This window comes from Siniperca chuatsi, linkage group LG9, assembly GCF_020085105.1.
Source record: "Siniperca chuatsi isolate FFG_IHB_CAS linkage group LG9, ASM2008510v1, whole genome shotgun sequence".
Classification (NCBI taxonomy): domain Eukaryota; kingdom Metazoa; phylum Chordata; class Actinopteri; order Centrarchiformes; family Sinipercidae; genus Siniperca; species Siniperca chuatsi.
This window is the reverse complement of record NC_058050.1, coordinates 29,914,726-29,986,814: the sequence shown is the minus strand read 5'-3', so window position 1 is coordinate 29,986,814 and position 72,089 is coordinate 29,914,726. Positions and strand designations below refer to the sequence as shown.

The 72,089-nt window shown below is 40.1% G+C and overlaps 1 protein-coding gene, 1 long non-coding RNA gene and 1 pseudogene across 2 annotated transcripts in view; 1 reads left to right on the top strand and 2 right to left on the bottom strand.

The window, feature by feature from the left end:
* Positions 1 to 1,550, bottom strand: part of LOC122881544 — a 6,707-nt pseudogene extending 5,157 nt beyond the window's left edge.
* Positions 1,551 to 18,185: 16,635 nt separating this feature from the next.
* hace1 (HECT domain and ankyrin repeat containing E3 ubiquitin protein ligase 1) lies at positions 18,186 to 62,094 on the top strand. Its single transcript, XM_044207878.1, has 24 exons — positions 18,186 to 18,507; positions 20,819 to 20,873; positions 21,102 to 21,191; positions 22,652 to 22,756; positions 24,181 to 24,256; positions 24,410 to 24,541; positions 25,675 to 25,757; positions 26,076 to 26,172; positions 36,573 to 36,674; positions 36,751 to 36,857; positions 37,974 to 38,124; positions 41,285 to 41,589; positions 42,148 to 42,216; positions 42,391 to 42,478; positions 46,483 to 46,594; positions 49,805 to 49,902; positions 50,057 to 50,144; positions 50,249 to 50,398; positions 54,273 to 54,469; positions 55,728 to 55,859; positions 56,693 to 56,791; positions 57,734 to 57,804; positions 57,889 to 58,002; positions 59,239 to 62,094. The coding sequence occupies exons 1-24, from the start codon at positions 18,420 to 18,422 to the stop codon at positions 59,339 to 59,341; spliced, it is 2,712 nt and encodes a 903-aa protein (XP_044063813.1). The 5' UTR covers positions 18,186 to 18,419; the 3' UTR covers positions 59,342 to 62,094.
* A 9,730-nt stretch (positions 62,095 to 71,824) lies between these two features.
* LOC122881553 overlaps positions 71,825 to 72,089 on the bottom strand; it is a 4,346-nt gene continuing 4,081 nt past the window's right edge. The window contains exon 3 of the long non-coding RNA XR_006379174.1: positions 71,825 to 72,089. This exon is cut by the window's right edge and continues 24 nt beyond it. This is a non-coding gene — a long non-coding RNA (uncharacterized LOC122881553).

Below are 72,089 nucleotides of genomic sequence, written 5' to 3'. Positions count from 1 at the left end.
TCAGCTGTGCTCCTTGTTGTGATGACAATTTCAGAATCAGAATCAGAGTCTGAGGTATCATCCACTGAAAAAAATAAATCAAACAAACATTATCTATCCTCCAGCAGAGTATCAAAATATGTAAAAAATATTGAATCATGAGATGCACTAACCTCTTTTATAGTGTTTTTCTAGGCAAATGAAAAAAGTGATCCTGGAATATGCCTTTCCTATTTCCTTTTTATATTCTGCCAATTTGAATGGCCTTTCTGACCCAGGCACATGGACCACCTCTGAGCAGTCTGGATACAAAAGGACGTAAGGTCCTTCGTGCATGTCCTTGTTAAATGTTCTCATTTTCTGTACAGCTTGTTTCAGTAGATCAGGTGCTGCTACCTCCGGGTCTGCAAATAACGGGAGTGTTTTCCCTCTTAGAGGTTTTAAATCGATTCCATCAGTTTCACGTGGCACCATCAATCCTACATTTATCTAGTAAAATAACAAAGATATATAATTAATGTATACATAGGTAAAATAAATACACACATACACACAAATACATATAGAGCATTGCAAAATTGTATAGGACGGTCAGTACAACTTACCTGGACGTGTTTTCTTTCCTTAGGCTTAAATCTTCCTTTTGGCCCAAAGTTAAAAGACTGCCGTTCTTTTGACTTCGAGCTTCTGTACTCCATGAACTGTTTGTATGATGGGCATGGCTGTTCTGCTGAGTTCCGTTTCAAAACAGAAAGTTATAAGCCGCTCAAAAAATCATTATTAGCATTACTGATTTTTATTCACATGGCCTCAGATAGCTAGCGTTTTGCTACACTAAAAAAATAACAAATAACAACTTACTTTGCATAGCACTGTCCGGCTGTCGAGACGTCCCCGGTGTTTCCGTCTGGTCCGCGTCCTTTAGAAACTCCAAACACCGACCACACGAAAAGCAAAACCGCGTTAAGCTGCTCATGTGTTTGCCACAAAACGGGCAAAACATCCCTCGGCCGCAGTCCATGTTCGGTTGCCATAAACTTTATTTACGCCATTAACTCCACAACCACAACACGAATTTACCGCGCTCACCAACAACAACACCTTTCACCGTGTCACTTCCGGTGTATGGTACATTCCCTTTCCGTGAAGAATCTGTCATTGTAAATTTGTTTCGGGACTGGTAAAAGTGTTTTTCGTCTCGTTAATTTGTTTTCTAAAATGTAAATTTGTTTCATCCTTGGTAAAAATGTTTTCCCCCATGTAATTGTGTTTTATGATAGGTAAAAATGTTTTCCAAAATGTAAATTTGTCTCGATCTTTGTAAAAGTGTTTCACACTTTGTAATGTTGTTTTGCACTTCCAGGCCACCGTAGTTAATTGTGCTAGCATTACTCATCGTTTTGGTTTTAATAATCAAATCACATACTTCACCTCACTATTGACAATAACTTCAGGTTTACTTCATCATTCAATATCTTTATTCATCTGTTGTATATTCTGTTTATCATATACACATGTTGGGATTTACAATGTTTAAAGGGGAGCACCCACTTGTGTAGGTGCGATCAATTAATTATGGCAGAATTATCAAAGATAATCATAAATAACTTTAATGAATAAAGTAATCAGGTGCACCACTCTTCTTAAAGAAGAGAAATGATAGTCAGTTAATTGATTGAGTCTCATAAAATACACTAAACTATCAATTTGGAACTCATATTAAAAATTTAATAACTGTAACCAAAATTAACATTGATAGCTAGTAGGCTGAAGGATATGGAGTTCAACATAGAAGAGGTTTGGCAAATTACTCACTCTTGTGCAACATTAAAGAAGACAGCATAATTATACCCAAGCATTTATTTAAAAGATAAATAAAGCAAGGACTGTAATGAATGAATTCATCTGTGCCATCCCAACATACATTAATGCTTCATTTATTCAGTTATTTGTCATTTAGCTATAAATAAATGTTCTCATTTAATCAGCAAGAAGTTGTCTGTGTGTTTCTTTGAAGCAGAAGACGAGGTCAATCTTTTGAAAATAATTAAATCCTTCATAAGAGATCAATTTAATGATAACATTTTAAATAATTCGGTTTTATTTTCCTGTTTTTTTTGTTTAAAAAAAAGGCCCATAAATGAACTATCTTGACAGGAAACTAGGGATGGACCTAGTTTTTCAAAATAAAAGCCCCAGACAGTAACTATCTTAACAAGAAGTTGGATTTTCAAAATAAAAGCCCCCCAGATTATCTGATGTGCTGATGTGCTGCAGTAAGCATATTGTCTCATTTCCAGTCACTGGTGTTTGTGTGTTACTAGTAGCATATTTTTGCTTCTCTAGCTCATCACAGTTAATTTTGTTCGAAAGTACACTAGTTCTGCTCAAGCAATAGCTTCTCTCTCTCCCTCTCACTCTCCTGCTCTCTCCTCCTCGGTATGTCAAATGTTTAGCTATTCCTCTGCCTCCTTTAGTGATAATGGTACATGTAATGAATGTAGTTTATTTGTAGCGTTGGCTTAGTGAATTGGAAACGAGGTTCCGCACCATGAGAACTCAATCATTAGCTGCAGTAGTTAGCCAGCCCCCAGTAGCTGGTGCGGACCGACCAGACGTAGCTCCTGTTAGTCGTCCCCCGTCTGCTCGGGAGCTGAGTGACTGTCCGTAGGAAGCATAAACAAAAATGCTGACATAGCACAAAATTATGAAAGAATTAAATGTGGACTCTTAAACTCTTATATCATATTGACTTATTTTGTCTTACAAAAACCTGGCTGGGTCACGAACAAAATGTTAGCCTAAATGAATCCACTCCGACCAGTTATATTAATACTCACATTCCTCGAACTCATTTGAAAGCCTTGTCTTAGTCTTTCACACCCAACCTGGAAAACACAACAGCCAATTCTATTTGTTATAGTGTACCACGGTCCTGGTCCTTATTCTGAATTTTTTTCTGAATTCTCAGTTTTTATCAAGTTTAGTCGTTAAAACAGATAAAGTAATTATTGAAGGTGATTTCAATATTCATGTGGACGTTGAAATGATGCCTTAGTACTGCATTTATCTCATTATTACTGTACATAAACCCACTCACTGTTTTAACCACACCCTCGCCCTTTTCTGGTATATGCCATTGAAATGGAACATTTAATAGTCTTTCCATAGAATCCTTATCGGATCATTATTTCATAACTTTTGAACTCTATTCTCTCTCCCTATTACAGGACTACACGCCATTAGGCAAAAACTCCTACTCTAGATGTCTGTCTAATTTAAATTTAAGAAAGCGATCCCATCTGCATTTAATTCAATGCTATGTCTCAATGTAACAGAGGATGCTAATTTCAGCCCCTCCCAAATTGACCATCTTATTGATAGTGCTGGAGGCTCACTGTGAACGACACTCAATTCTATCGCCCCTCTAAAATAGAAGATAATGAAAGAAGGTTAGCTCCGTGGTATAACCCCCAAACCCGCAAATGAATGCATACATCGCAAAAACTATAGAAAAAAAAAGGAAATGGTGTTCCAACAACCTGGAAGAATCTCGTTTAGCCTGGCAAGATAGTCTTAAAACATATAGGAAAGCCCTCTGTAATGCCAGATCACCCTACTACTCATCTTTAATAGAGGAAAATAAAAACAACCTCAGGTTTCTTTTCAGCACTGTAGCCAGCCTGACAGAGAATCACAGCTTTATTGAGCCATATATTCCTATAGCCCTGAGTAGTAACGACTTCATGAGCTTCTTTAATAATAAAATTTTAACTGATAGAGAAAACATTCATCACGTCCTGCCCTCAACCGGTGCCGATTTATCTTCAAACACAGGAACCTTAGAAACAACTGTAGAACCTGATATATATTTTGACTGCTTTGCTCCTATCAACCTTCTTCAACTAACTTTGACGATTAATTCATCTAAGCCATCAACCTGTCTCTTAGACCCTATTCCAGCTAGGCTTCTTAAAGACGTTTTACCCTTAGTTAGCACTTCGTTACTGGATATGATCCATCTGTCTTTATTAACAGGCTATGTACCACGGCCTTTTAAAGTAGCTGTAATTAAACCTATTCTTAAAAAGCCCGCTCTTGATCCTGAGGTTATAACTATAACTATAGACCTATATCTAACCTTCCCTTTCTCTCTAAGATCCTTGAGAAATCAGTGGCCAATCAGTTGTGTGACTTTCTAAATAACTATAGTTTACTTGAGGATTTTCAGTCAGGATTTAGAATGCATCATAGCACAGAGACAGCACTGGTGAAAATTACAAATTACATTTTAATTGCATTGGACAATGGACTTGTCTCTTTAGATCTTAGTGCTGCATTCGACACCATTGACAGTCAGCTTCTCTACACTGGCTCCCTGTAAAATCCAGAATAGAATTTAAAATCTTTCTACTCACCTACAAAGCTCTTAATGGTCAGGCATCATCGTATCTTAAAGAGCTCATAATAATAATACTTTGAAATGCTACTAGTTCTGCATACTTTCAGTTACAGACATAATTTAAACTTTAGACTGGTCATAAGACTTGTATTCAACTTTTTGAAATATTTTATAGTTTTTCAATTATGACAGTTTAAGTTTTTCTGCTTTTTTCAGTCCTTTTCTGAGTTTATAATGCGTGTGGGGCGGAATGTTCGGAGGAGTTATTTTTATCAGCAGAGGGCAGCCGTAAAATCTTAAACATTTCTCTTCAACGTGTTCTCATTCCCACAATTTTCACTCTTCATACATTATTTTTTACATTGAAACTTGTTCTGGTCTAGATTCAATTCAGTTTAATTCAGTTTTATTTATATAGCACCATTTCATAACAGACGTTATCTCATTGCACTTTTCCTATAGAGCAGGTCTAGACCATACTCTTAATAAAATTATTTACAGAGACCCAAAAAATCCCACCATGAGCAAGCACTTGGCGACAGTAGCAAGAAAAAACTTCCTTTCAACAGGCAGAAACCTTGGGCAGAACCAGACTCAGTGGCGGGTGGCCATCCGCCACTACCGGTTGGTTTTTGAGAGAGAGAGAGAGAGAGAGAGAGAGAGAGAGAGAGAGAGAGAGAGAGAGAGAGAGAAGGGGTGGGGGAGATTGAAGCACAATGCAAATTCCACCTAGAATTTTAAAATAGTACTAATGTAATGGTAGTGGTAATATTATTAAAGTAATAATAATAGTAATGATAGTCATTGGAATAATAATGACAATTATAGTAATACAGCCAATAACAACAACTTTAGTAGCAGTAGTCTCTCTCTCTCTCTCTGTCTCAATGACTGAACACTGGCTACCCAGATACAGTCAGACACAGCTGATGTTGATTAGCTGATTAAACATCAAAGCAGTTTGTTCCTTGTTCTGTTTGGTGGATTGATGTTGAGCTATTTTGGCAGTTGCTCTGTGTGTTCGTGAAAGACTGTTTAAGTGTGTCTTGATGTTGTTAGTGATTGTGTGTGTGTGCTGCACATGTGTGTGTGTGTTAAAGTATTTACAGAATTATAATTAACAAAATTATATATAGCAACATATATATAACCTGGTTATAATAGAAGAATGTGATCATTAATTATTTACAAATCAAATAATGTATGTTAGTCAGGTCTTAATAAGCCAGATAAATTATGGGCCTACCAACCAGGTTGACTGATGACGTACAAAATAATAATAATAATAATAATAATGATAAACAATTAAATAATAAGTCATTGCGTTTCTCAGGTTCCACTGGCTGTCCTCAGGTCGTGACATGACGTGATAAATTTCACTGCAATTATCTCACATTTGGGAATTTCTCCAAGTAAATATGGGAGTTTCTCTATGTCTGTTGTGTTTTCAAACTCAGGGGATATTTTTATTATATTGGGAAAATGTTCATTTCTCTGAGCCTAGTATTTGGGGCACGAGGTGAGGAAATGTAGTTCTGACTCTACCTCTTGTCTGTTACACCGGGAGCAGAGTCTCTCATTCTGTCTGTCTGTCTCTCACTCTCCCTGTCTGTCAGTAGTATATAAAGGGGACTATTTTCAGGAGTGTGCATGACCTTCACGCACATAACCCCCCGACAACCTTCATGTACATGCGTATGATCTATGGTTCACAAACATCCTTGAATGATGGGGATGAGGACATGTCCAGTCACACCTTCCTTTCACAACCCCACCAAGACCATTTGTTGTATGGGCACGGATGTTGTTCAATTGGTGTAAGTGTTTTGGGAGTGGCTTTGACTTACAACTATATAGTGTCATTGTGGGGGACAGATCATATACAGTGACTGGGGGACAACGGTTGCTACATTTGACAGAGATTTTGCATTGATTCTGGACAATGGCTGCTATATTTTGACAGAGATTTTTGCATTGATTCTGGACAACGGTTGTGTGTCCATTGAGCGTCTGATTTGCCGTGCTTATTTTCCATTTTGCACTGATTCTGTCAACATCATGGCTATAGAAAATACAAGTAATCATTTAGGGGTTTTGTACCTATCGTGTAGAAACAGACCTTGAGGTCCACGACCCTGAATCCTACATCTTTTTCAGAATATGCATGGACTACTCTGTTATTCAAAAGGCTTGGAGGGACACCCCTGACGCGGATAAACCCTATCCCATTACATCTAAAGAATGGGAGACCTGGTTTACCACTGGTTTTGTAGTCCAGTGGAGTGATTGGTGGAGAACTCTTGATGTTTTCTAGCCTATCAACACATTATTCAGATAAGACTTACAAGCGCTATGAAGGTCTCAAAAGAAAACTTTTTGACACTTTTTGATAAATGAGCAGACTCCAGAGGCTCATAAGGAGAACCAACCAGAGGGAGCAGACCCTGGCACATGCGTACCTTTGCCCAGACTAGCACGGACTGATGAACTCAAATATTTCAAACCTCTCCCATTTATAGGGCGGTTCTAAAGATTTGTGCAGAAGGATATGTAAAAAAGAAAAAATGTAAATGTTGAATATATCGATTGTTCTAAATTTAGCATATGTTTTGTACAGGTGAGAGGAATTATGTGTGGTGTGATGTGCCGGCAACTTACGCCATGCCTAATTATTTTCCAAAATTCTTGTATTACGGACAGAGAGCCGGGAGACACTGAGATGGAGATAGATGGTGATTTATTAGACACAGCAGCAGAGAATACACAGATGGCAGATTTTGGAAGGTAAGGAGGGTATATAATTGATACTGTCATTTTGCTCACTGGTCCCTATAGGATGATTGAGGGGTTAGTGATGACACACCACTGGAGTGAAGCACCCACTGGAGACAATATACGCTGGAGTGGAATGGAAGGAACCGCCAGTTGAAGAGGGAATACACAGGAGCCGGATGGAGAGGAAAACACGAAGGAGGAATGCAGATTCACTGGTAGTTATCTTAATTGTCGTGAGGAGTCCTTTCAGTCTTAAACGAGACTGGACAACTGACTGAGGTGTGTGGTGTGCTTTTAGCCTGGTGTGATGATTGCTGATGGGGAGATGGTGTGTGTAATTACTATTCTGGTGATGTGGCACGTTGAGGCTGGTTGACGGGGAAACCTGGTGAGTCTGTAACACCTTGGATGATGGCAACGATAATTCCTGGGTGGATGACATTGGTAAAGAGCTGGGGAAAAGAAATTTCTTTCTCCTGAAAAAGACAAGGAGATATTACCTGCAAAGAGACACAGCACAAAGTAATTTGTTTGTTTAAATAACATACTGGTCAAGATATTAAACATGTGTAGGTATCTGATTGTTTTATATATGTTTTTAAACAGAGGTATATGGGAATTTCAACAATCAGACAACACCAGGTCCATCATCCCAGACCATATGGATCACTCATACACCAGTGCCAGGACCTTCTAAACAACCTAAGCGAATTCCAGACACACCTAACGTGAGAGAGGCGGCATTAATACTAGCCCCAAGTCTTCTGCCTCCTGAGTCAGCATCCGAAGAGCCTTGAGAGTTAGTGGACTGGACAGATGCCCAGATCCAGTGTTGGGATGATAGTAGTTTTCCACTGGATGAGCCACAGACATCACCACATATTAAGAAAAAAAGCATCACACCATTGGTACAAAGTTCAAGACGCAAACAGCCGCTTCAAAACAAGACACACATATTTGCAAAAAGAACACCAAGGGTTGGTAAGGCATAGCAAGGCACAGCTACAGGTGTGTAGAATAACAAAAACGTTGGTAGTAAAAAACTCCAAGAGGCTAGCCCTTGTAGCTTTAAAACAGGCAAGAACATTCCACAAAATTAGAAAAAAGATTTCTCGTGTTAGCGGGGATATAGATCTCACGAACACAAGCATTGGTCTTATTCTTGAAAAGATGGATCTATAAACATAGCGTGTGATCAAACAACTTGTGTCTGATATCACTTATCTTATTTGTAGTGTTTAATCATGAGTTGTAAATGCCTGCGCAAATCCAAACGTGGAAAAAGTTGTGCTATTTTAATCAGTGATGATGAGAGTGGTAGTGATTATGATCAAGAATTATTGCAGTTTGAGAGGCTTTCAGATGAAGAGAATGAAATCAATCGCTATATTAGTGATACAGATTCAGACAGTGAAGAGAAATGGCTTGAAGCATATGAAACATCACCCATGTTCGAAAACTTCACTGTTATTGAAAACAAAATTTACACATTAGATGAGGATGTAGAAATGACACCTGCTCAGAGTCTCGAGCTACTGCAAAAAATGGGTATACTGAAACAAGATGCCTCAGAATTGATTGAATCAGACAATGACTCACAAACAGATCAAATTGGAGGGTAGCACAGAACCGCAAAGACATTACAAACTGCCAGACCCCAAACCCAAAACAGCTCAAATAGTGTAATAACATACCACAAAAACAATCCAAGCCATACAGCACAGAACTAACTGATCGCATAAGACGGAGGATGCATGAACATCACAGAGAGAAGAAAGTTTAATGGTGTTGATATTAGTCGTTCTTTAAACTTGTCTAGTATCAAGATGAATAATATGGAAACAGCTCTGGACGTACTAAAACATCACTTAACAGAAATTGTCAATTTTTCATCAAAACTGGCTGCGCCAGACAACGTTTTAAACATAGTTTTGAGACGTCCATCAATGTCCAGCGACGTGTGTGCGATGTTAAACATTTTTGAACAAAATAGACAATGTAATGCAATGTAATAAAAAATAGAAACAGACAATGGGCTTGAATTTGTTGTTTCAGCTGCCTTAAATAAACACAGAGGTGTGAGATGCAAATTAGAGAGCATGCCTTATGATCAGATCATTCAAAAGAAAAGAGCATGTCTCTATGTCCCTCCAAACACAGACAATAACTTGTGCTTCTCCATGTGTTTAGCACGCTTCAAAAACCCCGACATTTCTGATAATGAAATTCAAGAACAGGTGCGGAAAATCCAAGCAGATGCAGGATTTAGCTCGACCCACAAAGTCTTGTTAGCAGATGTGTCAAAATTTGAAAGGCATACGTGTGTGATTCTTGTTTTTCACCACAATCACGGTGCTAAAAAACTGGATCTGTTCCAGACCCGAGAGCAACCCCAGGAAGACACAGTATGTCTTTATCTTTACAAGGACCATTATTACATGATACAAAACTAAACAGGATTTTTTGGAAGTGACGGTGTGTAAATCCTGTTACAAGGGTTATAAAAGCCCGGCTTACCACAAACGCAAATATTTTTGCAATGTATGTTGTCTGAAGAGAGTCATAAGCAAAAGGATTTGAAAAACATAAGGTGTCCAGATTGTCGGCACATTTGTTTTGTTTTAACAGGCACAAAAATGTGACAGCAACCAAACATCGCAAAAGAGCTAGTCCGTGTGATAACCTCCCCCAGGGTATTTAGTCCAGGTCTCTTTCTTTGTTCAGTGTCAGATCATTGTGATTCCTGTCTGACGTTGCTCCCGTCTTGAGTTTTGTTCCTGTCTTGTGGGTGTTCCTGACATTTGTGTGTGTCGCCGTTGGGTGCACTTTTTGTTGTACCTGGTTCCTGTGTCCAGTTCCCCAGCTTTCTTACCGTGAGTTCTGTTCTGGATTCTTTGTCTTCCTTGGACCTTGGCTGGATTCTGGATTTTGTACCTTCCCTGCTCACGTTTGGACTGTTTAGCCACGTTGGACTCACTTCCCTGTTTCCACCACTGCCAGCTGGTAACCCATTTCCTGTTACCTGTTTGTTACCTGTCTGCCTACCGGTCTGTCTGCCTTTACCTGCCTGTAAACCACATCACCCCCAATAAACACTGTACCCATCTGGCTACTTCACCCTCATACCGCTTCCTAGTCATCTGCATTTGGGTCCACATACCACTACACAGAACACGACAGAATGATCCGACCGTAAAGATGGACCCAGCAGAGACCATGTCCGACGAGTCTATCAAACTGGTTTTGGACCTTTTGAGCTTACTAGAGTGTTGGGAGACAGCCAGCAGCAAACAGTCCAGGCTGACCAAGCCCTAGCTGTGGGACTCCCTTCCTGAGTGGGCCAAGGACTTTGTGTCTGCTCCTGGTTCTCAGCCAGACTCCTGGCCCGCCAGTCACCAGCCAGACTCCCGGCCCACCAGTCACCAGCCAGACTCCTGGCCCGCCAGTCACCAGCCAGATTCCCTGCCCGCTGGTCTCCAGTCAGCATCTTAGCCTGCAAACCAGGTGGTACCCCAGGCTGTTGCTGTGTTGGCGCCTTCTGGGAAACCCTCCAGGAAAAAGCATGGCTCCCACAGTTGCTCGCCTGCCCGGCTGCTCGCCTACACTGCGGCCCGGTTGTTTGCCTGCTCCTCTGCCCGACTGGTCGCCTGCCCCATTGCCCGGCTGCTCGCCTGCCCGGCTGCCCGGCTGCTTGACTGCGCCGCTGCCCAGCTGCTTGCCTGCGCCATGGAGGCCTCCAGTCCCTGCACTGCAGCGGCCTGGACTTGCAGCTGGATCGCAGCAGCCATCACTCTCTGCTGGATCGCAGCAGCTCCCAGTCCCAGGACTCCCTGCTGGATTGCAGCAGCTCCCTGTCCCAGGACTCCTTGCTGGATCGCAGCAGCTCCCAGCCCCAGGACTCTTTGCTGGATCGCAGCAGCCCCCAGCCCCTGGGCGCCCTGCTGGATCGCAGCGGCCCTTGCCGGCCTCCAGAGGGGTCCCGCCTTCATCGCTGGCCTCCAGAGGGGTTTCGCCTTTGCTGCCGGCCTCCAGAGGGGTTTCCCCTTCGCTGCCAGTCTCCAGAAAGTCTCTGTCTTCGCTGCCGGCCTCCAGTGACTCTCCGTCTTCGCCGCCGGCCTCCTGGGTCTCTCCGTCTTCGCTGCTGGCCTCCTGTGACCTTCCTCCTGTGCCACCGGCATTCCGCCAGGCCTCCACATGGTTTTGATCTTCATCGCAGACCTCATGAGATCAGCTCCGCACCTGTCCAGCCCTGGGCCGTCTGCACGAGGTCCACAGCTCCACGCCTGTTCAGCCCCCGGGTCGTCCGCCCGAGGTCCTCAGCTCCGCGCCTGTTCAGCCCCCGGGCCGTCCTCCCGAGGTCCTCAGCTCCGCACATGTCCAGTCCCTGGGCCATCCGCCCGAGGTCTACCCATTTGCCCTTGAATTCCAGGCTGAGCTCCAAGCATATGGGATCAATGATGTTGTGTTGCATAAAGCGTGCGTTATGTACCGTGAAGCATTTATTGAGTGCGCCAAATTGGATCCTTTTGATTACACCACACTTGCTTCAAGTTGCATGTTTAAAACACAATTCCTGACCCCTGACACACTGGCATTGACATATGATGGTGCTTACATCAATCCAACAAAACAAGCCTTTCTTTAATGCATCTATACAGTGGCTTGAATTTGAGGCTTTCAAAAACAAGGTAGAAATTTGGCATGCCCTCAATCATGGCGAAGAATAAATTGGACCATATCATGTTGACGGATTTTACAAACAAGACAATGTAAGCACAACAGTTTGCTGGTTGTTTTTGGCACGGTTGTCCCAAGTACTACAGTCCCGGACTTAAAAAATCCAATTGGTAGACGACCCGCTCTATCACTAAGCCACAGTCGGGGTATTCGTTTAAATCCAGAAAAATAGCTGTCAAAAAAGCTGTGCGAAGTATCAACAAACTGTTGCTCAACTCTTTGTGGGAGCGTTTTTCATTTTGTGAATACCAGGCTACATGCGAACTAATGACAGACCCTGAGCAATTTGCCCACTATATATTTAGCGACCAGTATGATGCATTTGTATGTGATGATGTTGCTCTTGTTCAGTGGAGATACAGAATGGGCTACTAAAATTTAAAACAAACATATTTGTTGGAGCCTTAACGACAGCTCATGCAAGACTTATGCTTGATGATTTGATGAATAAGCTAGGGGAGAGATGCATCTATTCTGACACGGTGTTGTTTTTATGGCAAAGGATGGAGATTGGGTCCCAGAGAAAGGCCCTTTTTAGGGGACCTAACTGATGAAATTAATGGAGACACTGGAGGTGATGATTACATTGTAGAATTTGTGTCCGGTGGTCCAAAATGTTATGCTTGTCAGACTCTGAACAACAAGAAACAGTTGAAATGCAAAGGCATCATTCTGAATGCACACAGCGTGGGCGCAGTCACACAATGCCCTAGTGAATCTTGTGTACGAGTTTGCGAATTGCGATGAGACATCACAAAACATAGTGACGATATTAGACACAGTAATGAATAGCTAAAAAACAAATCAGTTGTTAAAAGGGTATAATGTTACTTTACACATGTTTAAAATAATCCCCTGAATGGACACATTGGACACCTTTTTTAAAAATTATTTTTAATACATGCAATCGAGTGATGTATTATTTTCACAAATTTACAAACAATACAATAATTTACCTGTGTTACAGAATGTTGCATAGTCTCACAATTTCTATTAAGGAAGACAGAAAATTATTCTGGAAAATGTGAGTATATAGGAGGGTTCCCAAGACTGTCAAAGAATAATCCCATACCCTGCTTATTGATGTAAATAGTGACCCAATGTTTTTCCACTCAAGTAAGAAGGAAGCGTATTTATCACTAGCATGGCAGGTCTTTTTTTAATAATTAATTTGGGGAGTTGATCGCAGGCAAATACCCCTCAAAAGATACTTTGTTTCACCAATTTATCAAGAATTTCCGACAATTGTATTGTATTCATATTACAATTATTTAAAATTAGAAAAAGTCAATGAGAACTTGACGTCTTGACGATATCTCAATTACAGAATCAAATGTAGCATAGATAACAGCATTTATTGTTTACTGAAGAGGATTTCTAAAATGAGCCTCTGATCTGACATTACTGTTTTTTATGAGAGACATTTTTATGTGATCACCACAGCCTTCGTCAGGGGACAAGTTAAAGCAAAACTGTATCCTCTACAAAATTCATCACAGGTAACGGATACAGCGTTGTTTTTAAGATACTTTCTAGTTGTTGAATATAATTGATGATATTCCCTAATGGCATTACTCCTAGCAAAATTAGGTTGTACAGGCTTTGAGGGGTATTATATATACATAAAGGGGTATATAAACATAAAAACTATATCATAATGATTAAATGTAAATGGTTTATGTGCATGACTACCTGTAAATGGCTCATGATCTACAAATCCTACGACAGTAAATTTTGGTATCTGTCCCAAGAATATATTTTCTTCATTACAAACCAAGGTGTCCAACCCATTTTTTGAGACATACTCTGATGATAGGGTATTTCACATTACTGTGCATTAGAGCCTTGGCAAGACCAGCCCCATATTGAGAACCAAGGCCGCTTTATCCTGGTAAATCACCACCTGCTTGTGCTGTATAGTACGCAATGTATTTGTGATTGTTCGGTCCGATTCTTAAAAGAGGTACATAACTGTGTCCTACAGTTTGATATTCTATAATATCGGAATAGATGAAAATGTTGTACATCCCAACATTAATATTGGCAGAATGTGGTGCGATATACACATCGGGTTATACAGTGGTGTAAAAAAGTGTTTGCCCCCTTCCTGATTTCTTATTTTTTTGCATGTTTGTCACAGTTAAATGTTTAAGATCATCAAACAAATTTAAATATTAGTCAAAGATAACACAAGTAAACACAAAATGCAGTTTTTAAATGAAGATTGTTATTATTAAGGGAAAACAAAATCCAAACCTACATGGCCCTGTGTGAAAAAGAGCCCCCTAAACCTAATAACTGGTTGGGCCACCCTTAGCAGCAATAACTGCAATCAAGCGTTTGCAATAACTTGCAATGAGTCTTTTACAGCGCTGTGGAGGAATTTTGGCCCACTCATCTTTGCAGAATTGTTGTAATTCAGCCACATTGGTTTTCAAGCATGAACTGCCTTTTTAAGGTCATGCCACAGTATCTCAATAGGATTCAGGTCAGGACTTTGACTAGGCAACTCCAAAGTCTTCATTTTGTTTATCTTCAGACATTCAGAGGTGGACTTGCTGGTGTGTTTTGGATCATTGTCCTGTTGCAGAACCCAAGTTCGCTTTAGCTTGAGGTCACGAACAGATGGCCGGACATTCTCCTACAGGAGATTTTGGTAGACAGCTGAATTCATGGTTCTATTTATCAAAGAAAGTCTTCCAGGTCCTGAAGCAGCAAAACAGCCCCAGACCATCACACTACCACCACCATATTTTACTGTTGGTATGATGTTCTTTTTCTGAAATGTGGTGTTACTTTTAAGCCAGATGTAATGGGACACACACCTTCCAAAAAGTTCAACTTTTGAGGCAAGTGAGGCGTGCAGTTCTTTGGATGTTGTTGTGGTGGGGTCTTTTGTGACGTCTTGGATGAGTCGTTGCTGCGCTCTTGGGGTAATTTTGGTCGGCCAGCCACTCCTGGGAATGTTCACCACTGTTCCATGTTTTTGCCATTTGTGGATAATGGTTCTCACTTTGGTTTGCTGGAGTCCTAAAGCTTTAGAAATAGCTTTATAACCTTTTCCAGACTGATAGATCTCAATTACTTTCTTTCTCATTTGTTCATGAATTTCTTTGGATCTTCGCATGATGTTTAGCTTTTGAAGATCTTTTGGTCTACCTTTGTCAGGCAGGTCCTATTTAAGTGATTTCTTGATTGAGTGAGAACAGGTGTGGCAGTAATCAGGCCTGGGTGTGGCTAGAGAAATTGAACTCAGGTGTGATAAACCACAGTTATGTTTTAACAGTTGGGGCAATCACTTTTTCACACAGGGCCATGTAGGTTTGGATTTTGTTTTCCCTTAATAATAACAACCTTCATTTAAAAACTGCATTTTGTCTTTACTTGTGTTATCTTTGACTAATATTTAAATTTGTTTGATGATCTGAAACATTTAAGTTTGACAAACATGCAAAAAAATAAGAAATCAGGAAGGGGGCAAACACTTTACTGTACACCACTGTACATCTTGAACAATTTTTCCCTTTTCCTCCTCTGGGCTGAGTTTGCTGCTTGTACTAGCCAATGTACATCGCAGATGGTAATCTTCGATAGGTCTTGGAGGCACCTTGTGTAAAACATAGCTATATTCCTCTTCTTATTTGATTTTACTGGCAGCCTGCAAACCAACGTTAAAGGTGAATGCTGCCACCTACTGTAGTGGAATGTGTAGCATCATGACCTTAACCAAAATCTAACAAATGATGAGTAAAAAGAGTAATAAAAAAACTTTGTAAAGAATTTATATTCTAGATATTAAACCTGTTTCTTTTACATTTTTGTATAAAGCCCTTTGAACCTGTAACTGTTTATCCCCTGTCTCTAACATACCTTTGATGCTCCACTCTCTACCACTCTGCCCTTCAGTATTTCTCTTTCTGCACTGAACTTCCTACATCCCATCAGCACATGTTCAACATTTTTCTTGCAATTACAAATCTCACATTTATCTGACACTGACTTTTTCATGGTATACAAGGTAGCATTGAGTCCTGTATGTCCTAATCTTAACCTAGAAAAGATAACATCTACATTTACCTTGATTATTTGTAAGTCTTTCGTGTGATTTTTGGATTTTATAGTATTCTCTACCCTTAATGTCGTTATTCCAGAATTCTCCCATGTCATTCTCTGATGAATTAGAGATTTTGCTTCTGATCTCCGAAAACAAATTTCCAAAATGTAGTTATCATTTTTGTTCAATGCATTTTTAGCAAGCCTATCTGCAGTCTCATTTCCCTCTATTCCAACTGCTGGTTTCCAGCAGAAATAAACATCTATACCTAGTTGCTGTAGATTTAATAAGACCATATTAACCTCAACCAAAAGATCCTCTTGGAGTGTTTCTCCTGATTGTATACTTTGTATTGCAGCAGCAGAATCTGAACATATCACTACTTTAATCGGTTTAACCTCCTCTACCCACTGAAGACTGATGATTATTGCTGTCATTTCTGCTGTGTATACTGAGAACCTGTTTGAGATTCTCTTAACATTTCCTTTGTCTTCAAATATTCTTGAACCATGCAGCCAATGTTATCATTCCTCTCTGTCCACTCTCTCCTCTTTTCTAATATTTCAAGATTTACTCTAGGTTGTAGAAATATCCATGGGGATAAACAGCTATGTTGTATAGTATCTAATTTGTATTGTTTCACTTTCCAATTTGTACTGTTTCACTTTCCAAAACCTTTACAAGAAAATGTTGTGTATTCTCAACAGTTCTGCAGGACGGTTGATGCTAAGTTTCCTCCTCCCATTTTTATCCAGTATGTTTATGATAACTTAGTTCTCCTCAGATGCAGTGGCAGTTCACTGGATTCAATGAGCAATGCATTAATGGGTGTTGTTTTGACTGCTCCTAAACTAAGTCTTAGTGCTCTGTATTGAATCCTGTCCAGTTTTTCTAGGTGGGATTTGCTGCTGCTTCATTCACCATGCAACCATAATCCAAAGTAGCGCTCATCAATGCCCTGTATGTAATAATGCTTCTTTGTCAGCTCCCCATTCAATTCCGACCACACATCTCATTAAATTTAACATCTTTTTACATTTGGTCTCAATATTTTCATTATGATTCTCCCATGTGTATTTTTCATAGTCAAAGATATTTAAACACTCTAACTCTTTCCATGGGCTTGCTATATAGTGTTAACCAAGTTTTTTTTAGTGACCAGCATATAGCATGATTTTGCTACTGAAATTGTACATCCCCAATTATGAGACCATCTTTCTACACTATCTCTCTGACTATTACTTTTTGTATATTTTTCAACACATGAGCAATTTTTTCCCCCTTTTCCAGATTGCTCCATCGTCTGCGTACAATGATCACTGTAAACCTGTCCCTGTATTTTCAAAGATATCATTTGTCTTGATATTAAATAGAAATGGACTGTTGATAGAAGAACTAAATTGTCTCCAGGTATTCCTTTTGCTGTTTTAATTATTTTGCATGCTATGGCTCTTTTCCTTTTATATTCCATCAAACTGTCTACATGTATGTTGTTTCTGAGGTTTCTGAAAGCTCTATTTCTTTCTTTAATAGTCAAGCTACACTCATCATTCCCCCGTGGCACAATTCTCTTATTCCCTGTTTTCACAGTTTTAGGTATACTTTTTGAGGCAGCTTCACTTATCATACATGTGATTTCACTAGCATCTACATTTCCATTCAGTTTAATGTTATTAGCTAAGTCCCTACAGCATTCTTTAAATTTGTCCCACTGAGCCTCAAAGCACCATCTATATATAGGAATACTTTCTTGGGTACATCTATCTATATTCATATGACATATAATGGGAAAATGGTCACTATCTATGTTATTGTTGAATATTTTCCATTCACATAGACTAGCCATATTTGCAAAAACCAATGTTAAATCAATACACGACATCTTATTCCTATTTATAGCTAATCTTGTTCCTTTACCATTGTTTATACATACAAGATTTCTGGTATCTATCATTTCTTCAATCACTGTGCCATTATAATCAATATGATCATTCCCCATAAACTATTGTGTCTGTCTTCATCACCACACCAAACTTCTCTGTGACTTTCCTCTCCCAGTATTCCCTCAAACGCTGCTGCTGTTAAAGTATGACATGGATTGTAATAATTAATCATTTTGATTGAGCCTTGTGTTCTGTATACTGTGCATTCATGTCCTAACCATCTTCTCATCCTCTACCTTCTCTCTTTTATCTCGGGAACGGAAGTGTACAATCGCACACTCACGGAAGCGGAAAGAGAAACACGTCATCCCATGTAACTAGCCTATAACGTTGTTAGTGTATGAACAGGGCAGTGTGGCAGGAAAAAAACGAGTGTACTGTAAATCAGTGTGTCTGTCAGAGAAACGGTTCCCCTTCTGCCAGCGGCCATGGACGACACACAGGATCGACACATCCCCATTAGGAACAACTAAACCCGACGGGCGAGGCTTTGTTCCCTCGGTTCATCCCTGTGGACCGTTTTCCTACGATGGAACGGGCGATGGAGCAGCTCAACGTACAACTCATCCGGCTGACCCGTTCCCTCCGCCGGGCCAGGACCGTGGAACTCCCGGAAGGTAACGATACAGGATGTTAAAGGCTTTAGCTAAAACAGCGCGAGCTGGCAGCGTAAACAATTGTGTTCATGTGTAGTCATAGTGAGGGCCTCTCTCACTGTCAGCCTCACTGATATTCTATAGGATGTAGGTACAGTCGTGTTTGTGAAATTAGTTAAAATACACCTTTGTATTCAATTTGTGACTGTCAGCTTTGACAGCCTAGCATACAGGAAACGTTTTGTTTTTGAGTCTGACTTGACAGCAGCAACTGAGGCTAACGTTTTTACATACGTAATACATTTTAAAAAGTTATACAGGAATTCTCAAAACTGGACTGTTTATGAGAAAGCAGACACCGGCACAATGTATTTTAGGTGTATAGTTTATAGTCTGCTATATGACTACGACATGTCCATTAAAGGTGTCCTATTATGATTGATTTGATACCAGCAATTGGAGATATTTGGCCTGTAGGAACAAATGTGCCACTGAAAAGGATGAAAGATTTATATAAACATATGGTAACCCATGTTACTTTGTGAAAGATTAGTGTTTGGGAATTATTATATAATATTACAGCATCTTAAATGTGGCTATGCTTATTAATTAACTGATGTTGTCAACATAACAAATCATCATCAGTCAATCACACATACCAATTCCAAAACTTACCCCAATTTCTGAGACCTCAGCAACAGAGCCAGCATACACATACAGTAGCACTCACCATAGCAAATGACACTGATCACCCCTATAAATCAGTCAGGTCACAGATACAGAACTTTGAAATGGAAGAGGTATATGAAGGATCATGAATATACATGTGCATATGTGTCCGTGTGTGTGTGTGTGTGTGTGTGTGTGTACATATATATATTTTATATATGTATATGTATATATGGCATTTTTCACAGCACATGTTTGATCTTCTCATAGGAAAAGCACAGGTGTTACTGATAACATTAACAAAGACTTTGTCCTTTTCAAGTGGTCCAGTAAACTGTGACAGTGAGCCAGCATGAACAATACCAGGATCCTGAAACTGAAACTGAAACTGAAGAAGCTACATGGAATGGAGCCATTATTCATTTTATTACTTACACCGGTGCTTTTCCTACTGTTACATGTCAAAATGGCTTCTGAAGTGAAAATGAAGATGAAAATGATGTGTTTATGGATTAAAAAATAAATGTTTAAACCATCACTTCAAAAAAACCCTAATTGTTTTAGGAACAGTCAGTAATATGCTAGTACACTGTATCTTTGGTTACATCTAATGGCAGCTTGCAGGAACTGCAGTATAGAAAGCCTGACTGTCCTGCTTCACTTCCAGATCAGCCTCTGTATAGAGGTTTTCTTTCATCAGGCTTTCTGAAACGCTGAGAAATCATGCTGGGGATTTCTGTCACTATTCTCGGTTTAATTGGTATCTATTGCTGTACTTGCAATTCAAATTTCAAGGGTACATTTTTAACTAAGATATTACATCTTAAAATTTAGTAACTACGTATCCCAGAAGTCTTTAGTGTAAACCAACTGTCAGAACCTACTGTAAATGTCCTGAATTAAATGAAAAAAACTGTAAAAGATTTAAGTGTTTGAGTCTGTGAAGTAGTCATTTATTTGTTGCATCTGGCAAAGGTCTTGATGGATATGAATAAAACACAGTAGGGATGCAACTAATGATTATTGTCATTACTGATTAATCTTCTGATTATTTTCACAACTTATCGTTTGTTCTATAAAATGCCAGAACATATTGAAAAATGCCCATCACAATTTCCTAAAGATCTGATATCTTCAGATGTCTGACCAGCAGTCTAAAACCCGAAGCTAATCAGTTTAGAATGATATAGAATAAAGAAAAGCTGCAAATCCTTACATTTGATAAGCCTGAACCATAGAATGTTAGGTGTATTTGCTTGAAAAATTACTAAAATTATTAATAGATTTTCAAAGCAGTTGTCAATCAATTTTATTTCAACTAACTGATTACTTGACTAATGGTTTCAGCTCTTAAATACAGTTAAAGGTTCAGTGTGAAAATTGGAAGTGGTAGTAAGACAAAAAAACCTTAACTGAAAGTCCACTTACTAGCTTTTTAAAAGCTAGTAAGTTTCTAAAGCAGTCTCCATGAGAACTGAGTAGACCTATTCTGCTGATGAAGACTGTGAAATGCGGTTGAACAACCTTGAAAAAGCTAGTAAGTGGAACTTGAGTTAAGATTTTTTTGTCTAAGTAAAAAGGTTGATTGAGGGTTGAAGGTAATTAGAAGGTCAAATTTCTCAAGGTCTGATGTTTTATTCCTCTTCGGTTTCTCCCTCCACAGACAATGAGACTGCAGTGTACACACTTATGCCAATGGTCATGGCTGACCAGCACAGGTAATCAAACCAGGCCGTACAACATGAGTAGTGTATTAGTTTTGGCACACTGTGATCTCAGTGCTTGAAGTAGAATGCATGTATTGTGGCACGTTCCCCTGCTTTTGCCAGTAGTAACAAGTCTCATCAGTTTTTACTTTCTTCTGCACATCTGTTACCCCTGCATAGTGAATTTGTGTTGTTGTCTCCAGAAGAAATGGTTTATTTGTTCCTTCCTGTCTTTAAAAGGTCAGTGTCAGAGTTGCTGCTTAACTCCAAGTTTGATGTGAACTATGCCTTTGGACGGGTGAAGAGAAGTCTGCTGCACATTGCTGCCAAGTAAGATGTTGTTCAACTGTAAATATAAAAAATAAATAAGAAAATTAAAAAATATATATCATTATCAAAGGTTTTAAATTCCAAAATATTATTATCAGTATCAGCCTCAGAAATAGAAAATCAGTTGGGCTATAACTCATAGGGGGGATGCAGAGGTTGGGGGCCTTATTTGTGATGGTGTTGAAGCAAGGCATCCAAACATCTTGCAGCAATACTTCTGCTTTGAAAGGTGAATATTGTGTTGAGAAGGATTGCAGAATATTGGAAATATCAGTAGAGGACCAAAAAATCGAATTTGGTGCATCTTTATTCTCCTGATGACATTGAAGTGAAATATGAATTATTGAATTATTGAGTGAATTATTACATTATTACACTGCGTGAATCAGTATCTTGTATAGCACCCAATGGCAACGGAACCATGTTTGTTTCAACCATAACTATATTTAACACTTTGAAATCCATATGTTTTACAACTGTGCTACAGTTGTTGTTATTGGCTCTGTTACTAATACTGACAATATTTTTCCTATAGCTGTCATTCCTATTATTACTAATTTATAAATATTAACACTACAATTACTATTCTACTATTTAAAAAAAAAAAGGTGTTATTTGCATTGTGCCCCCCCCCCCGCCAGTCTCTCTCTCTCTCTCTCTCTCTCTCTCTCTCTCTCTCTGTCTCTCAAAACCTAAACCTAACACGGCAGCGGCGGATAGCTGCCCACCATTGAGTCTGGTTCTGTCCAAGGTTTCTGCCTCTTTAAAGGAAGTTTTTTCTTGCCATTGTCGCCAAATGCTTGCTCATGGTGGGATTTGTTGGGTCTCTGTAATTAATATTATAAAGAGTACGGTCTAGACCTGCTCTATAGGAAAAGTGCAATGTGATTACTTCTGTTATGAATTGGCGCTATATAAATAAAATTGATTTGAATTATTTAGATTCATACATCAAGCTTGCACACACACACACACACACACACACACACACACACACACACACACTCAGTTTATTACCTAGACTTATATCCCATGATCTTCAGTCAAGCTCATCTCAATAATTGAAGGGTCAGTTCATCCAAATTGTGAAAAAACATAGAATTAATAATTGGGGTCTATTTTTGGGTAGTCCCCTTAGTAGTTACCTCACTGGAGACAGTTTAATTGTATGTGGATTATCCAAAGTAACAGGGACACTGATTCTGGAAAAAGATGGCAATTCTTTAAATGTCATTTTTAAGTGCTAGATACCAGTACAGGGAAGTGAGAAAGTAAATGTGTCGTAAATATGTCTACCTTAGATACTTTGTTTGAAAGCCATGCTAAATGAAAACGCTGTTTCTTTGTTTTTGACAACACTGATCTGTCACATGTTGAGCAGAGGTGATTTTGTGTGCTTGCAGTACAATTGTCTTGTCTCCTGCTCTGACACTAAGCTGCTCTGTGTTGTCTCTGTACAGCTGTGGGTCAGTGGAGTGTCTGGTTCTGCTGCTGAAGAGAGGAGCCAACCCAAACTACCAGGACATCTCAGGCTGTACCCCTCTGCACCTCGCTGCTAGGAATGGGTATGAACCTTATACTACATTTAATCTCTGTCTACATGTTGGTGTTGTGTTCAGCGAGTTCACATTTGGACATCTCAAGATGTCCCTCGAAACCCAAGAGCTGAGCCCAGAAAGGCGTCCCCTCCCCGACACACACATACACAAACACTCATAAAAAGAATGTACTGTAAATACTTTAACTTCAAGTCTACAACAGTTTATTATTATGAATATCCTGTCTTAATTATCAGTACATATTTTAATATCACAGTTCTTCTGTTTATGTATGTTTTTATTTTACACTTGCTTTGGCAATGTTAACACTTGTTTCCGAGAGAGAGGGAGAGAGAGAAAATTCCACATAGAATTTTGAAATAATAATAATGTAGTGGTAATAATAATAATAAAATATAAAATAATAATAGTAATAAGACTAATAATATTAAGTGTAGTAGCAGGTGTCAAGCAAGAACATTGGAGCAGTAGGAGGTCCGCAATCATAGATCCAGACTGTAGCTCCTGCTGAAAGTGACAGAAGGAAGACATCTGTGTTTACTCTCATGCAGGCTAAGTGGGTCAAAAGATTATTTTTTTTTGTCCTGATTTTTCCTGATCACTGATCAGTCACTGATTTTTCCAGTGATATGTACTATCTCAGAAAACCACCAGCTAGTGTGGTATTGATGTGTGGACATTAGCTGGTGCTACATGCTCTGTAATCTGAGATCTCCCAGCTATCCAGTGGCTGGCAAGACAAATAAATATCAGCAAACTGGGCCAGGCTAACAGAAACATTTTAAGACACAACATAACATTTTAACCATCCACAAGACAAGAAGACATCTTTCCTGTATTTCTGCAGATTGATTCTACTGTCACCTTACTCCAGGGTGCTGCCAGACAGAATCATCAGTTATTGTGTTACCATTAGCTCTGTCCCATTTCCTGCTGGTCATTTATGTGCAGTTTTGTGGATAATTTCCAATTACATAGTAGCCATGCATGCACTTTTCTCTTTTCTAGTTCAGATTAACTTGTACCAACTTATGTCAAAACAAAGACTGAACTTCTCCTTTAAAATTGGTTGCTTTGCTTAAGTGGCCTGTAGGTTAATAAACTACATAATAAAGTAAATGAAAATAAATACAATTCATGAGAACTGAGCTGATTCGTAGACTGTGCCACAGAGTGAAACCTACATCTGGAACCAATTGTAGCTCATCAAACTGTTGATGTTAGTGAGAATATAACTGGAGGGATCCATTACTCTGATGTCTCTTTTTAAATGCCTGCTTATTAGACTTTTATGTTAACTTGATGTTATTTGCATGTAGTCACTTGTAGTCAATATACCATCCAGATAGTAGAAGTGTGAAATGGTGTGAAACAGGGTTTGTGTGTGTGATGATACTGATACTAAACACTTTCCTCCACTGTTCCCTCAGACAGAAGAAGTGTATGGGCAAGCTATTGGAATATAATGCTGATGTCAACATCTGCAACAATGAGGGTCTGACTGCTGTGAGTGGACTATAATCCTCTGGCTGTGGTTCATGTTGTATTGAATGTCTTAAAATCATTGTAATCATCATATTGTAGTGTTATCTGTGTGACTTGTGGTTAGTTAACTACTGTAGTCAGCATAGTGATTGTCCACGTGAACCTCTGCTGCAGATCCACTGGTTGGCAGTGAATGGACGGACGGAGCTCCTCCATGATCTGGTCCAGCATGTGTCCAACGTGGATGTGGAGGATGCCATGGGACAGACAGCTCTACATGTGGCCTGTCAGAATGGACACAAAACTGTGAGCTATATCAAAAATTTCTCTTTTCTTGAAAAATTATACATGTATTTTTAGCCCTACTAGTTAGACCATGGGACTCAAAGGCTGGCAACAGGTGTTGGTCCGTTGTTTCATCAGTCCTTTGGTTCAAGCCACTTTAGGCGTTAGGGTGTTAGGAGAAGCATGGCTTCAAGGGGCTGCTTGCTAGGTTATTAGGCCTTTATGGCCTGTTGTTTGAGGGCAGTAAATGTTAAGTTTTATCCGCAGTGCAAACAGATGTTGACAGGCTTGTCTTTGTAACTACTTTTTGCATTATCTTTGATCCATATTTCTGGGGGAGCTCTGACATCAGCCATAGCCACTGGCTGTGAACACAGCATGAGTGGCTGATTATGCCTGGATGGGGAGCTGAAAAACAACTTGGCTATGGTTATGGCTGTAGCTGTGATTGTGACTGGCTGGCTACTCTTTACAGCACATAAGATAGTCAAATTGAGCAAGACAGTGTTGTAAAGCCAGGCACTCCTGTCAGGATTTCAGCCTGATGCTTCTATCAGATATGACACGTGTGTGTTCAGGAATAGCTGCACCACAATTCTTAGCCAACACATCCTTGTCAATTCACTGCACCAGCAGAGGTCCTGCATGTAGTTAGTGTTACACCCATTAGATACATATGTGTCACAGTGTCGTAATGATGCAGCCTTGCAGTTGTGTTACCTACTGTTACCATAGCGTCAGCCAGCCACAGCAGAGGTCGCACTGACTTGTGCTGTGCTAGTGGATGGAGCTACTGTCCGAGCTTGGCCCTCTTCTGGAAATATGAATAATAAATCAGACTTATTCTTTAAGAGCGATTCCCTCAATTTATAACCTTTTATTGATAATTTTGCCATTACATAATGAGAATGTATTTGTATATTATAGATATGTTTACAATCCATCTATAATTTTGTCATCCTGATTGTTCATACTGTAATTTTACTATCTTGGTCTATTCTGTACACACGACATCTATTGCTTGTCTGTCCGTCTTGGGAGAGAGAGATCCCTCCTCTGTTGCTCTTCCCAAGGTTTCTTCCATCTTTCCGTTTTTTTGGGATGTCAGTGAAATATTTCCCAGTATGATATGAATGTGTGTTGTGTCTGCTCAGACGGTGTTGTGTCTTCTGGACAGTGGAGCTGACATCAACCGGCCAAATGTCTCTGGAGCCACGCCTCTTTACTTTGCCTGCAGGTGATGTCATTGTAATGTTGGGTGTTTCATTCATTTGTAGTGTGGTCTCACCTCACCTCTTTTACACTTCCTCCTAACTGTTTAGGAGTAGAGATGCACTGATGCATGTACATTTCCAAAACTGTCAGACTCTTCCTTAATTTAGAAAATGGCTTAACCAACAAGAGTTGGCTTTTCACAGTTATTAATTCACTAGTTAGAAAACTAAAATAACGTGGAATATTAGGGATTGTAATATACACATTATTGCATATCCAAGTGCCAATATTTTGGCAGTCCATTTCTCCTGTTGTATTGAACCTTGTCTTTATTCTGTAGCCATGGCCAAAGAGACACAGCACAGATCCTGCTCTCTCGAGGTGCCAAATACCTTGCTGACAAGAATGGAATCACTCCTCTGGATCTCTGTGTGCAGGTGAGTTTTTCACCACTGTTTGGATTTACAATGTTTAAAGGGAGCACCCACTTGTGTAGGTGCGATCAATTAATTATGGCTATCAGAATTATCAAAGATAATCATAAATAACTATAATGAATGAAGTCCTTGGGGGCACCACTCTTCTTAAAGAAGAGAAATACACTAAACTATCAATTTGGACCTGAGATTAATAATTAAATAAATAACTATAACCATAATTACCATGAATAGCTAGTATGGTGAAGGATTTGGAGTTCAACATAGCAGAGGATGGCAAATTACTCACTCTTGTGCAGCATTAAAGAGGCCAGTATAATTATACAAAAGCATTTATTTAAAAGATAAGCAAGCAAGACACACAATAAGAGGACTAACTCTAAACACTAAACTACAGGACAAAGGATGTGTGTGTGTGTATGCGCAGGTCTGGGTGCATGCCAGAAGGAATGTATGTATGTTTCTTTGTTCTGCCACCGTATATCTCGCGTGCATGAGCATGAACCCACGTGGTCAGAAATAAAGTAACATGTGGAGTAACTCTCCGCCGGGTGTGTGGTTGTGTTTGAGTCAAATTAGAGGTGTGTGGTCTGTTTAGGATAACGGTGCGAAGTTAAAAGGAGTTAGTTAGCATGCAAAGACTGTCTGTGTAGAGCATAACATAACTAAAATAAACTTGTGGCTACCATATTAACCAATCAGATAAACACGTCACAACAAAACCTCAGAAAAACTCATCAGTACATCATTAACTAAACAGTCCTGTGCTTAGCCAAGTACACTGTTACTCTATGCGATGCCCAGTTATTACGTTACCGTCCATCGGGAGGGAAAGATTGTTGGCTTTGGTGCTGCTGTTAGCTGGCGGTCTTTCTGTTGTAGACGAGCCAAGCTGGGAAGAATTGTGGTTCTGCTGTGGAAGCGTCTGTTGCTCTGGCAGGCTTTGTAGCCGTTGGCGCTAAACTTCGGTTCTGCTGCATGTTTCTGCTCCAAGCAGATCATTACGGGGAGTAAACGATCAGGATCCAAAAACTGTTCCGCAAACACACAACAGTCTGTTTCTTGTCCAGTGAGTTAAGACTCTTACTAGGGAAATTAAAGCTCACGTGAAAAGTGTCTTCTTGTGGTAACGGCAGTTAACGTGGAGAGAGACGTGATGTGCCTCAAGTTATTGTGGAAATGGCAACAGGCAGTGTGGAGCACAAGGCTTTATAGAGTTGGTGTCGTCATAGCTGTGCGCCGAGATTTCATGCGCTGTCTTGCGCGTCTCATCCAATAGGTTTTTGTTTCTTAGATTCAACTGAGTTCTCACATTGGGTTCAAACAAGATCTCGTCTCACTTTCACATTCAGGTGTGAATTTATAAATCTTTGCTGATTGTACCATAGATGATTCATCCACCTACTGTTGGGTGCTAGATACTGTACATTTGCCTGTGCCCCAAAATTGGTATCAGTCCCACTGTCTGTGTATATATATGTGTATATATGTGTATATTTATATATGTATATATATATGTATATATGTATGTATGTGTATGTATATATAGGTATGTATATATGTATGTATTTATGTATATATATGTATGTATGTATATATGTATGTATTTATGTATATATGTATGTATGTATATATGTATGTATTTATGTATATATATGTATGTATGTATGTATATATGTATATGTATATATATATATATATGTATATATATGTATATATGTATATGTATATATGTATATATATATATATATATATATATATGTATATATATGTATATATATATATATATATGTATATATATATATATATGTATGTATATATGTATGTATATATGTATGTATATATATATATATATATGTATGTATGTATGTATGTATATATATATATATATATATATATATATATATATATATATATATATATATATATATATATATATATATATATATATATATGTATGTATGTATGTATATATGTATATATGTATGTATGTATATATATATATATGTATGTATGTATGTATATATATATATATGTATATATATATATATATATATGTATGTATATATATATATATATGTGTATATATATGTGTATATATGTATGTGTATGTATGTATATGTATGTATGTATGTATATATGTATGTGTATTTATGTATATATATATGTATGTGTAAATATGTATATATGTATATATATATATATATATATATATATATATATATATATATATATATATATATATATATATATATATATATATATAGCTTCACCCTCCGCGGGTGGTCTCATCCTTAGAGTTCGGGTCCTCTACCAGAGGCCTGGGAGCTTGAGGGTTCTGCGCAGTATCTTTGCTGTTCCTAATACTGCACTCTTCTGGACCGAGATGTCTGGTGTTCTTCCAGGGATCTGCTGTAACCACTCCTCCAGTTTGGGGGTCACTGCCCCGAGTGCTCTGATGACCACGGGCACCACTGTTTCCTTCACCTTCCAGGCCTTCTCCAGCTCTTCTCTGAGCCCCTGGTACTTCTCTAGTTTCTCATGTTCCTTTTTCCTGATGTTGCCATCACGTGGTATTGCCACGTCAACCACAACGGCTTTCCTCTGCTGTTTGTCCACCACCACGATGTCAGGCTGGTTCGCCATTACCATTCTGTCAGTCTGAATCTGGAAGTCCCACAGGATCTTGGCTCAGTCATTCTCTACCACCTTTGGAGGTGTTTCCCACTTTAACCTCGGGGTTTCCAGTCCATACTCAGTGCAGATGTTCCTGTACACTATGCCAGCCACTTGGTTATGGCGCTCCATGTATGCTTTTCCTGCCAGCATCTTGCACCCTGCAGTTATGTGCTGGATTGTCTCAGGGGCCTCTTTGCACAGCCTACACCTTGGGTCTTGTCTGGTGTGGTAGATCTGGGCCTCTATTGCTCTGGTCCTCAGGGCCTGCTCCTGTGCAGCCATGATGAGTACCTCTGTGCTGTCCTTTAATCCAGCCCGCTCTAGCCATTGGTAGGACTTCTTGATATCAGCCACTTCAGTTATGTTCCGGTGGTACATCCCATGTAGGGGTTTGTCCTCCCATGATGGTCCCTCCTCCAGCACGTCTTCCTCTGTTCCCCATTGCCTGAGACATTCCCTGAGCACGTCATCTGTTGGGGCCTTATCTTGGATGTACTTGTGGATCTTGGATGTTTCATCCTGGATAGTGGCTCTCACACTCACTAGTCCACGGCCGCCTTCCTTACGGCTAGCGTACAGTCTCAGGGTGCTGGATTTGGGATGGAACCCTCCATGCATGGTGAGGAGCTTTCGCGTCTTAACGTCTGTGGTCTGTATCTCTTCCTTTGGCCACCTTATTATTCCCGCAGGGTATCTGATCACTGGCAGGGCGTAGCTGTTTATTGCCTGGGCCTTGTTCTTGCCATTGAGCTGACTTCTTAGGACTTGCCTTACTCGTTGGAGGTATTTGGCCGTTGCTGTCTTCCTTGTTACCTCTTCGAGGTTGCCATTTGCCTGTGGTATTCCAAGGTACTTGTAACCATCCTCAATGTCTGCTATTGTTCCTTCTGGGAGTGAGACCCCTTCTGTGTGGACTACCTTCCCTCTCTTTGTCACCATTCGACTGCACTTCTCAAGCCTGAATGACATCCCAATGTCAGAGCTGTAGATCCTGGTGGTGTGGATCAGTGAGTCGATGTCCCGCTCGCTCTTAGCGTATAGCTTGATGTCATCCATGTAGAGGAGGTGACTGATGGTGGCCCGTTCCTGAGTCGGTATCCATAGCCAGTCTTGTTGATTATTTGGCTGAGGGGGTTCAGTCCTATGCAGAACAGCAGTGGGGACAGAGCATCTCCTTGGTATATGCCACATTTGATGGATACTTGTGCAAGTGGCTTGCCATTGGCCTCAAGGGTGGTTTTCCACAGCCTCATCGAGTTTGCAATGAAGTCTCTTAGAGTCCTGTTGATGTTGTACATCTCTAAGCATTCAGTGATCCATGTGTGCGGCATTGAGTCATATGCTTTCTTGTAATCAATCCAGGCAGTGCACAGGTTGGTGTGTCGGGCTCTGCAGTCTTGGGTGACTGTTCTGTCAACCAGGAGTTGGTGTTTGGCTCCTCTGGTTCCTCTGCCAATGCCCTTCTGTGCTTTGCTCATGTATTGATCCATGTGTCCACTTATCTTAGCCGCGATGATGCCTGACATGAGCTTCCATGTTGTGGAGAGACAGGTTATTGGCCGATAGTTGGATGGGACTGTACCCTTTGCAGGATCCTTCAGGATCAGGATTGTGCGCCCTTTGGTAAGCCATTCAGGGTGCGTCCCATCTCTTAGCAGCTGGTTCATTTGTGCTGCTAGGCGCTCATGGAGTGCAGTGAGCTTCTTTAGCCAGTAGGCGTGGATCCTGTCAGGGCCCGGTGCTGTCCAGTTCTTCATACCTGAGACTTCTGTGATGGTGACTGGATTCTGGTGGGAGGTTGCTGTGGTCCTTTCTCAGAGCCGCCAGCCACTGTGCATCGCTGTTGTGTGATGCCTCCCTCTCCCATATACTTTTCCAGTACTGCTCCGTTTCCAGCCTTGGTGGGTCTGCTCTGCTGTTATTACCCTGCCATTGAGCGTACACTTTCGCAGGTTGAGTTGCGAACAGCCGGTTTATTCTTCTGGCTTCATTATCTCTCGTGTATCTCTTTAGGCGGCTGGCCAAGGCTTGGAGCCTTTGTTTGGCAGTTTCGAGTGCTTCAGGTATGGGCATCTGGTTGTACTTCTTGGGTAATTGCTTTCTCATTGCACCTCTCTTAGCCTCTGTCAGTTGGCTCACTTCTCTCCGGGCCTCCTTGATTTTTGCCTCCAACCTTCGTTTCCATGGTGGGTACTGTCTCCCATGGTTGCTCTTGTAGCCAACCATCTCTAGGATCACTGCTGCTGAGGCGTATATCAGCTCATTGGTTTCAGTGATGGTTGTGGTAGGGATCGCTCTCAATGCTGCATTCACATCTTCTAGGAGACTTTCTGATGGTACTTCACTTAGCCGTTGTAGTTGGCGTCGGGGTTGCCTTGTATTCATCCTCGCCATGATCTTATCTTTCAGGTCAGTTGCTGCCTTGTTCAGGGTGATTTCTCTTGGGGCTTCGTACCCAATCTCTGGTTGGGGAGCTGCTGGTTGCTCCCCTCTGACCTGTTGTCCTGGCTCCCCCTTGCCGTAGCATTTGTGTTGTATCTCGTCAATCTCAAGTTGTGATAGCAGTTGCCGCTTGTGGATGTTGGAACACTGAGCTACTAGTTGCTTCGCCGTAAGCCTCGATTGTGGGTTTCGAAGTAACCATTCATCCCACATCCTGTGCATGTAACCCCTCTGACTAGGGTTACTGGAGTAGTAGCATTCCAACATAACCTTATTATCGCATATATATATATATATATATATATATATATATATATATATATATATATATATATATATATATATATATATATATTATTGCTGCTAAGGATGGCCCAACCAGTTATTAGGTTTAGGTGGCAATCACTTTTTCACCCAGGGCCATGTAGGTTTGGATTTTGTTTTCCCTTAATAATAACAACCTTCATTTTAAAACTGCGTTTTGTGTTTACTTGTGTTATCTTTGACTTATATTTAAATTTGTTTGATGATCTTAAACATTTAAGTTTGATAAACATGCAAACAAATAAGTTTAAATCAGGAAGGGGGCAAACACTTTTGCACACCACTGTATATGTATGAATGTATGCATGTATGTATATGTATGTATATATTTGTGTAAATATGTATATGTGTATATGTATATATAGGTGTGTGTGTATATACTGTATATATGTCCCTCTGTTTGTGGTTTTTGAGCTGTAACTATAGCCTCTACTTGCATGGATGCTGTTATCCTTTTTTCTCCACACAGTTTTCTCCCCAAATTCTCTACTTCTGTTGGACAGAACTACAACTTGTCCTACTGACTTTGTGTTTGTAAAGTCTTTTTCACATTGCTCTTTTGTTGGACTACAGAACAGGTCGTCTCAGATCATGCACCAATCGATAATCAGTAATCAGGTGTGGTTTCTTAATTTGAAAGATAGGGGTGTTGGGACTCTGTTTTTATCAGACTCTGATGGGAATGTTAAAGCTACTCCTTGTGCTTCTATGTACAGTACATGTCTTGGCTGATCATGTAATACAATGTTCAGTTCACCAGCTCCTCCCAGCATTTGTCATAGTCTTTATGCTCCTGCTGTTAATCATACATGAGTGTACAGTTAAGTGGTAATTGGGGCTTGAGAGCTTCTTCCACCTGGGTTTGTTACCCAGAGAAGCCTACTATCTTGACTGATGAACTGGAGAGAGTGAGTTCTGAGCCGGCTTTTCCGATGCACAAATATGAGGCTCATTCAACCATGAAAGAATGTTCTTGTATATTGTATTGTCACTGCTATGGTGCACTCATCTTGTGGGCATGATGAGACAATCGGTGCAATCAATTCCCCCTCAGGCTCCTCTTGGCTCCCCTATTGCCATGGATTTGTTAGGCAATCCCTCTGGTTGGGACCTGGCTGGTCACATCCCCAACAGTTCCACACGCTTCACTGCTCTTCCAGAGCAGTTACCCACTCAAAACTCCTAAGTGACGGTGTCTGCCCCCCGACCACTTATATTAATGAAACAAAATTCCCACTGCTGAAATAGCACAACAAAAAAGGAGAATTAAATGTGGACTTTTTAAATATCAGATTATCGTATTGACTTATTTTGTCTTAATGAAACCTGGCTGGGTCATGAAGAATATGTGAATCCACTCCGCCCAGTCATATTAATGCCCACATTCTTCAGGGCACCAGCCAAGGAGGTGGAGGTGGAGATGCAGCCATCTTCGACTCAAGCCTATCAGTCAACCCTAAACCTAAATTATAACTCATTCAAAACCTTGTTCTCAGTCTTTCACACTAAACCTGGAAAATACTATTCTGTTTTTATCAAGTTTAGTCCTTAAAACAGATTAAGTAATTATTGTAGGTGATTTTAATATTTATGTGGACGTTGATGATGATAGCCTTTAGTACTGCATTTATCTCATTGTTGGATTTGATTGGCTTCTGTCAGAGTGTACATAACACCCCCCAATTGATCATCTTGTTGATATTACTGCAGGCTCACTGCGAATGACATTCCACTGTATTGCTCCTCTAAAAAAGAAGATAATAAAACAAAGAAGGTTAGGTCCATGGTATAACCCCCAAACCCGCAAATTACAGCAAACATCGTGAAAACTTGAAAGGAAATGGTATTCCACCAATCTGGAAGAATCTCATTTAGTCTGGCAAGATAGTCTTAAAACATGTATTCCTATATCCCTCAGTAGTAACGACTTCATGAGCTTCTTTAATGATAAAAGTTTAATTATTTGAGACAAAATTCATCACGTCCTGCCCTCAACCGGTACCAATTTATCTTCAAACACAGGAACCTTAGAAACAGCTGTAAAACCTGATATATATTTAGACTGTTTTTCTCCTATCGACCTTCTTCAATTAACTTTGACGATTTCTTCATCTATGCCATCAACCTGTCTCTTAGACTCCATCCCAACTAGGCTGCATAAAGAAATTTTACCCTTAGTTAGCACTTCTTTACTAAATATGATCAATATGTCTTTATTAACAGGCTATGTACCACGGCCTTTTAAAGTAGCTGTAATTATACCTTTTCTTAAAAAGCCCACTCTTGATCCAGGGGTTTCAGACAACTATGGACCTATATCTAACGTCGCCTTTCTCTTTAAGATCCTTGAGAAAGCAGTGGCCAATCAGTTGTGTGACTTTGTACAACAGTTTATTTAGGATTTAGAGTGCATCACAGCTCAGAGACAGCACTGGTGAAAATTATAAATGACCTTCTAATTGCATCGGACAATGCACTTGTCTCTGTACTTGTCTTGTTAGATCTTAGTGCTGCATTCGACACCATGGAACATTTAATTGGCATTAGAGGAACCACACTAAGTTGGTTTAAATCCTATCTGTCAGATGGATCTCAGTTTGGACATGTTAACGATGAATCCTCCATGCATGCCAAAGTTAGTCACGGAGTTCCACAAGGTTCTGTGCTTGGACCAATTCTTTTCACCTTATATATGCATCCTTTAGGCAATATCAGGAAACACTCCATAAACATTCATTGGTATGCGGATAATACCCAGTTATATCTATCGATCAAGCCAGATGAAACTAATCAGTTAGCTAAAGCATGCCTTAAGGACATAAAAACCTGGATGACCTGAAATTTTCTGATGTTAAACTCTGACAAACCTGAATTTATTGTACTTGGCACCAAACACCTCAGAGACACATTATCTAAATATATAGTTGCTCTAGATGGCATTACCCTGGCCTCCAGCACAACTGTAAGGAACCTCAGAGTTGTCTTTGATCAGGATTTGTCCTATAACTCCCACATGAAACAAGTTTCAAGGACTGCCTTTTTTTACCTACGTAACATTGCAAAAATCAGGCACACCCTGTCTCAAAATAATGCAGAAAGACTAGTCAAAAAACTAGTCTCTCTCTCAACCCAAACGGCACCGGTGGTTGGCCGCCCACCGAGTCTAGTTCTGCTCAAGGTTTCTTCAAGGAGGTTTTTCCTTGCCGCTGTCGCCAAAATGCTTGCTCTTGGTGGGGAATTGTTAGGTCTCTGTAAATAATAATTTAAAGAGTACGGTCTAGACCTGCTCTATAGGAAAAATGCAATGAGATAACTTAAATAAAATTGAATTCAATTGAACAGACGTTCTCTCCGGCTTGAGCTTAGTTTAGCTGTGGGTTGGACTGAGAGCACCTAAGTTACTGTGCATGTTGACCTCTCCATCTTCCACAGCGAGGCAGAACACCTCTTTGTCCTCTAGGGTGATAATTACCACCTGCACCACCAGGCAGATTAGCATGGGCATGGATTGGTGGCAGTGATGCAGTGGCTGAGTTAACAGGTGCTGTCTTTTCTGGTCCTCGTGGGGCCTGTGTCAGGGCTGGAGCCAGAGGTTGGGTTGAAGTCTGAAGAGTCACTGTTGGTTGCGCCTGGGCTTGATCTGCTACCACCACTGGGGTCTGTGTCTTAGCCCTGGTCCTTCTTTTGTTTGGTTAGCTCAGTCAGCTGCAGTTAGGTCAGTTTGTTGGCTAGATGTTTGCTTGCTTCTTCCTCCCTCTGTTTCGCTTTTCTCCAGTTCTCCACATGGTGCACTAAATGTTCAGAGAACAGAGGTCACTCCATCTTCATGAGTCCCACAACGTCATCCAGTCATTTCTGCACTTGGGGTGGCATGACTTTTTTTACCATCACTTTGAACAAGCTTTTTGTGGTGTTAACAATTCAGGCACTTCCTGTTTCATCTCTCTGCCAAAAGGAATGCAGAAACTTGGATAGGCACTCACTGTCCTTGCGTGTTTCTCCATCCAACTTGGAGGGATCCATTTTTTTTCCACATATTGCTTTCTTAGTTCGGCCCATACCACGGTGCAGTATCCTCAAAAGCCCACGTGATCAGTCATATTTCCTGTCTCCACCAACTGTAGTTGTGCTGCTTGGAAGATTTCTTCCTAGGCAGCAAGATTTCTTCCAAGCAGCTTCAGCATCTTCTGTTGTCATGATGCCGTCTAGCTGCACCTTCATTCTCTGTTGACAGCCTGTTGATGCTTTACTTGCTTTTACTTGCCATAATTTTATTCCATTCAGCGCCAAGTTTTTCCTCTTCCTTCCTCAGTGCATTCAGGTAGTCGCGGACAGAATTGCCCTTCATCTGTGCCCTCCGTGCTTCCCATTGGATGTCGTCTGTTGACAAGCTTCCTTTCAGTCCACTTCTAGTCAGTCGGGGTACACATTTTGGAGCTGCTGTCATTATTTAATTTCTGTTTATTTTTTCTTTGTAGCTCTTTGCTGTGTGCCTTTCCACTTTTCTCCTTTGACTTGTAGTTTGTTCTGTCTTCACTGCCTGGTGAGTTGCTTCTTCCAGCTATCAGTTGATACTGTTTCCTGTCATTCCTAGTGGGTGTGTCTCGTGACTGTGCAGTACTGGTTAGGCGGACTCTGCCTGTTGACGTGAACTCAGATAGCTAGGGCCATTAGCAGTCATTTGTTAATTCTGTCCCGTCTCCTGCATCCTCTAAGGGGGCTTTGATAGTCTTCACCTTCTGTAAACACCAGTCTTGGTTTGGTATCTGGTTAGAGCAGCTAAATGGTCTCACAACTAATTTACAGCTATGGGAAAGGAAATCGAGTCCTTGTTTTGGAGAGGGGGTTTATGGAAGTCAACCCCCCCCGTAAGCTGTCAGAGATATCCTACACCTCTTAGTGTTGTGTTGTTATGTTGAGCTCTTGTGGTTACTGTCCCTCCTGTGTGTGTTCAGGGTGGATATGGGGAAACCTCTGAGATCCTCATCCAGCATCACAGCAGACTGTTCCAGACCCTCATCCAGATGACACAGAATGATGATATTAAAGAGAACATGGTATGACCAGTTTCTCTACATTCATTGATAAGTCCTGTCTATACACTTATATTGACGTGTGTGTGTGTGTGTGTAGCTCAAGCAGGTTCTGGAGCATGTCTCTCAGCAGAGTGACAGTCATTACCAGAGGATCTTGACCAGTCTTGCTGAAGTGGCTACCACCAATGGACACAAGCTTCTAAGGTATAATTGTACATATTTCATTCACATATTTGCTTTTATGTTCGTATTTGTTTTGTGTTGCATATATATTGATCTTGTTATACAGTACAGTTTTTTCAGCCATTACTGTAAAAAAGAAGTTGCACTGTTCTATTTTAATCGTACTTATTCATAGTTTTATAGGTAAAACTATGAATAAGTCTCAAGTACAAATCTGGAGTCAGGATGTGGTTAGCCTAGCCTAGCATGAAGACTGGCAGCAGGGGGAAACAGCTAGCCTGGCTTGTTCCAAAGTTCAGAGTTCAAAGTTCACTAACACGTTGCATCTCATTTCTTAAAGCCATACACAAACAGAAATGTTAAAACAACAATGTGTGGTTTCCATCATCCTATTCCATCATGCTTGTGACATAAATAAAAATTTAAACTAGTACAGACTATAGATTATTGAACAGTTGTGCCTACTGCTCCTCTATCATATCAGACTGCCTCTTTTTCTTACTGATATGTCATTGATTTAGTTTGGAATGAGCTTCCCCCAATAACCAATCATGAATCACCCCAATAACCAATTTTTAAAAGGAAATACAGCCATTTAGTGAATTAAGATTCAGTTTCAGATGTGCATTAAAAATCAAGTTTTAAAAATCAAATCTAATGAAACTCTAATTTGTTTAAATGTGACATTTAAACTGCAATTGATAGATTTAATGTGTAACCCGTCTGTGTATTTCTAAGAATTTCATTGATGACTTATGGGGGCAGTTTTCCCTCTTAAGATATTTCTTAGAAGTTGTCTTCATGTTAGACAACAGCGTGACAGTCAGCATCTCACAGGAAAGCCTCCAAAGATCAATCCGAGAAGAAATAAAGGACCAAAGATGTTGAAAGATTTTCTGACAAAATCAGTGTTCCTTGTTTTATTCAGTTGAATCAGAGTAATTGCTCCTTTCCTTCACTGACTGCAGACACAGAAACAATCACAAACATCAACATTTCAATATCATGCCTACCTAGATTGCAGCTGTCTTATTTGTGTTAGTGTGTTTAATTTTATGTAGTTGCATTACAAATTGATTGTTGAGTAGTGCTTAGATGTGTTTGACAGTCCCTCCTAGTCCCTTTGTCCCTCCTCAGCCTATCCAGCAGTTATGAAGCTCAGATGAAGAGTCTGCTGAGAATCGTTCGTATTTTCTGCAATGTGTTCCGCCTGGGGCCTTCATCACCCAACAACGGCAACGACATGGGCTACAATGGCAACAAGACACCCCGCAGCCAGGTCTTTAAGGTTAGTAGGAGGTGTATATTGCCATCTGTGTCAATGTTGGTAGGATTTGAATGAAGTCATGTGGAGATATAGATGTTAATTGATTTTGCATATTTTGACAAATGTAGAGTGACAGACTTTTGAATTGACCATGGGTTGCAGTTAGGCAAACTTTTGTCACACATCAGTGGATGTGCTGAAAAAAATTCGACATACAGGTGATTTTTTTTGGAGTTTTTGCAGTTTGGAATGTGAAATGTCTAGAAATGTACATTTGTTGTAATAAGGCACGCCCACTTTAACCAATCGTTACCAAATTTTACGCATCAACTGAGTCATGATCCTAGATCATGCAAACTGAATTTCATATGAATCCACGTAGCCGCTAATGAGATGTAAAATTTTAATATTTGTGGCGCAGGACTGCTCAGGGAAGCTTGGACCTAGCATCCGAACATGTGCAACAAGTTTGGTTACAGTAGCTTAATGGTGGGGAATGCCATTCTAATCCAATTCATGTATTTTTTTCAAATTCAGCAAATATCTCCTCACAGTCCCCTAGCTGTCCGTTCAGTGTGTTTGCTGAAAAGAAATCTGGTTTTATACGCAGCCCTGGCTCTGTAAATGAGAAATAACCAGGCTGTGACTGGGCTACACATCACTATTCCAGCCATGATTTGTATGTCAGTTAACGTGAAAAGACTTGCCCATGGACATTCAACTTACTTTCTAGTTTGCCTAGATATGCTGTTGTTGTGATGTTAGCTATAGTAGCAGGAGAGTTGTGAGTATCGCTGTCTGAAGCTGCTTTGCTGGCTCTGGGAAACCGCAAGTGTAGGGACAGTTTGCTGTTCCACAACCTAGCTAAGCTAACCCACAACCTAGCTAACGTTAGCTACATTACTTGCTGTGTTGTTGTTCGCTCTATGTCATGATATTTGTCATGGTTTTGGATTTCTTCAGAATCTTATACCCCAACATGAAGCCAATTTTGATTTATGAGCATTTATGTCAAATTGAACTTAAAAACAAAGGTTTAAAAATGTATAATTTCAAAACCATATGGAATTTAAAAAATCGTAAATAATGCTTTTTTTCCAGAATGGTCCAGATATACTATGTGAAAATTTTGATGCCAATTGCTCAAAATTTGTAGGAGTAGTAGTGAAAAAACTTATTTGGACAAAATCCAAAATGGCGTTTTAAAGGTGCAAATGGGCGTGGCTTATATCAGTCAAATCTGCATCATTCAAGAATCTCTGTGAAAATATAGCCAAAATGTAAAATGTTTAATAACCGACCACATGGTGGTTTTGAGTACATGCTTTTTATATGTTAAGCACATTTTGACTATGGAAACGGCTGCACATGCAGATGCTGCAGCCTGTAGCTCCTTCAAACTTTGCTAGCTACATTCTTGTTTTTCATCTGTTATTTACTTCTTTTTTTTTCATTTTTCAGCCGACTCAATCGCGAGCAGAGCTCAGCTGTCAATCATGATTTGAAACCCTGTTTTATAGCATCAAATAACTAACTAATTAAAACCATACTTATCAGAAAAATTAACACTTGAACATACAAGAACAAGAACCACCTAAACTGACAGAAACCATCTTTGGGAAAAATTTATTTGACGTGTACTTTGAGTTTTTAGTGTAAGGCCCATGTTCCATCTGCTAACATGGAGGGGGTGGGGTTTGTGACCTATACTGCATCCAGCCACCAGGGGGGGGATCAAGATGTTTTGGCTTCACTTTTAGGGAGCTGACATGTCTTCCATCTTTATATACAATCTATGGTTCCGACCAGGAAACATCTCCAGCCATGTCCAACAAAGCTCAAAGTAGGCAAAGTCACCTTCCTTACTGCTCACTGACTGGGTTGATGTCGAGATAAAACTTTTAATACTTTTAGATATCCTAGTGTTATTTAGTACAAGCCTACAGTAAGTAATCATATCCTCTCTTTCACCATTGCCCATTTTATTGCACAGTTTACTTTATCACCCCAGATCAATGTTGTTTCCTTGTTCCACTTTGATCGTTATCATCAGTCATTTCATTTATCCTGTCTTAGTCGATAGGTTAATAAATACTCTCATATAGACCAATCTATTGTCCTGTGTATTCCTTTGAACTAGAGACAGAGATCAATTTAATCGAGAAGTCACGGCTCCTGATATCACACTGATTAACTAGATTTGCTGACTTCATTTGGTTACTAATTTGCCTCTTAGGAAGTGGTGCCCCCCAAAACAGTGCAAAAATAAATAAATACTCTAGCTGAATTCATTTCTAAAGTACCTTTAACACAGAGAGGAAAGATTGGCTACTACAGTGTTTTGGCTTTCCCCAGGGTGGTTCTTTAAAAAAAAGTTTTTTTACGTCTGATGTTGAAGATTTAATGATTCTATAAATAACCTTTCTAAAAATTATTGTTATAGCACCTTACAGGATTCTGCTTTGGCATAAACCCCAAAAACCCCTAAAAACATGCAGGACAGTTTTTTACAGGCTTTGTTTAGCCAAGTAACAAAAAAACGTATCTAGCCACACAGATAGTTTTATTTGGTTTAGAGACACCTGTCTTTAATTTCTTCCTCCACCCAAATACAGTGAAGATGAAGAGTTTTAATAGGGTCTATTTCTTCTATTTTTAGTGATTCCAATGCATTATGCAAAGAAACAAGGACACTGTTTCTGTCATTTTATTGATGTGAAGGCTAAAATAATCTAAGACAATCAGAGACAGCTATCTCAAAACCTGGTCAAATTAAACACAACTCTCTGTTGCTAGATAGCACAAGAGGTAAGTAAGGAAATAATTATTTTTGTAATTTAGCTGAACTGACCCTTTAAAAGCAGACTTCTAGACTTCTGTGCTGCTGCAACTGACATGGTATCCTCAGGTCCTTGAAAATCCTGATAATGTTCCTTAAAATGACCTTTACTAGAGTCAGAGCTTTCATGGCTTGTACTCGGTCAGACAAAGGTCATTCTTTGGAGCTTTTCTTTTCTTTTAAATTAGTCTTAACTCAATCCCAGATAAGGTGAAAAAGGTGCTAAAGCCTTGAATGAAGCTTTGTAGTCAAGTCACTCCTTTATTGTAATGTCTTCATTGAACCCTCCCTTTGTTTCCTATTTGATCCTATGTGTCTCAACTCCTGTCTGTCTCTCTACAGCCATTGGAGCTGTTGTGGCACTCCCTGGACGAGTGGCTGGTGCTCATCTCCACAGAGCTGGACAGAAACAGGAAGAACCCATCTTCCTCCTCCTCCAGCAGCGAGATAGCCTCTCTGCTTCTCAAACAGTGCGAGGTCGACCATTCCTGCACCACACCAAAGATCCCCTCCTTGCTGGACCCTCAGATCGTTTTGGAAACAGAGGTGTACGCCGATGGGGAGGACGTCATCTCCATGACAGCCAATCGTCTCAGTGCTGTGATCCAGGCCTTCTATATGTGCTGCTCATGTCAGATGCCACAAGGGTATGTCCTCAGCCTTCATCTGTCAGCTGTCATATCTAATCAATATATAAAGAAGCATAACTTAACATAGAGCATTAAGTAACACCTGTGATCTAAACAGACCTCGAGAATTCCTACCAATATGCAGTACCAAAAATAATATTTTAGTTTTTTGGAGGCTCACACTATTGCTACTACCATAGCCACCACTACTAATGGTTGTATTATGGTATTATTATATTATAATGGTTGGATGACTGAAAAACGCAGTTGAAATGTGTCCTGTGTAGACAGCCTGGTAGGAGTTGTCACTCCTTAAACTCTGCTGTGCTGTGCTTAGTGTACCCTTGTGGGGAGTGACAAGGACAGGTATATGTCTCGATACCACATAGTATCATAGTGTGTTCTATTATGATCCAACATCATTTTCAGTGTAGAGATTTTGCCATGTTTTTGCCATGTAGAAATGAGTGATCTAATTGTAAAACAGATACTGTTTGAGATGTTGCTGCTGTCTGTCTCTTTTCCTTTCTCACTCCATCTTTCTCACTCTTCACCTCCCTCTCTTTCTTCACCTAGAATGACATCCCCTCGCTTCATTGAGTTTGTCTGCAAGCATGATGAGGTGCTGAAGTGTTTTGTAACCAGGTGAGTCAATGTGGCCCTCTGCCATATTCAACCTCCTCACACAGTACCTAGAGACTGGGTATTGATCTAGCAACTTCTTTCCTCTTAATTTACTTTCACTTTTGTCTCTTTGTTCTCTCACTTCCCTCTGTCTTGTTTCTTTCTCTGTTCATCTCTCTGCGTCCTCTTTTTCAGGAATCCAAAGATCATCTTTAACCACTTCCACTTCCTCCTGGAGTGTCCAGAATTGATGTCACGCTTCATGCATATTATTAAGGGCCAGGTAAGACGTGATGAATTAGTTTATTATGTTTGAGGGACTTAATATGGAAGCACAAGTTTGGAAGCTAAATTCAGTCTGTCAGAAAATATGGTCTGTTCTTTATTGATCAAGAAGTTGTAAAAACGGTTGAATTTAGTCAGAAACTGTACACTTTAAGTATGTAACACAACCACTGTAAACCTTTTCACAAGTGTATATTGATTTTAATGTTTTTTTTTCTTATAGTTTGAATGGCCTGTTGCTACACAGTGACACATTTATACAGTATATACAGTAGATTTAGCGTATATATGCGGTGCCAACTGCGGCCCGCCGATCAAGTCAGACCGGCCCATCGATCAGTTCTGTTTACAAAGAAATAATATGTCAAACCTGAAGAAAAAAAATCACACGAATAACAGACATTTTTCCACAATAAATCCTTCAAACCAGCAGAGCACTCCTGTGCTTTAAGTAACAGTCAATCACAAACATGTATTATTGATGATGAATCCAGACAACACTAAAATAGTAACCCACCGGTAATTTGTTTTTCTAATATTGAATTTGGATAACAGATGGCACAAAGTCACTATCAACCCTGAAGAAGAAGAAAAGTTGATGCCGAAAATCGTCAATTCAACAGCAACTGGACTGAGAAATATCTGTTACACATATTGAGTGCACCTTCGTTGCAAAGGAATCTAACCTGCAGAGGCACACACAAAACAAAGCATCCCAGATTTGATGCAATTTATCCGTCAGGTTCGGATGTTCAGCAAAAAATCCAAACTGTGTCTTTGGTCGATCTTACTCTACCCAGCTGGAGGCAACTATAGCATCTTTCCAGGTGGCATGGATCTTTGGTTAAAAGAACAGGCCATTCACTGACGCTGAGACGATAAAAGAATGCATGCTAGCCACTGTCAAGGATGTGGTAATGGATAATCAAGTGAGAGACCAGGTAATGTCATGTCAAAAGTCTCAATCAATACCCATGTCAGATACATCAACTGCAAGAAGTGTAGATGTTTTAGCCACAGATGTGACTAAAACAAGACACGTCAAGACATCACCTTTGACTGGGAATGTGCTGGGAATTTTATAGACTAAACAAGTATTCAGTAAATCTAAAAAAATAATAGGCAGATTGATCAGTAATGAGAATAAACGATAGTTGCAGAATGTGAATCGGACAAGTTGGTTTTTCAAGTGTAAAATGTCCCACTCTGTACACATTATTGTCACAATTCTTTACAAAAGAAATTAAAGACATATCAAAAATGTTTATTTTATATGTTTATATAATAAAAAAGAGTAGCGATATGATAATCAGATTTTATTATTTTAGTAGTAAAAGTATTGAAATCTTTATTGGCCTCCAGTGTCGATCGAGCTATAATTATCTCATGTCTTTGACTTTTCTTTGCTGCGATTTCTTGTTAGTTATCAGCCAGCATGCATGCTGATAGTGATGCATCAGTGATAAGCTAATATATTACATTAGCTGATATACAGTGGTGTAAAAAAGTGTGTGCCTCCTTCCTGATTTCTTTTTTTTTTTTTTTTTTTTTTTTTGGATGTTTGTCACACTTAAATGTTTCAGATCATCAAACAAATTTAAATATTAGTCAAAGATAACACAAGTAAACACAAAATGCAGTTTTTAAATGAAGGTTGTGTATTATTAAGGGAAAACAAAATCCAAACCTAAATGGCCCTGTGTGAAATAGTGATTGCCCCCCCCCCCCGTTAAAACATAACTGTGGTTTATCACACCTGAGTTCAATTTCTCTAGCGACACCCACTTAAATAGGACCGGCCAGACAAAGTGAAGTAGACTTAAAAGTTCTTCAAAAGCTAGACATCATGCCGAGATCCAAAGAAATTCATGAACAAATGAGAAAGAAAGTAATTGAGATCTATCAGTCTGGAAAAGGTAATAAAGCCATTTCTAAAGCTTTGGGACTCCAGCGAACCACAGTGAGATGGCGAAAACAAATGCCGAAAACATGGAACAGTGGTGAACCTTCCCAGGAGTGGCCGGCCGACCAAAATTACCCCAAGAGCGCAGCGACGACTCATCCAAGACTTCACAAAATACCCCACAACAACGTCCAAAGAACTGCAGAAGACTCGGCAAAAATGGCCTGCATGGCAGAGTTCCAAGACGAAAACCACTGCTGAGCAAAAAGAACATTAAGGCTCGTCTCATTTTTACCAGAAAACATCTTGATGATCCTCAAGACTTTTGGGAAAATACTCTGTGGACTGACGAGACAAAAGTTGAACTTTTTGGAAGGTGTGTCTCCCATTACATCTGGCGTAAAAGTAACATCGCATTTCAGAAAAGGAACATCATACCAACAGTAAAATGTGGTGGTGGTAGTGTGATGGTCTGGGGCTGTTTTGCTGCTTCAGGACCTGGAAGACTTTCTGTGATAAATAGAACCATGAATTCTGCTGTCTACCAAAATCTCCTGAAGGAGAATGTCCGGCCATCTGTTCAAGACCTCAAGCTGAAGCGAATTTGGGTTCTGCAGCAGGAGAATGATCCAAAACACACCAGCAAGTCCACCTCTGAATGGCTGAAGAAGAACAAAATGAAGACTTTGGAGTGGCCTAGTCAAAGTCCTGATCTGAATCCTATTGAGATACTGTGGCATGACCTTAAAAAGGCAGTTCGTGCTCGAAAACCCTCCAATGTGGCTGAATTACAACAATTCTGCAAAGATGAGTGGGTCAAAATTCCTCCACAGCGCTGTAAAAGACTCATTGCAAGTTATCGCAAACACTTGCAGTTGTTGCTGCCAAGGGTGGCCCAACCAGTTATTAGGTTTAGGAGGCAATCACTATTTCACACAGGGCCATGTAGGTTTGGATTTTGTTTTCCCTTAATAATACACAACCTTCATTTAAAAACTGCATTTTGTGTTTACTTGTGTTATCTCTGACTAATATTTAAATTTCAGTTTGATGATCTGAAACATTTAAGTGTGACAAACGTGCAAAAAAATCAGGAAGGGGGCAAACACTTTTTCACACCACTGTATCAACTTTTCTAAGTTATTGGTCGGGCTCTAGTAAAAGGCAAGTATTTCACAAGCCTTACTGCTGGTTGTCTTTCTCAACCTCACAGTCTGATCACTCTGGTACATGCTTCACTGGTACAGCTCAGTATCTGTTGGTAGTTCAGGTCAAAAGTGGGAATGTTGTATTCCTAAATTATAGTCCATATGTGTCCATCTTTTTTTCAGCTCTTCTCTCAGCATGGCAACCCTTATTTTTATTAAAGGTTCTCACTTAGGTGTACCCTGTCAAGCTAATCAAGAGTCAGTACCTTCTAAAATCATTTATTAGCTCCCAAACTTTATAAAATACATAAAATGTCTCCCATCAACCTACGCCGCTTGATTTGTCTCTCTTGTATGCACTGCAACTGCAAAAGTATTTACCTTATTCTTTATTTTCTACTTTGACAAGTGGCTCTTAGTCCCTTTTAGTCTTTATGTCTTCATATCTTCAGGGACTTTATGGAAAGTGACTTTGAAAGTCCCCTGTCTTCACTTCAAGATCATTTAACGGTGTTACAATCATGACGATAACACTTGTCTTAAGTTCCATTTATACAGCTTCATAAATTTTAACTGCTGCTTCGAGTTGTGTGCTGTTCACTCAATCTTCAGTATTCATATATAAGAGCTGCAGCATTCGAGCCTTGTTACCCATGGATTATGGCTCGCCTGGGAGTAGGCCCTTGTTTTAATTACAGACTTTAACCTGGTGAATTTGATTTCATCTCCTGATACCTCCCCTCGTACGCTTAGAGAACAAAGGGATATATTATGCAAATAGACCCCAGCCTCATCTCTGTATTACAGATGAGTATTTCAGCACTGAAGGCCTTCGGAGCCATCGGTTGAGACTGAAAAATCCACAATCTGAGAGTTGAAAGCACAGAGAAGTGGTAATTAGTTTAGGGAAGTGCTGTGTACTGTGGGATGAAGTCTTGTTTTCTCCCTTAGCCCTTCAAGGATCGCTGTGAGTGGTTCTATGAGCATCTGCTGGCCGGCCAGCCAGACTCAGACATGGTTCATCGTCCGGTCAACGAGAATGACATCCTGCTCATCCACAGAGGTACAAAATGTCCTCACCACCATACACTTCCACTGTTCATGTATAAAGTGAAGATCACGCCAAAGTCCAGTTACACTTACACTCCAGTGTAATGTTGTCTGGCTTCACACAATGAGTTTTTGAAGGTGAATATGTGCCAGTTGTTGGTACAGTGTGAACATATAGTGTGATTCCTCACTGAAAGTCTTATTAATTTGATTTGCAGCTGCTTCATGCAGGTTAAGGCATGCTTTTTTTTAGGCACTGAATTTAAAAAATGCAAAGGCCTACTTTAGCGTGGGTGTTTTATGCAGGTAAATGTGAGATGATGAAAAGTGATTAAGAAAGGCTGGTTTGAGTAATAAAGCCATAAGTTTGAGGGCTTATAATACTATGAGACATCTCATAGTACGTTGTCACTGCTGCAATCATTTTGTAGAGTAATGTACCAGGAATGCCTACTTGCATGTTAGCTAACATAATGCACTGTTGGCATCTCTGCTGTGCCAACACAGTGGCATAATTGAAATGAATGAGGGGGCTGCATTTTTATGCAGTACTAATGTTGGTCTTAACAACATTTTAATTCTTTGATCTCAATCCCAGTTGATTTGGTGACACCACTGGTGGTCACAGCGAGTACAATTTGATAAAACAGATTCCAGAGTTTTGTTCAAAATGACATTGGCCAGTGGGGGCAGCAAACATGTCTTAAGCAGCTACTGTCAAAAACGCAGCTCTAACTGTTGTCTTCTGCATTATTTTAATATAATGAACATCTTGAGGATTATAACTAAGACATAATAACTATGTGTTGGGATTTACAATGGTTAAAAGGGCACCAAATTGTGTAGTCTCATATAATATACTAAACTATCAATTTGAACCTCAGATTAATAATTAAATTAAAAACTATAACCAAAGTTACCATTAATAGCTAGTACACTGAAGGATTTGGAGCTCAACTTAGAATTCAGAGACCATTCAGAGACCCCACAACAACATCCAAAGAACTTGCCTCAGTTAAGGTCAGTGTTTATGACTCCACCATAAGAAAGAGGCTGGGCAAAAATGGCCTGCATGGCAGAGCTCCAAGACAAAAACCACTGCTGAGCAAAAAGAACATTAAGACTCATCTCATTTTTACTAGAAAACATCTTGATGATCCCCAAGACTTTTGGGAAAATACTCTGTGGACTGACAAGACAAAAGTTGAACTTTTTGGAAGGTGTGTCTCCCATTACATCTGGCGTAAAAGTAACACCGCGTTTCAGAAAAAGAACATCATACCAACAGTAAAATATGGTGGTGGTAGTGTGATGGTCTGGGGCTGTTTTGCTGCTTCAGGACCTGGAAGACTTGCTGTGATAAATAGAACCATGAAATCTGCTGTCTACCAAAACCTCCTAAAGGAGAATGTCTGGCCATCTGTTCGTGACCTCAAGCTAAAGCGAATTTGGGTTCTGCAACAGGACAATGGTCCAAAACACACCAGCAAGTCCACCTCTGAATGGCTGAAGAAGAACAAAATAAAGACTTTGGAGTGGCCTAGTCAAAGTCCTGACCTGAATCCTATTGAGATGCTGTGGCATGACCTTAAAAAGGCAGCTTATGCTCGAAAACCCTCCAATGTGGCTGAATTACAACAATTCTGCAAAGATGAGTGGGCCAAAATTCCTCCACAGCGCTGTAAAAGACTCATTGCAAGTTATCGCAAACGCTTGATTGCAGTTGTTGCTGCTAAGGGTGGCCCAACCAGTTATTAGGTTTAGGGGGCAATCACTATTTCACACAGGGTCATGTAGGTTTGGATTTTGTTTTCCCTTAATAATACACAACCTTCATTTAAAAACTGCATTTTGTGTTTACTTGTGTTATCTTTGACTAATATTTAAATTTGTTTGATGATCTGAAACGTTTAAGTGTGACAAACAAGCAAAAAAAAAAACAAAGTCAAGAAGGGGCAAACACTTTTTCACACCATTGTATTAAAAGATGAACAAAGCAAATTTGGCTACCAAATTAACCATGAAAACACATCACAACAATAAAACTCAATGAACCAAATCAATACATATATATTCACAAAAGTAACACAGTTCTGTGCTTAGCTGTATACTCTGTGAAGCTATGTAATGCCCAGTTATAGGTTCAGTGGTTACGTTACCAGTCCGTAAAGGAAGAAGTTGCTTTGAAGTTGCCATTATTATCTGGTGGTTCCGTTTGAATGAACCAGGCAGGGAAGAATGTTGGTTCTGATTGAAGAAAGTCTTTGCTGTGCAGTCCGTTTGTGCAGATGAAGGAACCTGTTGCTCCGTCTGGTCCTCGAAAAGCTGCTGTAAGAGAGAGTTTTCAGTTCTGCAGTGTGTGTGCTGCAGGCCACACGCTGAGAGGGAGACAGCCACAGCTGTCTGCAGTGATGGATTCCAGGAGAAAGAGAAAGAACAATGACTGCTGACCCCCTTTTATTATACACTGGTGACATCCCGGGTCACAGTTCAGACCACTCGGAGCTGAAAGATAGTTCCATAGGGAAAGTTCACGCCTCCAGGGATTCTGGGAGACTGAGATCAATGGTGCTCCTTTGTTTAGAGAACAAAAGAGCATGCAGTCTCCTAATACAGTTCAGTTAAAGTCCCACAAATGAATGAATTCAACTAGTGGAGTGCCAGTGGTCCCAACATATGGAATGACAAGAAGAACCTTCATTATACACATTCAACATTCAAAAGATAAATATAGAAATCTTGTGACTTAAGATTTGTATAAAAAAGTATAGTGATCAAGAAAGTGTTAAATTACATACCTTATTAGAGCACCAACCAATGTACCAAGTGTCACTTTTCCCCCCAGAAATTGTAAACTTTAAGAGTTTACATTTATCTGGGTATTGTCTAGATTATCTGTTGTTCCCACAAATGATTTCCAACAACATCCACTGTGGATGGGAGAGTAGTAGGATCCAACTGCAAAAATAAAGATGCTGCTTGGTGCAAAGTTGTGTGATAAAGTGATACAATGTCAAGTTATACAGAGTGTGGATGTATGCCAAAAAGCAGTGTCAATAAATTGTCAGTTCCTAAACGGAGTTTATCCTGTCTATAAACAAGACAACAGAAAGTATGTAGCTTTAACCCTGACCACCACATTTCCCATCTGTTCTCCCCATCTTTTTCTCCTTAAAGTTTTGTTAGACAGTATACTAATTCTGTTTTTCTATCTCACTAACAGACTCCATATTCAGGAGTAGCTGTGAGATGGTTTCCAAGTCCACCAACGAGAAACTCAAACAGGGCATCGCTGTTCGCTTCCATGGCGAGGAGGGGATGGTGGGTTTCTAAATTCACATGGCACTGCATGAGTTCTCAGTAATAAAACTTCTTTTCTGTTGGCCTGTTTCAGCTATCAGCTGATGGAAGAGGCAATACTCCAGTCCCATGGTGCATTGTAGTGAGTTATGTTGAACTTTTCTGGGTGTTTCAGGGCCAGGGTGTGGTTCGGGAGTGGTTTGACATCCTGTCCAATGAGATCATCAACCCAGACTATGCTCTGTTCACTCAGTCAGCTGATGGTACATAACTTTTTGCTTACTGTGATAACATTCAGTGTGACAAACAGAACTTTATCATGAAGAATGAAGGTGTGTGTTTGTGTGTGTGCGTGTGTAATCTACAGGTACCACTTTTCAGCCCAACAGTAACTCCTCAGTGAACCCAGACCACCTGAACTACTTTCGGTTCGCAGGTCAGATCCTCGGTCTGGCTCTCTACCACCGACATCTGGTCAACATCTACTTCACCCGCTCCTTCTACAAACATATACTGGGTAAACGAGCACAGGCATATTTGTAGACAAGTGTTGGCATTAACACCAAATTGTGTAGGTGCAATCAATTAAATTTCGCTATCAAAATTATCAACAATAATCATAAATAATGACTTTAATTAAGTCCTCGGGGGCACCAGTCTTCTTAAAGAAGAGAAATGATTGCCAGTCAATTGATTATCATATAATATACTAAACTATCAATTTGGAACTCAGATTAATAATAGCTATATAACTATAACCAGAATTACCACCAATAGCTAGTAGGTTGAAGGATTTGGAGTTCAGCATAGAAGAGGTTGGTAAATTAATCCCTCTTGTGTAACATTAAAGAAACCATCATAATTTTACACAAGCATTTATTAAAAGATAATAAAAGCAAAAAGACACAATATGAAGACTAACTCAAAATGCACTAAACTACAGGACAAAGGGTGTGTGTGGAGGGAATCCCAAATGGTGGCAAATAAAGTTAATTCAAAATAGCGGCAAGCAAAATAAATCTAACTCAAAATGGCAGCCAGATCATGTATGTTAGTGTGGCTCTGTTTAAAGTCAAATTGGGGTGGATATGTGATCTGTATAGGATCAACAGTGCCAGGATAGAAAGAGGATAGTTAGTTGTATGCAAGACCCTGTGTCTTTGTGAACATCACTAACATCAACTTAGCATGTAGCTACCAAATTAACCTAACATCACAACAATAAAACTCAATGAACCAAATCAATACATATGCATTCACAAAGTAACACAGTTCTGTGCTTAGCCAAGTACACTGTTAAGCTATGTGAAGCTATGTAATGCCCAGTTATATGTTCGGTGGTTATGTTACCAGTCCGTAAAGGAAGAAGTTGCTTTGAAGCTGTGATTATCTGGCGGTCCCGTTGTATGAGCCAGGCAGGGAAGAATGTTGGTTCCGATTGGAGAAAACCGTGCTGTGCAGTCCGTTGTGCAGATGGAGGCCCCGGTGGTTTTCCTCAAAGTCAGTTCTTAAAGTTAGCTAGCAGAGTGTGTGGGGCAACCGTTGGTGCTAAACTTTGTTGCAGAAATCTTACGAAGGCTCTCGCAACGCTGTGGTGAAAGAAAGAGAGTTCTGTGTTTCTGCTCCAAGCAGTTTACACAGCGGTAACAGCTGTTGCTGAGCAGAAGTGCTGGAGATGAAGTCAGGAGGAAAGAGAGCTTGCTTACTCTCGTTTAGCGGTGAGCTAACCAGAAATCTTAAGACAAAGACAGGCGCTTGTGTTGTGGCCTAATCCTTTATCCTTTCGTTGGTGGATCTGCACTGAGCAGACCACTCTGAGGTTCAGCGAACCATCAGGCCCGGCGTACAGAGAAGAGTGGAGAAAAGAGACTGAACAGTGGCAGCTGACCCCTTTTATTGACCTGGTGACATCACGGGTCACTGGTCAGACTGACCAATGGTGGCTGGAATGCTGCATTCAATTCTCTTGGGATTGCTGATTGCTGGAATGCTGAGGTCTAATTCTGTCCTAACAAAAATTCAGTTAAAATCACACAAATGAATGAATTCATCTGTGGAGTCCCAACATAAGGGTCAGACGGGGTCATCTTCATTTAACCCTTTAAATTTGCTTAACACAGATTACATAAAAGATCACCTCAACTCAAATGGAACTGGAACACATATGCATCATACACACACTTCTGGAATAAGCGTGACTTCCTCTTTCTGGTGATAGTTGAATCAAATTAGCAATTATATAAAAAAGACCCTCCAGATAACTTCAGATCTTGCCTCAAAATCACAAAGCTAGACATGTTCTCCAGTATCAACAGTAATCAACAGGTGATTGTTGTCTGTATATGGGTACAGTACACAGAGGAACTGCTAGTAACCTAAGTCAGCATGACTTTCACTGACTCCATGATGACATTATATTTCCGGTTCACACCAACCATAGCTTCTGGGAATCACAAAAATCTAATCACATTTATCCAAAATGGAAATAAGAGAATACATTTTTTGTACATTACTAAAGCTGAGAATGTCCTATCAACATGGTTATTATATCCCTGGAACACTGACATTCTCCTCTGTCCATTCATAGAGATATTTTTGTTGAAAACCTGTTGACTAATACCCTTTTTACACCAAAAGTGCATATCTAAAGGTTTTTTAGACATGGGTAAACCCTCTAAAAATAAGCGATTGACTCCTTTCCCATTGTCAGTAGATGAGTTTGCCTTTCTGTTTTTGTTATTTTTCTGATGTGTCATGTTCGATGTCACAAACATGCCGGTAAACAGGGTTAGTAAACAGTAGAAAGCAGCATGGAAGCCAGTGACAATGTAATGGTGGTAACATTAACATTAGTAACCTGTCTCCTTATTTCCTCGTCCCCTCGAATCAGGAGAAGCTCTCTCACCTCACTGTCTTGCCAGTGTTGCATCTTGTACGATATGAAAAACAAAATCACCGTTGCACGTTGTTCCCATAGACTGTAAAAAAACAACAAATAATGTTTCTGGCTATTTATGTGCCTAACTGTGTTTGCCACAAATCTTAAAATTTGGCAAATTCTTGTAAACTTAGCTGCTGGCTGAGATGGCAGCCCCCCTTCAAACCAGCCCCCCTCTCGCTACAAGCGGTAGGCTACTTGCAGCAGAGGGGGGAGGACAGAGGACAGGAGGTCCTCCAGTATCAGTCCTGCCTCCTCCTGACTGATGTCTGTGTTCTTCATTCTTTCTAAACTTCACTCAGTATTTTGATGTCAAGAATATTAGGCTATTTATTTTACTGACATTTTAGATTTGTTTCCACTAAAATATTATTGAGTGTATATAGTGACTTTACTGTTGCTGCTCTAGAAATAATATTTTGTTATATTTAAAATATAAATACATTCTTATCCTGTTCTGAATTTATTATTATTTTTTAAATCATAATTAAAAAACCAAACAATTATTTAGTAATGAAAAAGAACCGGTAAGAGTATTGTTAATAAGGCCGATTAGAGTATGGATAAGATAAAGATACAGTCCTAACAAGACGGTGTAGTCCCTCATTCGTCCAGGAGTGTTCTATCGTAGAAAAGGTCCAGATGACTACGACTGAAACCTTTTCTACGATACAGTCCTAACGATACCCACCTCTACAGTTGGTTATGGATTCACCCTGACTTTGGGAGGATGAGCAAATCGCAGTTCATATAGCTTCACTATAAGCCTTGTTTAACCAATGTTATTTTGTGATTATTATTTATGGAACACAGTGCAATCACTCACAAAAATGTGACGGATTACTTAAGGATAACCTGCTTACTTTATCAGTGAGCATATTTGTTTCACTTTTTTTCTTGCTAATTGAGTTTGATGTGACTACAACCTGTGTGGTTTTTAAAAAATAAATATTGTAATGATAATAGTCTAAAATTATGGGAAAATGCATAGTTTTTAAGTCAGATAACATCAAATTGGAGGAGGATCCCCAAACCCCACGCAACCACAACCACAGCACAATTTTATTTATGTAGCGCCATTTCATAACAGAAGTTATCTCATTGCACTTTTCCTATAGAGCAGGTCTAGACCGTACTCTCTATAATATTATTTACAGAGACCCAACAAATCCCAGACAAGTATGTCACTACGCATAGCAGTATTAGCATTATTCTGGTGTTAATTATTATTTTTTTTTATATTTTATTTCTTATATAATTTATAATAAATGATAATCCTATACCACTATCAGCTTTGTTATATATTTTAAGAAATTATATATTCAAATATTTAAAATTTGGCTGACATTTTTAGAGCATTATGTCCTTCAGGTCTAGTATAATATAATATCTTGCATCCAGTGATCATGACTTTCTGTACTATATTGAATGTGTGTGTGTGTGTGTTTTCTAGGTATCCCAGTGAACTACCAGGACGTGTCGTCCATCGATCCAGAGTATGCTAAGAACCTGCAGTGGATCCTGGACAACGACATCAGCGATCTGGGTCTGGAGCTCACCTTCTCTGTAGAGACGGACGTGTTCGGGGCGATGGAAGAAGTGCCACTCAAACCCGGAGGGACCAGCATCCTGGTCACCCAGGACAACAAGGTCAGTCAGAGGGATGATGTCACGCATTGTCAACATAACTTGTTTGTTTGGTGAAAGGAGGAAGCTCAGTGCTAGGTGGTAACACTTTATTTTACATATTTTTTAAATAATTCCTAAAAGTTTTTATTTTTAACTGGAGAAAATCTATAATTTGATACTAAATATAGGTACAATAGAGACAGACCCATCAGAATAGTGTTTCTCATCCTGGTGCTTGGGTCCCCCATAAAGGGTCATGAGATGTTTATTGGGGTGGGAAATAAAGAAAAACTAAATTCTACTATGCAAAATTATGTACATTTTTTATGTGCTTTTTTCTTATAAATGCACTGTTCACAAAAAAGAAAAAAATCAAGGAGACATTGATTCTTTTGATTCTTCTCAGTTTCACTGAGAGCAATGCTCTGATGCAGCCAGAAAACAATAGGCCTGATTACTGATTACTGGGCCATCTTGGAAACTATTAGGTCAGTTTCAGGTGAAACTAGCTATTAACAGATACTCAAGCAGATTCCTTCCTGAGGGCAGGGCTTATGTAACACAGAGTAGCTTAAATTTCTAGTTCCCGTCCCATTTTTTCACAATTGAGAATGACTTCCGGATGGGAGCCGAAACGTCTTGATTCTGAAAACAGTGTCCAGATGACTACGACTGAAACCTTTTCTACGATAGTAAGGTTAAATATTTAGCAGCAGGTAACGTGTATAAATACTTAAATAGCCAGGCACCGGAATATTTGCAGTTTAGTTTGTTTTAGTGTTTAGCAGTTTAGTTAAAATACTAGGCTTTTTAAAAGTCAGTCAAATTTTATAGATGATCTGAAAAATACTCTTATTTTTATAATATTGTGACATTAATTTAAGCAATGTCACCCAGCTGTTAAAACCCCGATGAGAACATTGGACATTGAGTTGTAGTTATAGACTTTTATTCACTATCACTATTTTTGTGGTCTCAGGCTGCAGCACTGTGGTTGAAGGTGGCGTTAATGAATGGCCCCTCTAGTATATTCATCCGTAGTTGGTCTCCTATGAGCGATTGATCTCTCTCCTCCAGTTTATTGCCTGGAAGAGTCCTAATTAGAGTGCAGTACTGCAGTGTTCCTGCAGATGGCACTGTCTTGTAAAGGAGAGAACAGTCTAACAGGAGCAGAAAGAATAACTATGTATGAGCTCTGTCTCTTTCTCTTGTCCATCAGTATTTCTTGAGGACTGTGATCTGTGTGTGTGTGTGTGTGTGTATGTGTGTCTTCTCTCAGGCTGAGTACGTCCAGCTGGTGACGGAGCTGAGGATGACGCGAGCCATCCAACCTCAGATAAATGCCTTCCTGCAAGGATTCCACACCTTCATTCCTCCCTCGCTCATCCAGCTTTTCGACGAATATGAATTGGTTAGTCATCCTCCTCTGACCTCCCTGTCTTACAATACTTTTCCTCCTCCTCCTCTCATCCATCATCTTTTACAGTTAGTATTCTCCTTGTTCCCCTCCGCCTGCCTGCCTGCGCAGCTCTGATGCAGGCATTGATTAGCCATGTCTGGTGGGGGGGTTGTGTCACCTTGAAGCCCCTCCCTTTTTTCCAACTCCATTAGAGGGTTTTTTTCTGTGTGTATCGGCAGCTTTTATGTCCTCACTCTTGTGAAGATCAATAGTGTAGCATGATGATTATCCCAACGTGGATTTGTTGCCTCGGCCATGCTGTCATTGCAGGGCAGCTGACAACTGAACAGCCTGTTTTGTCGAAAGGTCAGCTGAAATAATCGCAATTATGTAATAATTGTGACAGACCTATCAGTGTCATTACAAAAAAATCTGCGTTTCCACTGTCAGTTACAGTTTTATTCACGGCAGACGGCCAACTCAGTGCCACAGCATTCCTGACCTCAGGTTAAAAAAAATTTAATTAAAAATTATTGAAATGAGTTCTACATAGTGCGGTTCACAGATTTTAAATGTGAGAAAAAGAGAGCACTGTTATCAGATCAGTACTCAGTGTTGGCAGATACTCTGAGTTGAGGTATCGAAATCGGTATCGTGAGGGAAAAAGTCAGATCTGTGCAACCCTAAGAATCAATGCAGGTAAAGGACTATCCTTAGGTAACCAGTTTAGGAATCAAACTGCATCGTATCAGAGGTGGACAACATTAGTTGATTAACCCTAAAACTGTGGGATTTATGCTGTTACTATTTTTAAAATGCGTTTTTCTGCGTGTGTGTGTGTGCAGGAGCTCCTGCTGTCAGGGATGCCAGAGATCGATGTGCAGGATTGGTGCAGGAACACTGATTACACCAGTGGATACGACCCTCAGGAGCCAGTCATCCAGGTGTGCTCTTCTTCTACCAGCCTGACTTGGACTGAATCCTTTAAGACTAAACACTTATGTTTCATTTGAATCATCTGGGTTTTTAGTGACATTGATGTTTACCAGTTAGGTTGTACAAACCTTAGGCACAGGTTGCTACCTTATTGCATTTATGGATTAGTTTGAAAAGAATTCAAGGAAAGCAACATTTACCAAGCAATGCGGGAGTAAAAATTTTTAAATGTCAGACTATAAAGAACAGTTGACTGGTACTTTCCTGGATAGTTCTGCACCACAAGAGCAGAATTATATATTCCATAAGGAATGCAATGTGTCATCAAACTCTAAACTGTTAGTCTATATGTTTCTAATTTTCAGTGCAGATTATGTTCCCACAGTCTGACAGCAGGTAAAACATGAGGTCAGATGTGCCCACACGTTGGATCTTTACCACTATATGTGACATTGGCATGACAGAGTTTACACAGATTTTATTCATCAGCTTTGCTTAATTTCTAAAACTTTGAATTCTAAAATGTGCCAGAATCTGGATATAACCCCTGACAGGTGCTTCTTAAAACTCTTGTTTATCATCCTCCTTCATGCTTTCGTTTTCAGTTTTTTCAGCACTTTGAACATTTGCATCATTTTACATTTTGAACATAGTTAAAAACAACCAAATAGCATATGAGGGCAGTGTCTGTGTTCAGTGATGTGATTAATTGTTAAAGTGAAAATACCACAAAGTTCAAAATAACTAATTTCTTTAGAAAGAAGATAAAGGTGATATTGGAGATCATTGATTGGGGAGAAATAGTTTAACGTTCCCCAACAATACTCAGTACCAGGACCTGTTTTACTCTACCACAGGTTAAGCAGAACTGTCTTAATGTCAATTTGCAATAACTTCTTTGTGGATAAACAGAACCACCTCGTTAGCTAATCTGTCTGCATTTTTTGCAGTGGTTCTGGGAGGTGGTGAAGAGCCTGACTCAGGAGGAACGGGTTCTTCTGCTTCAGTTTGTCACTGGAAGGTTTGTCTGCTGGATTTCAACTATGGTTCTTGATATAGGAAAATGTGTGAATGTCTATTGTAATAAAGTATCCTACTCTATCAGTTCCAGGGTTCCTCATGGTGGCTTTGCCTACCTGATGGGTGGCAGTGGTTTACAGAAGTTCACCGTTTCTGCAGTGCCATACACCTCCAATCTACTGCCTACCTCTAGTACCTGGTAATTACTCTATTTCTTTGTCTGTCTCCTTCTCTTGACTTTGTTCTATTCAAGCCTGTAGTATGTGAGTCTGACCTTGAGTCTTTTTTGAGATGTTTATTCTATTATCCTTAACTTGTCATGGTCTTGTGGGTGTTTTGACTCAGATATGTCAGATATATATATTTTTCCCTTTCCTGCCCACCATCGCTTGCCATTCTTGTATAGTATATATATTTTATATATACTATATTAAGTATAGCAATTGAACACTGTCTCCATTTTCCCTACCGAACGAAATTACATTGTCGTTTCCGGGAACCTTCCTATGAATTTACAATTATGTATCAGTTTCTTCCTAGGAAATTATAAGAAACTATGGGACCTGTAAAATACAGAATATTTTCTCAAATATTTTTTTGTTGAAAGTTGCAATCCCAATTAATAAACAAACAAATTACAAATAATGTAACATTTAGGCAAGGTTACTTATAAAACACCTCAATTTGCATTTCTGAAGAAACATGAACCTTTCAACCTCTAAGTTAAACCACTTGATTCTGTTCTGCATACACAGTATTTGAATAGACTAGAGCACTAGTTGTTTCCTGTTCATATCACTTTTCAAACTTTTCTAAATCCAAAGGACTATACTGAGTGATTGAATTCTATCAAAGTTGATTCTCATTGAACAGCAGTAAGACAACAGTATGAAGAATATTAAATGAGCACTATTTTGTTTCTTTGTACTCAGTCTTGACTCGATCTCAAAAGTGCTTAAAGTTGTACTAAGCACTTGTACTCAGACTCAGCTTAAATGGTCTTACAGCCCTGGTTCAGTGCCATACATCATACTGTGTTGGCTCAACAGTACTGCCAAAGTTGTAGTTAAATTCTTCACTGGAAGAAACTAATCATTCTAATGATCCCTTTCTTTCTCCCCTCGACCCTCTTAAAGATTAAGGAATGAATAAACAATCAGACCCAGTACAAGTCACTCTACAGACATAACTGAGGGACATTTGACAAATATTACTAAGCACTAGAGGGCAGTATGTCTCTTCAGTGTTGTTGGCACTGGGTAGTGGCATCCTCGTATACTGATGGCACAGTTTTAAAACAGGGAGAGGTCTCTGCATGGCGGAATGTGCAACAGGTAATTCATATCGCTGCAGATCATTCTTTTGGATAGGTATGAGATATCAGCACTCCTCCACCGGCAAGACCAACCACCTTGTTTTTTTCTCCTCTCCGCAGTATCAATATGCTGAAACTCCCAGAATACCCGAGCCAGGAGGTCCTGAGAAACCGGCTGCTGGTAGCGCTGCATTGTGGGAGCTACGGGTATACCATGGCGTAAACATCATATCAATTCCTGATGCTGTGAGTGTCTGCAGACTCATGCAACACTCCCTCCTCCACAGACACCCATTTTGTAGTCAGGCGCTGCTTCTGGTGTACAAAAAAGGGAAATCCAGATTCTTATTAATGAGCTGCTGGAGAGGCACAACAGATTGAATGGAGAACACAGGTTCTGGATCTCCACTCATACCTGTGCTAGAACTTCTATTTTTTGGATTGAAGCTGGTATCTGGTAATTTATGCAAATAATAATTTAATATCTTTAAATTTGACAATTTTCATGCATACATTTATTTAAGAAAAAACAGCATTTATACCATGAATTCTATTTAAAACACAGGATAATAATCACAATAAAACATATTCATGCAAGTTTACTGAATGTCAAATATCAATAAGGAGCTTTCCATATGGAACCAGTGGTAGGGGTCAGGCCGATGAAGTTCCAATTGGGAAAACCATTTCTTTATGGACCTGGCTTTGTGCATGTTGAAACAGGAAAGGACCAAACACAAACTGTTGATACAAAGGTGGAAGAATATTGTTGCCTAAAATATCATTGTATATTGGCGCTAAAAAATATGAAATTCAATAAATTCTGATTAAAATTCTGGAAATACCTGATCAAAAAGTAATTAATCAAGACTAAAAATGTGACCAAGAATTTAGAGCCAATTTTGAGCATTTAACTGTTTTCAATACCGTTTTCTTATCTACAGCTGACTAAAGGCACCAGATCTGCCAACCCATACTGTACCAGTCTGCTCAGCTCTGCTCAAAAATGGAATGTTTATGTGTTTGTGTTTCCCTATGAATTAAATATAAACTATAACGAAACTGCAGCTATTGTGCAAATTTTCCACTTTTTCAAAAGAGGATAAAACTTTTTTATTTGTGGAAACAGCTTCTAAGGCTCAAGCTAGGAGACACACTGTCATCTTCTGTGGTACACAACTGATAAAATTATCACAACAAAGTCCACATGGCTTAAGTTATCAACCATTAGTGACTTAAACTGTCCCTCTACAACATTCAACATTTGGGAGGACTCAAAACTCGTTAGCCTAACTTGGAAGCTACTTAGTCTAGCTTCCTAAATTTAGCATTGATTCCCACTACATGTTACTTTTTGATCACGTTCTTTCAACCCCTGCTGAGTCATTGGCAGCTCCTGCACACTCACTGCTGTGTTCTTCCTGCCTTATTTAAAGGAGAGTGTCAATCTAGCGTTAGCTGTCTTTTTGTTATGGGTTCAGATGTGGTGACAGCAAATGACTAGACCAGTTACTCTGTGAGCGCAAAACTGGCTGTTAGGCTGCTGGAGCTAGGACACTTCGTCATGTTGACAGGAGGAGCTGGGGATTGAACCACCAACCGTGTGATCAGTGGACGACCCGCTCTATTTCCTGAGCCACAGCCACCCTACACTGGGTTGATTCCAATATTTGTCTGTATGTCTGAATATATTTAAATTTGGCTACTTTTAGATGAACATACAAATTCAGTATATCCCTACCAGAAATTTTGTCGTAGGTATGTCATGTATAGTTCTTTAGTGCATAATTGCAATGTGAAACCAAAACTAACTGGATCAAATATATACAATGTAACAAAAACGCAAACCTTGGTTCGGACCTTTGTTCCTATTTTCAAGTGTGAAAAGGCCCTTAAACAGCACTTAGACCTTCATGTTAATCATTTTACAGGAAAAATATATGAACAGTTAACGGAATAAATTAAATGTGTTGGTTGGGGTAAATTCATGCCTTACCTCCATACCTTAGTATTTCTAAAATCCTGGCTACGGTCCTGTGCCCACCCACACAGATATTGTAACAATCAAATTTAAGTAATGACATTGTCAGTCTGTAAAAAATCATGCCCACTGGTGAATACCAATATAGGGGAAATTGCAGGGAAATAGGTAAAATTGTATTTATTTTGGGTTATTACAATTTTGACCAAATAAGTACACAATAAAATGAACGACAATGGTAAATACTTATTGATTTCTCAGCAGTTTTAGTTTTAATGTAATTTGGACTTTAATGTATCTAAGACTGGACTTATCCAGCTGTGATGGAACATGTGTTTGCAGAAAAGAAATTGTAGACTAAATACAATGATGTAGGTATTGGGCATGCTGTATGGCCGAGGTGTTTTCCATTTGTCTACATAGCTGCATGAACATGCCCCTCCATCCCTGTAGCATAAAATGCATGTCATGTGGTTTACTATATGAAATTCTTTGTCAATTTTTAAGTGAGTATTTTAAGTAATATTTGTGCTTCATGAATGAATAGCAATCTTCCTTAGTGATAGTTTTCTGTTTGTATTTGTCCCTGTTTAGTATACTTTCACAAGGAGCAATACAAGATATCTACATGACAATTGTTTGGCTCGCAGTGCCAACAAATACAAGCTGGAATCCTTTTGAATCCATTCTTTTATTTGTATTTTTGCCTACACAAGCATGCTGAAAATGTGTTTTTATTCTAAAAGAGATGGGGAATGTCATGAAGTTTTCCTTCATTTGTAAAGGGAGTGTACATAATGATTTAATATTTCCTATCTATCAGTATTGTCTTGAATGCCTAGCCTCAAATGCTTTTGAAAAATGATGTTAATGTTTATTGAAAATGGAGCCTTTATACATATTTATGTAAATGTCTTCACTATCAAATAATGTATTTTACAATAAATATATGTTGTGCTTTGAGATTTTATCCAATAAAACGTGTTTTGACAATGCATGTGATTTGGTAATGTTGCCAGCAAGCTGCAAAGGAAAACATGTCTCATGTTTGTGCAGGGATGAACAAAAAGGAGGTATTGAGAGTAAGGTACGAGTAACTGATTTGCAGTCCATGTGTGTGAGTGTGAGTGTGAGAGTCTTGCGTGCCCGACATATGTGGCCGCAGCGTGAGTGATGTGTTGTGTCACCAGTTTAGACCAGCAGGTCTACTGGTGTTAATTAGCCTCTAACCAGCATTCAGCGAGTCCAACATCTGCTGCAGCACATTACCTGGCTGCAACCTCTGCCTCAGTCCGCACCCTGTTACAGTATCAGACTAGTATGGCTTTTTGAAGCATATTTATACTACTCCAGAAAACAACGTCAACCTCAAGCCCAATCAATGCTCTGTAACAGAGATGTTAATCCTGTACACTTTAGAGTACTATTAAAAGGGATTGAATAAAATAAATATAATATAAAAGAATAAAGCAATAGAATAAAGAAAGCACATATGGAAGCAAAGAATAGCCATAATAATATATAATATCTTATTAGCAACTGAATACCTAATGAATTTAATTTATAAAAGAGACAATTTGATAAATTGGTCATTCCCACAAACAAGGTACAATATTTTCAGTCCCTTGTGACATGATTTATAAAAGAAGTCTTTTTTATGACCAACTTTTAAAATTAAAATTTTCCCCATTCTATTTGGTGAGGGTACAGGACTAGTAATATACAGTCTACTTTACATGTACATGAGAGGGGGAACTAACAGCTCACACCAGCCTGGAACAAGGCTACTCCATCTCAGAGACACAGGCTTGTGGTGGAAGAGATACGTCGGCAGGAGGAGGCAACAAGATGCAAGGCAAGGGTAATGGATGATTTGGGAGGGAGTAGAGAAGAAAAAGATCTCCTGAAAGAGCTGTGGGAAATGGTGACATTCAGAGCATGCTTCACCATCAAGGCTGTCTATGATGTCCTGCCATCTTCCAAAAATCTCTGCCAGTGATACGGAGAAGACCCCACATGCTCCCTCTGCCCTACCTCTAGCTGTAATACCAGCCTCACTCGAGGCTGAAAACACCTGGCGGCACAACCAGGTGCTACTGTGTCTTGCAGCAGTGCTGGAAAGTCAGCGGATGAGTGTCAACGCCCTTCCTCCCCTTTCATCCCACTGTCCGACAACAGCATTTGTCCGGGAAGGTGAGGGTAAAGCCAGACTCGTCAGCTCAAGGCCAGATACTGGGCAGCTCAGTGGGGCACTCGATTGGAAGATGGTGGCAGACTTAGGTCAGAGGCTCTGCTTCCCACCTGTGATCGCGTCAACCAACCTCAGACCAGACCTTGTGCCATAGTCAGCCTCACTCCATCTCGCTTACATCATCAAACTTACATTGACCTGGAAGGATTGAGTGGCGGAGGCATACGAGCGCAAGAAACTGAGGTACACTGAGGTTGCAGCTGCCAATGTGGCTGGAAAGCAAAGGTCCAACCAGTTGAGGTAGGCTGCAGAGGGTTCATAGCCACATCAACATTAAGGCTACTCCGGGAGATGAGAGTTTCGAGGCAAGGCCCACTGGCAAGCACTCAAAGACCTCTTCAGAGCTGCTAAAAAGGGCAATCAGTGAATGAAGAGAAAGGACTCCACCTGGGCCTCCCAGTGAGCAGATGGCATCAAGGGGGTGAGCCTGGTATGCCAGGAATCACTGCTGAATCCTCTGGAAGTGTCATGGGCCTACCAAAAGCGAAACACAAAGGAAAGAGGACGCCCACTTGATAACCAAGAAGATACCATCGTTTACTTACTTTACTAACTATTCCTATAGAACAGATCCAAGGAAATCAGTTAATGGTTGTCACAATGCAGAGAGAATGGGGTAGGTCTTGGAGGATGATGATACGAGTAATGATGATGAGTATGACAATGATGTTCTTATGGCTAGATTTAGAGATTGAGCTGCCCAGTTTAATCTATTACCCCCAAATTATAAAGACCTTGATATCCTAGAAAGACTGAAAATATTATTGGATAGGAAAGGTCTTCACAATGAGATGATTACTGATTTAATAAATGATATGACATCTTTCAATTGTGAACATGGTATAAATGAGGACAATGATACAGAAGATATGGCAGATATGATTGAGCTATACGGCCCCCCTTGTGATGAATCGGATAAAGATTTTAATTTAAATCAAGAGGACTGATGATCTCTTTATGATGATGATGGTTGTCAGGAATTGGTAGAGATGACTGCTGGGATAGAGTTGATGATTAAACAGGAGGTGCTACAGATTTTCATGTGAGGAAAATAATTTGCTTTAATGCTATAGAAGTCAGACGATCAGTTGATTTAAGAGACATCCCTCTGATAATGTAGAGGAAGTCCCACAGCTGCTAGGACATAAACTGACCAATGCTGTAAACTACTGCACAGGGGACTCGCCATCTGGTAGCTAGCTAAATGTGGTTTTACGTGGTCCCTCTCTCACCAGTGATGTCCAAACAATATTTGCCTTAGACAATGAGTATAATGAAGACCTGTTTTTAGAGTAGGTAGTCCAAGCTCTTCAAAGCAAAGACACAAGCATGACTGATGACGGGTTAGAATTAGCGGTATCAGCAGCTCAGATTAAATGCGGCGGTGATCGTAACAAATTGGGTGCTATACCATATGATCAGATAATACATAAGAAAAGGCCTTGTCTCTATGTGCCTGACAATACAGAAAACAATCTGTGTTTTTCACTGTGTATTGCTCATTTTCTTATCCCTACATCTTCAGAAAAGGACAGATTGGCTTTTGCACAAAAACTACAGTAAGATTTAAGATTTGCTCATGACCACAAGGTTGGATGTTCTGATGTTTCCAAATATGAGAGACATCTAGATGTGAAAATTATAATGTTTCACCACAATCAATAGGCTAAAAAAGTTTTAGTTATTTCAGACCACAGACACACCCCATCACACAACAATCTGGTTGTATCTATGATGACCATTATGGTGGTATTACAAATAAGACAGGAATCTTTGCATCACCTTATGTCTGTGAGTACTGTTTCAAGCCATACAGTATGGTTCTACTGCACAGGTGTGCATACTACTGCAATGTATGTCTGGCAGACTGCAACAGCTGTCCAGGCAAATCTGTTATGAGATGCACAATCAACACTCCCCAACATACAGGGTCACACCATGTAGCCATGTAAAATTCTGTGAAAAATGTCGTCATACCTCAGAGGAAGAAAGATAAAGACACTATCGCATTCTGCCAGCCACATTCCCACTTCCCCATCACCCTGCCCCAGTCACCCGACTCCCTCACTCACCTGTTTCCACTTTCCCTCGTCAGCCCTGCAGTATATAACCGGCCCAGATTTCCAGTCTGCTGCCAATGCCCAGCCAGATCTCCCAGTTCTCCAGTTGTCCATCTCCACCAACGTCCTGCTAGATCAGCCAGATCTTCAGTTGGACGTGTCCTCTGATGCCCTGCTAGTCCTCCAGCTAGCCATTCCTGCCAACACCCTGCCTGATATTCCAGATCATCAGTTGGTCATACCTGCCGACCCCCAACCAGATCGCCAGTCAGACATTATCCGCCGACCCCCAGCCAGATCTCCAGTTGAATGTGTCACGTAATGGTGACTGGATTCCCGTCTTGCTCTGTATCTAAGTGATTTGACGGATGAGATAAATGATGGAGAACTGTGTGGGACAGAGCAAGATGACTTTATTACAGAATATTTGTCTGCAGGTCCTTTTTTTTTTTACCATGGCAACAGCTGTGCATGTAGATGTGGCGGCCTGTAGCTCCCATTTTTGTTTTTATTTGTTTGTTTTTATTTTCTCGCCTTTATTTCGGAAGCACGTATTACTTATGACAGTAATACACTCATCAACATTGGAAAAGGAAGTGCAGGGATTGGATTAAGTGCAGCGGACGTAAAGGCGAGCTGCTGTAACAAAGAGTTTCCCTTCGGGGATCAATAAAGTATTTCTGATTCTGATTCTGATTCTGACCTTGAGACGATCACTGCTCACGGCATCTCCCGTCCAGACAACCAGACCAGCCGGGCCAAACATCACTGCAATCGGTGTGATCGAAACAAGAAGAGAGGAAAGAGAGCTAAGCTAACCCAGGTCGGACCTAAGGCCATTCCATTACCCAGTCCACTCCTGGTTAATGTTTGTTCACAGGCAAATAAAATGGATGAGATAAGACAACAACGGGAAATCTGAGACTACTGTGCCCTCATCTTTAATGAGACCTGGCTACATCACAACATCCCAGATGAAGCTATTGCACTTGACGGGTGGAGTGTGTTCCGCGCTGACAGAACACAAGACTCCAGTAAGATGAGAGGAGGTGGACTCTGTGTTCACATCAATGATGGTTGGTGCTCAAACACAGTTAAAGTGGATGGACATTGTTCCCCAGACGGACCATGTTTACATGAACATGTCTGGAAACTACAAAGCTCTCCCCCACCCCTATTTTGGTCAATCAGACCATGTTTCCCTGCTACTCCTGCCTATTTACAGCCAGCTGATAAAAAGCGTCAAACTATCAGTAAAAACTGTTAAAGTGTGGTCAGATCGAGATGTGCTGTGAAGCTACAGCAGCTCTACAGGACTGGTTGAAGTGCACAGACTGGCTCATGTTCAGAGATGCCGCCACCCAGGAGAGCCACATCTCGAGGATATACAGCATCAGTGACATGATACATCAGCAAATGTGTTGATGATGTGGTGATCACAAAGACAATAAAAACATTCCCCAACCAGAAAGCCTGGATGAATGGAGAGGTGAGGGCTCTACTCAGAGCCAAAAAAGACAAAAATACTTCTCACTTACGGAGACAGGAGAAAGACCTCAACACCAACAACACCAAAGATATGTGGCAGGCGATCAAAAACATCACAGGCTACAAAATCAGGAGTTTCCCCACGCTACCAGATTAGCTAAACACATGTTATGCTCGTTTTGATCTCCCCAACAAAGAGTCAGTTGTAAAGTCTACTCCGCCTTTCAGAAGACCGGCCACTGTCAGTATCCACGGAGGATGTGTACTACAAACATGTGCCTATCAGCTAGTGACATTTTTAACTTATCACTGTCTCAGGAGATTGTTCCCACCTGATTCAAGACAGCCACCTTTGTACCTGTACCTAAAAAGTCTGCAGTGTCTAGTCTAAATGACTACTGCACTGTGGCTCTCACCCCCATTCTGATGAAGTGCTTTGGAGGGTCCAGGCTGGCTGGAATGTTGTTGTTTATGTGCTGAAGAACCAGTTTCTCAGTTTCCAGTGTGTATGCAGCAACCGGTTAAAACCAGTTATTAAGGGTGATATTGTGTCCAAATAATGTGAAGGTCAAGTTGGTGTGTGTGAGATTTTTCACTCATTATAAAAAGGATGGGAAATTGTTGTAAGACAGACGACTCAGATACTGCTCACTTTGCTGTGTGAGTCCTCTCTCCATGTACATGAATAAAACCTTGTATTTACTGAGACGTGATTTAGACTTTTATTAAAGACCCTAAAGTAGACAGAATTTTTCGACTACATCTGGCGTCACGAACAGGATGGACTGAGCAGCACCTCAGTCTGGGCCGAGGGCCAACTGCCAGCAGGAGTGTGCATACACAGTTCCGCCCTGACAAACAGGGCCGCCAAAGGTCGGACATGGGCGGTGGACAGTGATTGCTCTATTTATTTGTAAGTTCATGTTTTGACTTAAAGAAGATGAACACGTGCAGAAGATGTTTTTGTGAAAAACATGTAAAAGAACTATAAAATAGGAGCGTGATTCCTCATGGAGGTTATTTAGTAATCATAAGTCCTGTGCGGCAGACCATTATTGTCTAAGTGGAGTTTAGATAGTCATGGGATTATGTGTGAAAGAAGTCTGTTGAGTGTGTGTGTGTGTGTGTGTGAGTGAAGGAGGGTGAGTCAGTGTGCATAGCCAAGGGATGTGAGTGTGTGTGTGTGTAGATAAGAGATGTTTGTGCAAAGACCTGTAGAACATTAAATCTGCCAGATTCTAATTTACAAATATATGACTGTTGATGGACCAGTATTTCAAAGATGTTCTGGATTCTGATTTGCTATGTTTAATGAAAAATGGGTTTGTGTTACAGTTATACTGTTTAACAGCAGGCATAAGGAGGTTAATGTTACCCAGGTAACAACATCCTATGTATCCTCTATGTAGGAGAGTTTTATATTTGGTCGCCTCAAACTGGACAGTTGGGGAAATTTAATTTGTTCAAACATACCTTTTGTTAAAGGACCACCTATAAGAATTGTATACCCTAAGTGAAAACATTTTTTAAAGGACCACCTATTTTTACTTGGGGAAAAAACTCTTTTGATTGAGCAAAAGTAAATCCAAGCTGAGTAAAGATGGGTAACAAAGGTGGAAAACTGGAACTTCTTCCAGATCCCCTTACAGGACCTGCAAAAATAATGCCAGAAAAATGGGGTAAAACTGCAGTTGACAGCATTTAACTTTGGTATCACATTACTGATGGTGTATTTCCTCTTACAAGCACATTTAGCACTGACTGTTTAGCACAATGTAGGACATTGTTAGAGGAAAGAGAGGAGCAGGGAACAAGAAAAGGCACGTGTAAGATAGATTGGCCTGCATTCCAGAAGTGGGAAAGAGAAGCAGAATCACAAGTTGCAAGCTCTGATGCTGGTTTAATGTTGTCAAAAAAACTGCCAGAAGTAAGTGCAGAAAAGACTAAGAGGGACAGATGTAGGTAAGAACCACCTCCGTGTGCTCTCCTACCCCTACAGCTCGCCTGTCCCTGCAGTTCAAGCTCACACACACGAATCCTCAGAAGGAGAGGACAAGAAGGGGGAAGCTACAGGAGGACTGTAAATGGGATCCAGCCAACAGCTAACTCAATAGATAGACGCTCTCTAGGCCTCAGTCAAGGAACCCTTTCCTCTACGTACAGACTGGCCTCTGATTCACAGTGTTGCTGATTTCCATGCTTGCATGGAACTCGTGTTTAACTCTCATTCAGGTCTCAAATAAGAAAACAATGCCTATGACAGTTTACTCAAGAATGCCCTCATTGGGGGACTACCCGGAGATCAGAGCTCAGCAACAGCAATTCAAAAATGCATTGGTTTGGATAGAGAAGACTTAAAGAGTGTTTGGGCACATGTTTTCCATGCTGAAAGAAATCAGACTGACCTCCAACAAAAGCAGGGTAAGAAACTGCAACACGCACAGCTGGTCGTGGCAGAGTACAAGGGAGACGCAGCCTAGACCAAAAGCAGCCTCATACTCAAAAGACAGGGCTCACAAGATTCCACTCAACTGATATGCTACAACTGTGGTGGAAGAGGCCACATGACTCATGATTGTCCCTCTGTCATGTACAACCAACACAGAGAAAACCAAAGTCAGCTTAGTGAATTGGAAATGTGGTTCCGCACCATGGGAACTCAATCATTAGCTGCTGTAGTTAACCTGCCCTCAGTAGCCAGTGCGGACCAACCAGAGGTAGCTCCTGTTTGCCATCTCCACCACAGGAACCTTAGACACAACTGTAAAACCTGATATATATTTTGACTGCTTTGCTCCCATCAACCTTCTTGAACTAACTTTGACGATTAATTCATCTAAGCCATCAACCTATCTCTTAGAACCCATTCCAACTAGGCTGCTTAAAGAAGTTTTACCCTTAGTTAGCACTTCTTTACTGGATATGATCAATCTGTCTTCATTAACAGGCTATGTTCAACAATTCTGTAAAGTAGCTGTATTTAAACCTCTTAAAAAGCCCACTCTTGATTCAGGGGTTTCAGCCAACTATAGACCTATATCTAACCTTCCCTTTCTCTCTAAGATCCTTGAGAAAGCAGTCGCCAATCAGTTTGTGACTTTCTAAATAACAAAAGTTTCTTTTCACTGGTGAAAATTACAAATTACCTTATAACTCCATCAGACAATGGACTTGTCTCTGTTGTCTTGTTAGATCTTAGTGCTGCATTCAACTCCATTGACCATCACATCCTATTACAGAGACTGGAACATTCAAAACATACTTCAAGGACTGCCGTTTTTTCACCTAGTCCATGCATTTGTTACTTCTAGGCTGGATTCAATTCAATTCAATTTTATTTATATAGCGCCAATTCATAACAGAAGTTATCTCATTGCGCTTTTCCTATAGAGCAGGTCTAGAGCATACTCTTTATAATATTAATTACAGAGACCCAACAAATCCCACCATGAGCAGGTATTTCTGCCTCCGGAGCTGTAGAGTCTGGCTCTATGATTGTGGGCCTCCTACTGCTCCCGTGTTCCTGCTCAACAACCGCTACTACAATTATAATTATTAGTCTTATTACTATTATTATCAATATTATTCTTATCATTATTATTCCTATTATTATTTTAATAATATTACCACTACCATTACATTATTATTATTTAAAAATTCTATGTGGAATTTGCATGCTCTACTGTATGCTCTCTTTATTTCTGCTCTCTCTCTTAACCCAACCATCTTTTTTCTCAGCAGTGGTTTTCATCTTGGAACTCTGCCATGCAGGGAATTTTTGCCCAGTCTCTTTCTTATGGTGGAGTCATGAACACTGACCTTAACTGGGGCAAGTGAGGCCTGCAGTTGTGGGGTCTTTTGTGACCTCTTGGATGAGTCGTCGCTGCGTTCTTGGGGTAATTTTGGTCGGCTGGCCACTCCTGGGAAGGTTCACCACTGTTCCATGTTTTCACAATTTGTGGATAATGGCTCTCACTGTGGTTCGCTGGAGTCCCAAAGCTTTAGAAATGGCTTTATAACCTTTTCCAGACTGAAAGATCTCAATTACTTTTTTTCTCATTTGTTCCTGAATTTCTTTGGATCTCGGCATGATGTCTAGCTTTTGAAGATCTTTTGGTCTACCTCACTTTGTCAGGCAGGTCCTATTTAAGTGATTTCTTGATTGAGTGAGAACAGGTGTGGCAGTAATCAGGCCTGGGTGTGGCTAGAGAAATTGAACTCAGGTGTGATAAACCACAGTTAAGTTATGTTTTAACAGTTGGGGCAATCACTTTTTCACACAGGGCCATGTAGGTTTGGATTTTGTTTTCCCTTAATAATAACAATCTTCATTTAGAAACTGCATTTTGTGTTTACTTGTGTTATATTTGACTAATATTTAAATTTGTTTGATGATCTGAAACATTTAAGTGTGACAAACATGCAAAAAAATAAGAAATCAGGAAGGGGGCAAACACTTTTTCACACCACTATACATACTGGAGGCTGGAGTGGAAAAGGAGAAGACATTAGGAAGAGCACAGATGGTAAAGTTGAACACTGATATGGCTACAAGTGTTATTTTCAATAAAAACAAATAACATTAAAATCTGTCAGCCATCACATAAATTATGACAGTCCTGACCAGGTGATGGGCTTAACAAGACAAAAGAAATCCTGTATAGGTCGTCTTCAACAATGGAGAAAATGTCAGATATGGACACTTCACAGTTGTTGGAGTTAAAGGCACTTATTCTGTGTAAAAATACTGTTTACTGTAGCGATGAAATCAGAATCAGAAATACTTTATTGATCCCCGAGGGGAAACTCTTTAAATGAACTTCATCACACAAACATAGCCCAAACCTTATGTGATGGTGATGTACAAAGCTGCCACTTAAGCAATGAAGAAATGTAGCAATAACACTGTTCACAAACCTGCGGGCCTTGTCTGTCTTCCCTGGACTGGCAGCAGCTGTTTCACCTGCATCGCTAGGTGAGGCAGAGAGGGCAGTGATGACATGCAGGTAATGCCAGTCCAAGCTGGATGCTGGTGACCTCCTCAGGTCATTCAACTGCAGTGGATGAGGAGGACATCTGGTACTGCTCTTACTGTTGGGACTGGTCAGAGAATCTTTTTCACTTCAGAACAACACAGATATCACACACACCAAGGTTGGTCCTCATGGTCTCCACGGCTCTCTAAGTCCCA

Coding starts and splice junctions, on each gene's coding strand:
- hace1 (XM_044207878.1), top strand. CDS start 18,420: ATGGAACGGGCGATGGAGCAGCTCAACGTACAACTCATCCGGCTGACC. Junction 20,874..21,101: donor GTCATGGCTGACCAGCACAG/GTAATCAAACCA, acceptor TGTCTTTAAAAG/GTCAGTGTCAGAGTTGCTGC. Junction 22,757..24,180: donor CACCTCGCTGCTAGGAATGG/GTATGAACCTTA, acceptor CTGTTCCCTCAG/ACAGAAGAAGTGTATGGGCA.